We start from the raw sequence: 72,089 nt of genomic DNA, 5'->3' as shown, positions 1-72,089 counted from the left end.
GTGTTTCTGGAAATAAGTAAGGACATTTTTTGTAATAATAGTTGTAGCTAAGCTTAATTGTGTCTACTCTGCTTCCATGTGAATTGTGAAGATAATTCAGTTTATTATAGATTTACTATTATAGAATTTATCAGCATATGAAATTTGATTCTACAGACAATTGATACGAAAGGGGTGAAATTAGTATAGCTAATTACCAAGGATTTTCTATTTCTTCTTAGTAGGAAATTTCATATTAAACTTTTAGAGCTCATGACTTCGTTCCATAATTAGGATAAGTGTTTTCAACATGCATGTGGCTCCATGAGTATTATAAAATTAAGATAAGTAGGAAACTAAATAGCTAATTCTGATAATTTTTAGAAATTCTAGTTGAACTAGAAAAATGACAATGAGATAGTCATTGAGAAGAATGAATTAATATGTAATCTAGGATGAATGATACAATTCTCTTATTTTTCTAGATTGGTCGGTGAAGACTCTAAGACATATGGGTCTAGTCGAATGGAATTATTTTAAAAGAAAATGTAATTACATTAGAATCTATCTCCAGTTCGACTAATGGTTAGTCCTAAATTTAAAGTAGGAAGAAGATGGTGCTTTACAGTTCATACAGGTTGGGTAGAAATTTTATGAGTCTAGATAATAGGTTGAAAATAGAACCTACAGAAACCTACATTGAAAACTCCTGGGGAAATCCTGCTATGGTACACGAAGATATTACTTTAATGATTAAATAGCTGTAAATTTAAATTAACGAGGAAATATGGAATTGTCAACAATGAATGCATCACAAGCTGCAACTAGGAATTAATTAATAGATATCCCCAGGGGAAGAGACAACAAGTATAGTAGATCTAATTATTCAACAAAGAACCACATAATCCTTGAAATCTTTATAAAAGAGAGTTGTAGGGGAACATTGTACATAAGTTGTACAAGGAAGGAAATCATCATGTACCAATGTATACTTCCACTTAACTATGACAACATGTGATTCAAATAGATAGAAAAGTCATATAATTACTATAAATACTACAGTAAAGAAATTCAAACAATTAGGCCAGCTCATAAACACAACTAGAGATAAAGTAGCATGTAAAGATAATTTAGCTAATTTCCAAATCAAAATATTAATTACATTCTAAAGATGTTCACAGCTTGGAAGCGAGGAAATAACCTATATGTAAATGACCAATTAATTATTCACATAATTTTCAGCAACCATATAGCTATGATATGACCTAGAGGTCTTCTTAATATAAAAGAAAATTGAAGTTCAACTATACAATGAAGGTGAATATTCATCTCACTAGACAAAATTTTCAACTGAAATCATTTGGAATAGACAACCAAGACAAAAATTTATAAATAGTGATACTCCTCAACACCCAAATGTTCACAAAATGACCATGACATTTTCACACTAGAAACCATCATAGGAAATTAGATTCAACAAATCCCGCTATAAGTAAAGTAACTGACCTGAAACCAATACAATTGTGGAGATGACCATCAAGAGTGTCATAACGCCTTTCCTAGGTTAGGGACCAAAACTATAAACCAAACGAACAATGCATACCTACATGAACATAGGAAATCAAACAGGGATTAATCCAAACAAACATTTTAACCTTAATTGTGAATGATAGAAAATATAATAAAAACAAAAACAAAAACTCCAACAGAGGTTGAATCTTACCTTTCAGATCTAAGAAGAACCCATGTGCCTGCACTTAGAACTCTACCACGAACAAGAAGAAATTAAGAAAAAAAATGCGTAAGACGAAACCTTGGAAAAAAATTTGCATGTAACAAAAACCCTGGAAATAAGGGAAATCGGGTCAACTTCAGAAGGGTACACAAATTTGAATAAATGTCACACTTGTGTTGTAAATTCAAATGAGTGTGTGCAAGGGTTTATTGTACCAAGCAAAGAAAGAGAACCAAATCCTTGGTCTTCTTTTGAAAGCCCTGAAAAAACAAAAATGGGGAACAATGACCGCGCTCAAAGTATAATAACCTTGCTGAATAATGAAAGCCAAGGCCAATTGAGTAAGGTGTAATGGAATAACACAGAGATAAGCCATTACCTGACGCATATAGATCCCAGAACTAAATGAAACCAACACAAACCACATCAGAAACGAGATACATTGTACCTGTGAAGCAGCCATGGCATAAATAAGTACAAGATTAGCAAGGTCTTTTAACCTTCAAGGAAAATATTATGTATAGTGAAAAAAAACCAAGTTTAACAATGAAACGATAAAATCAGTTACCTGGACATAAGGAAACATGCCGGATTTGAGGAAACTCAAGCCAAATCAACACCATAAGGCCACTAGAAGCCACCAGAATTCCTAACCCCACAGGAAACAGACACGAACAACTTTGTGAGACCACCAGGCACATGGAGCGGAAAAAAATGTGGTATAATGCTCCATTGACCATGGAGAAAGCTGATTAGGCTTGGGATGGATTGATACCTACCATCGATCCACTTACCTCTTATCTCCACCGTAGAACAATGCCCAAGAGCCACTTGCACTCCATGTAAAGAAGGTGGACGTGGCACCAATGGACTGGCACAACCTTTGCCGCAAGCGTGACTGCACAGGGAACATTAAGAAGGGAATTAAATAAATACATCTCACAGAGGTATAAAATATTGTAATTGATACATACTAGTGAAATGATATATTGCAATAAGTATGGTAACATAGTGATATGTTATAACCACAAATTAAAACCATAGAATAACCGAAAAGATACTGGAAAGGTTATTGTATAGCGTTGATACCTGCATAAATAAAACAAACCGAATATAGTGTAGTTAGTGAGATATCAACATTCACCCTTCTCTAAGTTAGAGAGTTATGTCCAAAAGTAATGAATTAATACCATGATATACATAGGAAAAGCTCCCCTCATGCAAACCCTATAGCGGCCCAAACATACTAAAATTGATACAAGAGTGATGGATATATGATGATAAGGTGGCATAATGAAAAAAAGGGTATATGATGATGAGGAGGCATAGTCAAAAAAATATTATCGAATTCATTTCCTAGTAGAACTTAAGTTACAACAAGAAAGGGGTATGTGAAATACTTTCTAATATTTTAGTGGTGCATTTGAAACCTGTCCTACTACAATCTGCATAAGACAATTAAGCATAGTTATGTTTTCTTTTCAAAAAATAATAATAATATAAATAAGTTGATAAAGTAAGAGTTGTGGCATTATCCTTACAATTCAATTGGATTTCACTTGGGGGTAGACTCACTCTTATCAAATTACTTATGTAGAATATGTCTGTCTATTGGATGCATTAATATATATTGTCAAAGGAAATTATTGATAAAATCGATAAAATAATGACTATATTTCTATGGTCGGGTAATAGCACAGGGAGGAAATATCACTTGGTATGAATGTCCACCATAGTTCGACCTATTAAAAATGGTGTATGGGGTATTTTCTATACTAGACGCTTTAACTATTCATTGGTCATAAAATCCCTTTGTAGGGCACTATATGCCATACGAATTTGGAAAATAGTCATGAAGGGGAAATATCTTCTTCATATAGACACTATGCAGTGGATCAAAGAAGGGGCACAAGAGTATAAGGGTGCATCATACATTTGGCACAGTATAATGAGAAACAAGTAGTGGCTCTTTATTAGGATGAGATGGGAAATAGGTGATGGTGGATGAATTCAGGTGGGTTTGGATCAAATTAAGGGTATGGATGGTCAACATTCTGTTTCTACCCCCTTGTTGTAACATTATACCATATTAGTATTACACATATTTGGTTGGTGGCAACTGAGCTAAACATCAATTTGGGTACAAAAAAGTGGCAGAATGCAGAGACTATGGGGCTGACACGTAGTTGGGGTATATAATGGGAGGATTACATCCTTTAATTCAAATTATATTGGGGCTTTTCTCACTGATGTAAAGGATAAAATGTGATTGGTGGGCACTTTAAAAAAGTGACAGATTTTTTTCAAAGACATATATTACAGATTCCCATTAAATAAAATTGACGAAAGATTCATGTGGTATCAAAAAACATGGTATTGGTACGTTCCTACGAAGTTGAAGTGTTTTAATTGGTTGGTTCTACACCATAGAGTGCTTACTTGGGATATATTAATCCACAGGGAATTTCAAGGCCCTAGCATCTGCTCCCTATGCTTGGCATCCATGGAGGACACACATCACCTTTTTTTACTTTGTCCATTTGTCACACGGAATAAGTCGATCTTGTGGACAAGATAGACCTTCCTAGAATCTAAAGAAGACCTAATGACAAGCAAACCAACCAGACACTATCTTTCTCTAAATATGCTTTGATAAACAATGGCAAACAAGTGTTTTTAGGGCCTACCTTAGGTCCAACGCAAGCTTGTGGATGCCCTCGCTCCTTCGATCCAAATGAGCTCCTTTGTCGCGAATCTGCAAACACAAACAAGGCAAACAAATTAAATAGCACCTGAAAAGTCAATTGCATAAAACATATTTAACATGAAAGTCAAGGAGTCCATGAAATAAATAACATGAGATACTTGTTGAGAAAAATGAGTTTGATTGTTTTAATTCAAAAGAAGAAGAACTTTACAACCTTTGCCTTGATGCTGTACAAGCTCCTCCCAGGGTCCAGCAAGAAGTCTCCTCTACTTTGACAAGTTTCACTCACTCCACAATGAAGCCAAAAAGGTATGTGATCTCTCCTCTTATGCTCAACTAGGAAGTCTTGATTTCACTAGCATTTACCCTAAAAAATGTTCAGCTTCTAACCTCCCTAGCAACCAGCCCAATGCCTGTATTTATAGTGCAATGGAGGGAGGTTGCTAGGTCCTCCTTCAAAGGGATAGCTCCTCTCATCGAGGGATTAGCTCCTTCTCTTTTGGGATGCATGAACCACCTCAGAGTGAACAATCCACGTCAAAATTCCTTCTAGAAACCTCTATAACTAACCCAAAGTGAGTTTTTTAAGATAAAACTTGCGCCTTTTGACTTTCATAGGGGTCCGCACCTACACCGTTAGGGACAGAGCGGGTAAGTCCGCAGTTTTTTTACATAGAAGGTGCGGGACCGCAGGTGACAGTGAGAGAAAGTGCGGAACCAGAGTTACATTGATTTTTAATGTCTTTCTCTCATTTCCAAAGCTTGACTTGAAGAGCTGAGGTCTGAGACTTGCTTAGGAGGACAGTACAAGTGATGATAGACCCATACTGACTGCAAATAATCATGGTGACGATATTTTTGTGTAACAGATTGCCCCCTAAAGTGCGAAGTCTGTAGTAGATGAGGATTTCATTGATCATTTAGGAAGAGTGAAGTACTTTATCATTTCGAGGATCATCTTGTGGAGAGCCCAGTTGGAACCTATAAAAACACTAAATGCAAGATATATATATATATGAGATCATATTATCGTTGAGGTAGGCATTCCCATACTCAGATCAAAACTGACTAGAAAAACTAACTACTGCTCTGATACAGGAATGATCTTGTAATACATCACAAGTATAGACTCATGTGGACACAGTATGGACGCAGCCATCTGTTTATGAATCGTCCATTATATAATGAATACAAAATTCCTCGCAGCCTGGATTGTGGGAACTAGATCCAGGGTCTTCATTTCTACTTCTCGGAACAGTACGATTCTATCCATGCGAATGAATGTGTTGATGTCGAACATGGTAGAAACCACTTGATTACCAGTCAATGATGTAAACTGTTAACAAGTGTGAGAGAAACCACCAGTGATGTCAATGGCTCTCAAAGTACCCAGTACAATCCATGAGATGCGAATAAATGTGTTGATGTCGAACATGTCACGGAATCCTTTGATCGAAAGTCAATGATGTAAACTATTGTCAAAGGCGAGAAACCTACCATTGAGGCATGTAGATCTCAAGGTACTGACGATTTCTAGATCATCTTTTTAGATAATGAGCTGATGTCGATAGAAAGCGATCCGTCGTAGGCAAGCCCACAACACAAAATCATAGATCAAGTTGAAGAAATTTAGTTGCAAGGACTAACTCAGGGATGGTCAAGATGGATGACAGATATTTTGCAGATGAATGGCTTATTGGCAGTGACCTCTTGAACACATAACGACACGACAGATGGCTTGGTGACGATTGACCCAAAGTTAATACTGAGAAACCAGCTGAAGACTTTCAATGTGGTTTGATAAACTGTTAGGCAAAGGTTTTCCCAACCCAGGCGAATGAAAGTATCGTGTTCAAGAATGGTTACAAAGTATGACAAACAGGCTCATTTTTCTCTCTTTTCCCCCACCATTTCTGGCAAGTACCTATTTATTTTTGACAAGCTTGAGGAGGATAACATTTGCTTGATTATAAGCTCATCCTTCGGATGAGTCCAACTTAGTTTAAATTCGAACCCTAATAAGGAGTGGTTCGTTCCTGTTTGTAATTGAACAGGCCCTTTACTGTGAAATTTTAACTAGTCCAGTATAGGAGAAACTCAGCGTTTTCCAATTTTAGAGAGTCTAAAAAAACTTAAGGAGACTCCAGGGTTGACCTTTTTCGTAAGTTTGTGTCTCCCATGCCCGAAAAAGTATAAAATAATACTTGAGAGAACCGCTTGATCTTTTACGACTAAGGAGTGCTTTTCGTCATTAGTGCCGTTGATTCGAAAAAGTAAAAAGGCGATCAATGACACGTCGTTTTATAACTGATATCGAATTTGAAACGACAAAAATCCGGCAATCTTTTCATGTTTTTATGGTCGGAAAAGAGCTATAAGTGGATCGTCTTTTAATTCCATTTTAACGAGTTTAAAAGAAACACTCGGCAATCTTTTCATGTTTCAGGAGTTAGAAAAGAGCTTAAAGGTGACTCTAAATGTTTTTTCGTCGAAAATGATAGATTTCGCCTGAATAATCCGTTATCCTGCACAAAAACACAAACATTACTCATACCTGTTTGAAATAGATAAAAATGTTGCAAAAATACCTTTTCAAAGTGAAACATAAACAAATTTGCAATTTATTTACTCAAAAAACTTATAAAAAGGGCCTTTGTCAATTCATTTTTACCATTTGAGTTTGGGTGAGAAAATAGTGCTTTTGCTCAGAAAACTTCCTGTGAAGATTGCGGAAAATCCAACCGTCGGAATCGAACGCTGTCTTCTCCAGGTAATCCACATCATCCCACTCTTCATTTTTAACCGTTTGATTTTTTGTTTTAGTCATTTATTTCATTTTTGGGAGGGTTTTTAGGCATAAAACCCGCGCGGGGGCCCGCAGGTTTACCACTGCTGGCCTGCGGACCCCGACTTTTTCTCCATTGGGAAAAAGCTCGGGGTCCGCACCTTCCATGTAGACAAAGTGCGGTCCCACGCACTGTGTCTAACCTGGAGGGTGCGGTCCCCGTCGCAAGGGTTTTTAACCCAAAAATTCTCAAAAATGGACCAATCAAAATAATTTCTAGCAATTTAATTTATCCTTATACTTGATGCAGAGAGTACATCATGCTAGATTGGCGTGAATGAGAGCATGAGGACGTGGATGCTGCCGCATGGAATCATCAGCCTTCACTTGATGCTTTGAGGGCGTGCGGCTTGTACAAATTCTGGGCCATTCCTGGCATGAGGGCTCAGGTGGATTTCTTACAGTGGATGGTTGACAGATGGAGCGTACAGGACCAGTGCTTTTTCATTGGCGGCCACCAGCTCGAAATCGAGCTGGCGGACATATATTTCTTGACTGGTTTGCCTAAGAGAGGCGAAGACTTGACTCTGTTTGGGGCTAGGGCAGGTGGCCAGTCTGTCGATAGCCTCAGGCTAGAGTACTGCAACAGCAGGCTAGAGACAAAGGGATAGACATAAAGACCATATCTCGTCCTGAGCTCATGGTGATTGCGTTCACTGTTACCAGACTTTGCGGAGCTGCCGCATTACATATTGCCACCGGATCTCAGATGCGTATGGCAGTTGATTGCTTTCGAGGCACCATCTTCAACTGGTGCGATGCCGTGTTGGCCAATGTGAAAGGCCAACTGACCAGGGCCAAGAACGGACGACTAAAGACCTTTGGTTATGGGGCTTTGGTCGTGAGTTTTGGCCTGGAGAGGGTTCCTATGCTGATCCCACAGCACCTTACTGTTGGAGCTGGGCTTCCTCGAGAGCCCAAACTGATGCGATGGGTCGCAGTTATGGCCCGTCACCTGGACGAGAGGACAGAGGTTGCTCGATTCAAACCTGAGTATTTCCAATGGCTGGAAAACCAGGTCTTTTCTATTCAGGACTTCCCTTACGCTGGGATAGATTTTCGTGGTGACCCAGACATGGTTCTTCCACCAGGAGAGCAGTGGGATGAGTCAGGTAAAATCCTTTTCAACATTTTTTCTATTTTAACTTTTTTTGTTATTTTTCCATCGTCTCAAAACTGATAGTAACAAAAATAAAAAATAAAAAATTCAAATGCAGATGTGGGTCCACAGCGACCAGCCGCTCTCCGGCTTTACGAGAGGAAGCAACCAGTTGCACCCACGCCAGCCCCATAGGACGAATCAACAGAGGTTTTGGCCTAGTTGGAGGGTCATCTCGAGCGCTTGACAGGAGATATTCTTGAGACCACTATAGATGACATTCCTCGTTGACTTCAGCGCTATGTGATTGGGGTCCCGGGACCTTTTAGGAGGTTCCTTTGCAAGGTGGCCCGTGCAGTGGTTTCTTATAGAGATCATCACCAGTGATAGGATGATCGCCTATTGTGGGCACATGTGACATTTTTGTTTTTTTGTACTTATCATTTTTGCCGATCATAAGGTGTTTTTCAACCTATGATCGAGGACGATGTATTTTTTGACACACTCCTATATATATATATATATATATATATATATATATATATATATATATATATATATATATATCACTATTACCGCTTATCTTGTAAATCATGTTATGGAATGGTTTTAAATTTACATGTATGATTATTGCAAATGTCTATTTAACATTCGAGAAGCAATTGCATCTGCTAATGTATTTAAAGATCTTGGAATATGCTGATATTCAATATAATCAAATTCACGTTCCAAGAGACACACTCTCAAAAATAATCTTAATAACACTGGATTTCTAATGGCATACACTCTATTAAGCTGTAATACAACGAGTTCAGAATCTAACCTCACTATCAAACTCCGAATCCCAAATGAAATAGATTCAGATAATAACTCAATCACTGCACTATACTTGGCAATGTTGTTCGTTGTTTGACCGAGGCTTACCCCATGCATAGATACTAACTCGTCAGAGGGCGAATAGATAACCCAAGCTGCGGAAGAGATGTTCCGTGTATTACGACAAGCACCATCAGCGAAACCAATGTATGTTTGGAGAGGCATCGACATCTGCAATATCAAGAGTAAAACCAAGATAAGCAGGAATAATGACGAAAAACACTCTCTAAGCTAAGCACACTGTTTAAACTAAAACACACCAGCTAGAAAGAAAAACTATCCTAACTAAAAATCTCCATACCCATTCTTTTAAGCATAATACCTCTTCAAGTAAAGGCCATTTCTGGGTTTACCCAAAGAGTCCCCGTCAAAGTCTACCAATTCATAGGCCCCTTTGGCTAGCTTTCGCTTGACAACATAGGGACCATGCCACATAGGAATGAATTTTCCAGCGCCTAATTTATCATTAGCTTGATCATAAACTAAGACTAGATCTCCTTCCGAAAAATTTCGAGGGGTCACATTTCGATCATACTGAGCTTTCATTCGTTTTGCGTGAGTCTCGATCGCCAATGCAGCATCACGTCGATTCTCATCTAATTGAGCCAAGTATAACAAATGTTTTTCCTCTTCGGAAGTGGCTGGAAGTAACTCGATGGCCATTTGCAGTGACAAGATTTCGCATTCAATGGGTAACACAACTTCCAAACCATAGACTAGTTGGAAAGGAGTGAACCCTGTTGATGTTTTTACTGAAGTTCGGTACGCCCAAAGCGCTGAAAATAGCATGTTGTGCCAATTCGACTGATGAATCCCAATGATTCGTCGGATCATGATAACTAAAACTTTGTTGATGGATTCAACCAGACCATTAGCCTGTGGATAATAAGGGGTTGAACTATCGTGACGTAAACCAAGTTGGCCTGTAAGTTCGGTCATCATAACGTTTCAAAAATGTCGCCCATGATCAGTGATTATTGCTTGCGGGACACCAAACCTAGCAATTATATGATTGAACATGAAAATTGCAACTGTCTTGCCGTCTGCCTCAAATGTAGGCATCGCCTCGGCCCACTTAGTAAAATAATCTACCGCAAGGATGATATACGCATGCCCCCCAACCGAGTGAGGGTTACATGTAATAAAATCGATACCCCATTTGGCAAAAGGACCAACGACAATTATACGGTGGAGAGGAGCAGGTGGAGCGCGCATCTTATGATCAAAAATCTAGCAGTTGTGGCATTTTCAGACCGCCGTAATACAATCTGTAAATAAAGACGGCCAGAAGTAGCCAGCGCGCAATATCTTTTGGGCTGTGGCAAACCCAGACATATGACCGCCACATGCTCCAGAGTGACAGTCATTTAGAACCCTTTCAGCTTCCTCGTGAGTTAAGCAACGTCGAAAAACAGAGTCCGCCCCGCGGCGATAAAGAGTATCTCCAATAATCCTGAATGGTTGGGACTGGAATCGAATTTTTCGACGTTCTGACCTTGAAATTTCAGGCCGAAAGGATTGGGTCTGGAGATAAACGATGATATCCCCATACCACGGATCTAAAGTGCTGATTAGAAACAAGGATTTGTCTGCAATGGGCTCCTCCGCCACAGTTTCCGTGTCAGCACGCGGGAAGTCACACATTAACGCCGCAAAAACTAAAGATTTCTTAGACTTAGATTTCTCAAATTCCAAGTCAAACTCCTGCAGGATAATGATCCATTTAGAGTACTTGTCCCCTTGCAATTGCTTGGTCAAAATGTAGATCATAGGGTTGCAATGCGAAATTACCGTAGTTTTACGTAGTAGAATGTAGTGACGAAAACGTTGGACAGCTTGAACAGCTGCCAATGCCAATTTCTCCACATGTGAGTATTTTAGCTCAGTTGGATTTAAAGTTCGACTAAGGTAATATATCACATGTTCAGTTCCGAATTCATCTTCCTGAACTAAGACCATTCCAATGGTGGAATGAGAGGCGACGAGATACAAGAAGTAATCCTGGTTGTAGTTGGGAGGATGCAACAATGGTGCATGGGTCAACGCGTGTTTGAGTGCATCAAAAGATTTCTGAGCTATCTCATCCCAATAGAATGGAGTATTTTGCTTCAACAACCGGGTGAAATCCTTTGTAACCTCGGCGTATTTAGGAATGAATCGTCGTAAAAAATTTTCTTTCCCCTGCAAACTTTGGAGTTGGCGAAGACTCGAAGGAGGAGGCAATTTGATGATAGCTTCGACCTTCGAGGGATCAACACGAATGCCGGCTTTCGGAACTACAAACCCCAGCAATCGACCCGTTTCTATACAGAAGACACATTTGTGTGGGTTCAACCCAATACGATAATGCCTACACCTCATAAAGATTGCTCGTAAATGGATGAGGTGATCAGCTCGATGTAATGAATGAGCAGGCAAGTCATCGAGATAGGGTTGCACAATGTGCTTGATGTCATGAAATGCATAAGACATCGCCCTTTGAAAAGTTGCTCCGACATTCTTAAGCCCAAAAGGTAACTTGCAATAAGCAAATGTCCCCCATGGACAAATGAAAGCTGTTTTTGGTTGATCGGTAGGTAGAATATTGATTTGATTGTATCCGGAAAAACCGTCCATGAAGGAGAATATTTCGTTGCCGGCACAATCATCAATGATTTGATCGATATAGGGAGTTGGGTAATTGTCCTTTGGACAGGATCGATTAATGTCCCTATAGTCGATGCATATTCTTATTGTTCCCTGTTTTTTGTTAACCGGAACAATATTCGATACCCAATCCGTTAACGGGATCGGATAAATGAAACCTGCTTTCAACAATTTTTCAACTTCCGCTTTAATTGCAGCAGCTTTTCGTGGGTGAATCTGATGCAAACGTTGCCGGACGGGTTTAGTGTCCGGGTAAGTCTTGATCTCATGAACAACAATCGCGGGATCAATTCCTGGCATTTCCTCATAGGACCAGGCAAACATGTCACGGAATTCTTGAAATAGGGCCTTATATAGCTGAATTTTGTCATCTGTACACGAGGCACCTATATGAATGTTCTCAACAATTTCGGGCTTAACCGAAATGTCAATAGGAATAGTTCGAGAGATGTTTCCCAAATTTAACTCTGAATCGGGATGTTTCATTGGATTCTGAGGTTCCTTGACATATTCAGTTGTAAAAATTGATGAGAAATCATTTTCAAAACGATCATCCTCAGGTAAAAACGAAGATCTGTGATGGAGATCTTCCCATGGTAAATCATCTACACATAGGATTTCACGAATTTTCTCATCAGAGTGAACAAGTTTAGAAAACGTTGTTAAATCCGAGGTTGATGTGAAAAGTGATTCCTCACGGACCACATTCATTAAGTCATTTTCGGTTGAACATGGGTCGGCAAACGACTGCATGGCTTCATAGGCAATTTCATATGGACTCAAAGGCATGGCATTACCAAATGAGTCTATCTCAGATTCAGAGGGAACGATCCAAGGATCATCATAAACAATGGTGTTTGATGTAATCATATGAATGGTTGCAAATGAAGATGATGCATTGATCGGAGGAAAAGGAAAAGTTCCCAGTAAACCGACATCTTTAACTAGCCCTACTCCAACATCCTTATACGGGATAGTCGTTTTACCGACATGCTGAATACTCTCTGAAGAGGTTGGGTAGAATGAAAAGTAAGCCAGCTGCTCTATTGTTACGATCTTTCCATTGTGTGGAAACTTTATTACTCGAAAGACCGATGAAACGATCGCTGTCATAGCGTAAGACCAACTTCGACCCAAGAGAAGGTTGTAATCTAGAGGGGCATCAACCACCTCCACATCTAGACTAACGGTTTTTCCTTCAACCCCTATAGGCAAATCCTGTAGAATGCCGAAAGGATGAAACCCACGGCCATCAAAGGCCTTTAGAATCGTCGGGGATTGATTTAGCAAAGGAGAACCAAGCGATCTCCAACACTGTATCGACATAATACACGTTGAGGCTCCCTCATCAATTACAGTCCGATGAATAGGCCTGTTTTTTACTATCACTGGAATCTGGAAAGCCATTTGATGAGGCAAACGCGATGTACTATTTTCTAGATCGAAAATCATTAGGTTCGAGTCCTGAACATCAACAACTCCTATAGCCGACAAAGGTAATTTACATTGTGCTGGACATGATTACAGCACTTCCAAAGCTGACATTGCTGAGCCACTCTCGCATGTTATAATTCTGAGCCGCTCTCGCATGTGGATTGCAAGCTGACTTTCGAAGTATACCCTTGGTGGGCGGTTTGATTACCAAGTCTGGATTAGGTTTCTCGATCTGTAGTGGATCGGAACCGGGAGCTGAGGTTGATGGATTAGAATGAGAAGATTCTGCTTCTTTACCATCAACAGGACTTTTACTACCATAATCTTGCGATCGAGTCGCAATCCTAACATGGGACACCATCAGTATGGGTTCTTCATTGGCATTCGAGGATGAACCTATCATCTTACTGTCTTGAGCCGGAAAAGGATCCTTCAAAACAGCAGGGGTTTGGGAACCCTTGACAATCTTTGCAACCTTTGCACGATGAGGGTAGTCTCTTGTAAAATGTTCATCGTCACAAATGAGACAAGGATAACGAGGTTTGCGCTTTTCATCATTGGATTCCGCGTTTTCAGGTTTCTCCTTTGAACTTTTGTCTGTTTTATTCTTCTTCTTTCCTTTCTTCTTCCCACCGGATTTTGATTTGGCTGTAGATGACTCTACAACGTGAATATCGGCGGAAATCTCTGTAGAAGAATCTCCTGTTGGGGAATTAGGCAAGGTTATGATAGGGGAAGAATTCTTGGAAGACTTCTTCTTACTTTTAGTGTTAACCGTGCCAATCATACCATCGGCGGCATGAGATCTCGAAGGAGCTATAGTGATTTGATTTTGCTTGGGAAGATCGGGGATTTTTTCGTGTAACGTACCTGACTGAGTATAGACCAAGTCAAGGTAATGTGCTTGAGCAATTACTTGCTCCTAAGTAACAACTCTGGCTTTAGCAACATCTTCAGTAATCTTTGGCAACAAGGATTTTACAAACCACTCGGCCAAGATCTGATCCAGAATAAATACCTTCACTAAACGCCGTCGACGTCTCCACTCATGAATATGATCTGAAATGTAAGTGGATGTCGATTGTTTTAGCGAAGTTAACAATTCTGTGCCATTGTCATATCAGACTGGCAATTGAAAATGAGTTAAAAACGAGGTTGCTAATTGACTAAAATTATAAAAAGTGCCTCGCGGTAACTCAATTTACCACTTGGCCGCGAGACCAATTAGAGTGCGCTGGAAAAGTCTAAGATGGATTGAATCATCTTTAATGGAGTTAGACGCACACCAGAGGTGGTAAGTCATCACATGGTTCGACGGGTCCTCTCCTGATTTACCTTCGAACTTGGGAATGTCACTGGGCAACTTATTCGGCATTGGAGACCAAAATGGAAGATAATTAATGGAATCGTCCGTTAGGCGCGACAAGTCAGGTAAATCCAAAGTTGTGATAAACGATAACTGCCGATTAGGATCCTCATAAGACCAGCCCCGGGAGGAGGATATCCAGGATAACTAGGAATAGGAATTGCATTTGGGATATTGTATCCTCCCGGAAAACCAGGATTAACCGGACCGTACTGGGGTTGTTGAGGTTGTTGATAAGTGTACCCAGGGTACGGTTGATACTGATAGACTGGCTGTTGCACAGCAGGACCGAATTGGTACTATCCCTGGTATGGTTGACAAGTAAATTGTGGTTGACTTGTGACAACCGTACTTAAACGAGGTTGTCCTACAGGCATCTGAACCGAAGTTTGAATCGTAGATCCAGATGGTGGTAAAGATGTCTGAGGAGTAGATACAGGAACAATAGAAACTGGAGCTGTCGATACTCCAGAAGTAGGTGGGGTAGATTGAACAGATGTTGCGGCAGTTGTAGTAGTCGTTTGAGGTGGAGTACGAGGTGTACTAGGCCCAGGCTGAGAAACTACCGAAGATACAGAAGTTTGAATGTTAGACTGGACTGGTTCCTGGGGTGAACCAGAAACTAAGGGTTGTCTAGTTTGAGATGACAACTGTACACTTGGCTGCAACCCCTGTTGAGCTTGCGATGGATCCCACACTATATTCATTCCGGGGTACTGACCCATAACTGGTTGAGAATACTGAGGACCATAACCGGGTTGAGGGTAGGATTGATAATTGAAAGGTACATTTCCTATTCCTTGAACATACGTTTGACCGGAGGGTGGTTGGAAACCTTGGTTCAAGTATTGACCTTGGGGTTGATACCCTTGAGGCACATACTGATACTGAGGTTGACCTTGAGGTATAAATTGATACTGGGGTTGACCTTGGGGTACATATTGAGTCTGGGGTTGACCTTGAGGAACGTACTGTCCCATAGGTATGTACTGTCCTTGAGGTTGCCCCCTAGATGCAAATTGTGTACCTTGAGGTTGCCCCCCAAGCGTTAATTGAGGCTGCCCCCCAGGTGGTAACTGGCCACCTTGAGGTTGAGGATTGGAAATAGAACCTGACATCATAAGAATGTCTTCTACACTCAATGGCTTAGTACCATTGCTTCCAGTTAATAACCCTTGCTCAATGGGTTGAGGAGATGCTCCCGAAAAAGTACCAGAAAGTGACTGATACCCGGAGGGAACAGAAGGACCGCCATACAAAAAGGATTCAGGCGATTGAGTAAACATGGATGACTGTCCTGACATATTTACGGGAGTATAAAAACCTCTAGGTGTTGGGTGATAAGGAGCGCGAGGTGGTGAAAAACTTAACCCTGAGTTTTCTAAGAAATTAGTCAAAGAAAGATACCAAGAACTGCTCCTAGGTGGACTGTAAAAAATTGATTCACGCTCCCTTAGTTCAATAACAGGTTGATTTTCAGGGATAGGGATGCCTACTTCTTCTTTTGGAGCAAGTTATTCAATAGCAATAAGTCCAGAAGGAAGATCTTGGGTGATTACTCTTTCTACCCTAGGTGAACCAGGACAACTAGAAGTTGGAGAAATAAACCCCGATGTCGGAGTAGCAGCAAATTCACTTTCAGGATCGGATATTTCAGGTTCTTCACCTATATCACTAGTAGATGAAAAGCTACCAGCAATTTCAGAAATAGACACTGACTATGGATTATAATCTGCTACTAACGGTTGAAAATCAGGATGTCCTATCAAAGAAGATTCTCCTTCCTCAGGTGACCCAACTCTACTGTCTCTAGGAGTTACGAGGACTTTCAAGCCTTCAAGCTGGCTCGATACTTCCTCAGGAGGTTGGCCCCGAAGTCTACGGGACTTCCTCAGTAACTCAGGCACGTTTGCAAACTCAGGAGACTGGCCCCGAAGTCTACGGGATTGCCTTGGTAATTCAGCCACAGTTGAAAACTTTTAACTACTTCACATGCAAACAAAGTAAAACCTCAATGAAAAGCACCTAAAGTCTCTAAAGAACCAAACAAATTTGAATCACACGCCTAAAGAATCTAGGAGATCAAACACACACAAACAGTAACTTTCCGTACTGAAAACACTAGTTGGTGATGAAATCCAACGTCGCAGAGTTCAATACAGAAAAGGCGGTTGGAACAGTTACCCCGGCAACTTGCTTAATGAATAGACTGGCACAAGTTCCTCCACTTAAATGTCTCGAGTGAAGAGACCCCCCCAGAAAATCCAAGTGAGTCTAGTCGACGTCTGCTCCAGGTACAGTGGGATCTTCCCACCACTGTCACCTTAGGAAGAGTCCTAAAGAATATGGCCACTAAGGTTACCAAATGAGACAAATATACCTGGGGGAACAGTCTACGATCTGATACGCATGCAAAGGCAGAGTAGCAAGCTCAATCCCCTTGAAGGCTCCTTGACATAATCCAAGGTTTACCAACAAGTGACCCCAAGCTCCTCGACAATGGTTAATCCGAGGTTTACCTTTTTTAATACGTGAATATCTGGCGTCGTTCCCAATGAGGAAGGATTGATTCCCACACTGGTTCGGACACGATCTCGTGCTTCTCCTTTAAGAGGAGCTTTCCCAGAGCATAAATGCAACAATTGGATTTCTTCCCTACCACAAGATACAACTACTTGTTTGTTTTTACTGTCTTGGAGAGTTAATTACTCTCCTACTCCAAGACACTAGCCTAAGCTAAGATGGTGTATCAGAGCCCTAGAAATAAAAATGTTACTAGGTGAATTTTACTTTAAGCGTTAATTTTTTATTGGTTTTTGTTTAAGTCAAAAGGTGCAGACATGAAACTCGTGGTATGAAGACTCGACTCAAAATCACTAAAAATGCACCTAAGATGATTTAAACAATATTTTACTCTTCGATGAACTTCTAAACTAAGAAAGAGTTTGAGAATGCAAATACTTTGTAAACACAAATCTTTCTCAATCAAACAAATTAAAAGAAGAGTTTTTGTCCTTTTCCAATGCACTCAAAACGAGACAACTAGTTATTTCACAAAAATTTCCTTTTTCGTTTCAAAGCACTCAATCACTACAAAACAAACTTTTTCCAAAAGAGATTTTTATATTTTTTAATAAAACACTCAAAACTATGAAAATGACTAACTTTGAGATCTACAAATTATAAAAACCTATTTGAAGTCAAAGCCTACTAAAAGTCTTTTTTAAGGATGTTTTACTTAGCTAGATGTAAGCTAAGGACCAATTTATGCAGAATCACAAATAAGTCAAGAACAACCAATTTTGTTTTCTTTTTGAAAATGAAAATCCAAACTCTCAAACACAAGCTTTTCGAAGTTTTGTAAAGAGAAAACTCAAAGTGGATTCCTCAACAAGGGGAGATTTCATAAATGGTCAGACTCATAAGAAGGCTGGTAGACACTAAGGTGATCTGAAGTCCCTACAGCTTCTAAGCTCAGAGCCACTACACAACCAAAATGAAAAACAAACCCAACAAGCAAAACTCCTAGGAATTTCACTTAAAACCCTAACACTAACGAAATCAACCTAAGGAAAGCTTCTGACAAGTTATATGCAGGTCTGGGCAGTGGATAACAATTTCTAAACAAACACTAAGCTGACTAATAGAGGAAATCTTAGGGTTTTTCAAAATTTTGACAGGGTCCACAGGCCCACAACTGACACAAGTGCGGTCTCGCTCTATGCTAAAAGCCAAGCTGCGGGTAGGTACGCACTGTGTCAAACGGCTAGGGTGCGGTCCTCTCCCAAAGCTATGAAAAACAAAAAATAACCCTGGATCTACAAACTCTACCCAATTTTACACACAACAAGCCAAAAACAGAAACAAAAACACAGTTTCTCAGGTCAAAGTAAAAACAAGGAAAACAATCAAGTCCCGAGCGGAGTCGCCATTTTGTCACACGGAATAAGTCGATCTTGGGGACAAGATAGACCTTCCTAGAATCTAAAGAAGACCTAATGACAAGCAAACCAACCAGACACTATCTTTCTCTAAATATGCTTTGATAAACAATGTCAAACAAGTGTTTTTAGGGCCTACCTTGGGTCCAATGCAAGCTTGTGGATGCCCTCGCTCCTTCGATCCAAATGAGCTCCTTTGTCGCGAATCTACAAACACAAACAAGGCAAACAAATTAAATAGCACCTGAAAAGCCAATTGCATAAAACATATTTAACATGAAATTCAAGGAGTCCATGAAACAAATAACATGAGATACTTGTTGAGAAAAATGAGTTTGATTGTATTAATTCAAAAGAAGAAGAACTTTACAACCTTTGCCTTGACGCTGTACAAGCTCCTCCCAGGGTCCAGCAAGAAGTCTCCTCTACTTTGACAAGTTTCACTCACTCCCCAATGAAGCCAAAAAGGTATGTGATCTATCCTCTTAAGCTCAACTAGGAAGTCTTGATTTCACTAGCATTTACCCTCAAAAATGTTCAGCTTCTAACCTCCCTAGAAACCAGCCCAATGCCTATATTTATAGTGCAATGGAGGGAGGTTACTAGGTCCTCCTTCAAAGGGATAAATCCCTCCTTCAAAGGGATAGCTCCTCTCATCAAGGGATTAGTTCCTTCTCTTTTGGGATGCATGAACCACCTCGGAGCGAACAATCCACGTCAAAATTACTTCTAGAAACCTCTAGAATTAACCCAAAGTGAGTTTTTTAAGATAAAACTTGCGCCTTTTGACTTTCACAGGGGTCTGCACCTACACCGTTAGGGACAGAGCGGGCAGGTCAGCAGTTTTTGTACACAGAAGGTGCGGGACTGCAGGTGACAGTGAGAGAAAGTGCGGAACCAGAGTTACATTGATTTTTAATGTCTTTCTCTCATTTCCAAAGCTTGACTTGAAGAGCTGAGGTCTGAGACTTGCTTAGGAGGACAGTACAAGTGATGATAGACCCATACTGACTGCAAATAATCATGGTGACGATATTTTTGTGTAACACCATTTGTAAAAGTTGTTTAGGTTGGGGTTATGAATCTACTCAACATCAAAGGTAGATGGAAAAAAGGATCGATTGAGGAATGTTTATCCTCCTGGTTCAACCATCATAAAGAATATACAACATTACCCTTTTATATATTATGGGGAAAATGGAGATGTGGAAACATAAAGATATTTGAACAGAGAGATCTAGAAATCAGGGATACGGTACTGGGCATAACTCATTGCACTGTGGAGGCCATTAATATGTGAAAAATGGTTGGGTATTGAGTCTTTAATATTTTTGGGGAGTCAAAAGTGTCATAGAATGGGTATAGGGATCTACTCAGTATAATCCATTCATTCTTACTGCATGGATGAGACATATTCGGACACTGGAGCAGACATTTCAACAGGTCTCTTATAGGCATGTGTTCCGCGAACAGAATGGGGTTGCAGACGAATTATCAAAAAGAGGAGTATCGACAAAGGCAGGTCTGATCACTTTTCTGCGTTTCAATAGGGTTCAATAGTAAACGAAGGAAACATAAAGATCTTGTAGCATGGAACTTAATTTCCATTCATAATACAATATGCATTTTGTGATGTTGTAATGACAATTTTTGAGGCAACGTTTGCGGTTCTTCAGTAAAAATCAGAGGGATTGTATCAACAAATAAGCTTGAGGAATTATAGGTAGAATATGGGGATATGAGAAACAATATATGTAACTGGATTTTTTTTTATATATTCTAAGTGGAGGTGCAATAATAATAGATCCTTGACATATTTGTTTTTTGAGGAGGAAGCATAAGATAAACAAGCTATTCTAATCATTTTTATTAATGAAGAGATAATGTTTTTTTTTTTTTCCTACTGGAAAAAAATATAGGTCTTTATTTCTTTCTTTCGAAGCACAACTACCAACCTGGAATGATGGGGTTGAACAAATGACTTAACGACATTTCCTACATGTGATTTAGATATTTTTCCAAACATATATTAATTTCATGATGATGTATGTGATATATAATATGAAAATGTTGTTGACCAGAGAGAGAAAATTATTAAGTGAGAAAAGGGAAAAATTTACAACGATTCTAGATGAAATAAACATGAGAAGAATAACCAACGAAAAGAAAAAACTATAATTGGTTATGGATTAACGAACCCATCTATTTTCTCATTGGGGTTAAAGGGAATGAAGGGTGCAACATTTCATACCCACATGAAATAACTCTATATTAAATATCGAGTCAATTGCAAGAGTCACCACCATGAATGGAACAATACCATCGTACTATTGTATGAACCTCTCTTTCTACGGGGGTTCCACTTCAATTGTTTGATATCCTTCCTTGTACGTGTCACAAACCTCTTCACTACTATGAAAAAAAAACATTTGTATTAACAACAAGAGATATTGTCTTATGCTACTTAACCATTGTAATGTTAGCCATTTCATACTTGATTTTCATGAGAGGAATTACAAAACCTTCACTTAACATTAAACACGAAATTATGATGTACCTACATTTCCTACATACTTTTCTCGGGACTTTACATATGCCCATGTCTTACCACTAGTATGAATAACCACTATGATGTCAAGGAGGCTTACTATGAAAATTGATTTATGGTATACCCCTTTTACATTTAATAAACTTAGTGTTAAATGGCGACGATGTAACTTCTTTTTAAATCTAACTACCCCTTGTTCTTGTAAGTGGCATTTTATTCCTTCATGAAATTATTTACTTGACTTATCATTTGGTATTATAGTCATTGGACCATATAATTTGTTGGGCACATGTTCATCCAAGGTTCTCATTGATTATTAAACATGTTAATAATGTAAGCTTAGGGAAATCGATAACATTATGTATATTGTTTAAACCTCATCCCTAAGGTTTTATTGCCACAGTACATAAATTAAAAGCTCCAATGCATGAAAACCATATGGTGTTGAATGTGTATGCCTAGGGGGTCGAGTGTCCAATCCTCTCAGGAAAACACATCAAACACCATGTTCATATCACATGGGGGTTCAGCCCTAGGTTTTTGTGGACAATGAGGATGGGTTGAGGTGATATAACAATTCGTCTTGCATCTTTCAAACCCTAAACCCTCTTGACTAAGTTTTCCCTTATCATTTGTTGGGTAACCTATCCTCTGAGTGATGCCAAGTGATAACATGTGAAATGGAATAGTTGCCCTAGTTTATCATGTATTCTTGTCAAATCCTTCATTCCTTGCTTCTGCAAATGCATAACTCACTGATTGATGTTTTCATGGTTTGTGATCTCCCCTTGTCATACCCACCCCACCACTATTATTCCCACAAAAGATGGTAGTGTGGTTTGTAATGAAACTTGCATATTTTTCTCTTTGGAGTTTCGATTTCAACCACAACAGCCATAATGCTTATCAAACGACTCTCATGGACAACTATTACTTGTGCTCCATAGGTAAGGCTTCTTTAAGAAATTTTCTTATTAGTGCTCTAGAATGCACAATTTGGTGCTCTCTGTGCTTGAATACCTAGGTTTACTTTCCATAGGTGAAAACACATCATAATTTGATGTTGCTGCTTATTCTTGGTTTCTGGCTACACATATGGACAAGCAAGATTATGGATTCTTCCAGTGCCCAACCATTCAGTTCCTCTATCAGGCATTAACAACTTACACTTTCCTTATTTTTTTTCCTTCTCCCTTTAATGTAGGATTTTTTGGATTATTTTCAGTGGATAGCATGCTTAATTGGGTGTACCTCTTTTGACCCATCTTCAAATGGAAGGGGAAAAACTCTGCAACAACTCTTATTACAGGTAGGCCTTTATATTCGTTTGATTTGTGCGTGTACTTGAATTTGAACCCTTTCCTATCTCAAGGAAACCTTTCTCACTCATGTTTAATTTTTTTTTTTTTCCTTCTACAGGTATGGAGACAGTATTAATCCATCGCTTGTTTAACCCATTCCCCCTTCAAAGGAGTTCGTCGGCAAACAACACTTCACATTGCTATAGGTCTGTTTGACACATCCATTCCAGTGATGGGTTTTATGAGGATTCTCATGTGGGTTCTCTATCTAGTTTATGCTTGTTGTTACATGACTTAAAGTCATACTTACCGTCCATTAACAAATACTTCCTATCTCTCCGAGCGAAATGGAAATTGTATAGTTTTACTTTCACCCTTGAGGGAATGTTTTGTATAAAATAACTTGATCATGGTTACTTCTATCTGACACATTGTTCCATTCGATTTCACGTCCTATAATAGTTATTTTGTCACTGGCTATTTATTTTTTTCTAGAAACGCATTAGGGCTGAAGAAACAATGTGTTAATCTGACGTGAAGCCTGTAAAGGATAATTATATTTATTACAATTTGAATCCCTTCTATTTTAATATGTATTCGATATAGACATGCTTCTTTTCATATATTTCATTCATAGTGTTTACTAAATTCATGCTTTACCTAACGAACATTGAGCATATTATTCGATTTAATTGTTAAATTTTGTCATCTTCTTGAGGTTGAAAAATATTCACTAATATTCTTAATAATGGTTTCCCAAAACAAGTTGAACCTCTAATTATTTGTGTTTTTAATATATTTTGCATCGAAGATGATATTTAAGAACATAGTATATATGTGTTTAGCTAGCATTCATAGTTTCCTTTACCTTATCTCTTGGCTCAAAATTCACTTCCTTATATAGCAACAGAGGAGTGATTTATACATATGTATTTCTCTCTGAGCATGAATTTGGCAGAGGTGTCTCTATATGCCCTGGTTACCATAATATACAAATATTTCTAAGTTATTGGATTTACTAAAGGATTCAGATGTAATCTCTAGTTGAAGCTTAGTTTTCGCTTAATTGTATCTTGTTTACATATATTGTTTCTCATATTTTGATATAGAGGTTGTTGGTCCTCTGCCATTTCTTTTTATTTATTTTAAGGAATAATTTATATCGGTCATGTCCTCTAGTCTGAGTACTTTCCTTTAATAGTTCCAGTACCAAATTTTTAATAAACAAGGTTCTCCACAACCACCATGATTATGCATTTAGACTTGGTTATTTCCACTTCCTAAGGAAACATAATAATGTTATTATGAATTTTCTGATACTAGCATACTGAGGATAAAAATTTTACATTCAATGGGGCAATTTTTTTAGGTCAATCATCCTTATAAGGTAGGAGTCACACTATTTTGACACTTCCTAAATGAATGAAACTATAACAAGTTTCCTCCATGGCTATCTAGGTATTCAAGTTGACCTTAGGAACCCCAACTTCCAAAAAACGTTTTTGCCTACAAATTGTAGAGTCAAAACTTATTGAGTTAAATTATTTTCTCTCACATGTCGAGTCATGATCCAAAATTTATCCTCTAGCAGAAATAAATTATTTTGGCAGTCACCTACAATACCTGTATGTGTACATGAAGTCACGATCTTATGCAATCTCAAAAAAAAGTATTAAATTTGTTATGTATAACTACACAAAACAATAAATTTGACAAAAGACTTTTCCATGGAACCATTTCTAATTCTCGTGAGCTCCTCGACGGGATACAAAACCTATGCATATAATCCTCATGTATAGCCTATCTAAATTTCATTTAAGTTGCTACTTTTCGTATATGTAATTATTTCCACAAACTATTAAGAAACAAAATTTTCAGTTTCTAAACAAACAGAATGTATTTTGTATAAACTAATAAACAAGATAAACATTATTTTAAATTAGCAACCATAAAATCTAACCGTAGGCCAACTGGATTTTCTTGAGATGAACACCTTTCCACACAACCATGAACCTTCACCACTGGTTCCCCCCAAGATGATATCTCATTACCCCTCAATCAACAACCTCTTCTGATTCTAGACAATGCATTTTTATGCCTTGCTTTCTTAGCAGAATTTTCCTGAGTGGTGTCCCTCTTTCTAGAGTCTATCAACACAATAGACTAGGACTTTTCCTATATTTTGAAAAATGTATCTCCCAATTTTTCTTAAAGCTCACATTTTTCTCCCACGACGATTTATTCACCCTTACTCGGTGTTCTTTCTACACTGAGTGATTTAATAGATTTTTCTCTCAAATAATATTAAATCTCATTAAAAAACCCCTAGGGATTTTTAAGAATGATTTTAGGGAAGTTTATCTTGACCTTATCTGTCCACATTGATTTCCGTATCTAGGCAATGTTCTCTTTAACTCAAATGTTTTTTTCCCAAGAAATCTTTAGGTTTTTTCCTTTTTTTTTCATTCATAAAATTTATTTATTACATCATCATTCTTTATTTGAAATTGGGTTCACTATGTCTTTCTATCCATCGCAACTAAAAATAGTTCAATCTAAAATAAAATATACTTACATAGAAACAGAGGGGTATCACATTTTCCCCCTCTTGAAAATAACATCATCTTCGGTGTTTAATACTCAACTACCTCATTCTTGAACAATGTTGGGTAGGCTTCTTTCATAATATCCTCATGCTCCCAAGTAGCCTCCTTAGGTGTAAAGTGCCTCCACTTCACCTTAACCTGAGCGATGACTCAATTCTGGAGCATGGTCTCTTTCTGATCTAGGATGCGGAGTGGCTCTGGCAGAAAATCTCCTTCGGGTTCCACCTATATCAAGTTCCAATCAATTACATGAGAGTTATCATGGATATACTTTTTTAACAAGGACACATGAAAAAAATTATGAACTTTAATATGGTTGGGTAGATCTAGATGATATGCTACTAGACCAACTCTGTCAAAGATTTCAAAAGGCCCATAGAACTGTGGTGCCAACTTTGCATAAGTCCCGTTTCTTAGAGTACTTTTTCTGGGTTTTACTCGTAAGTAAACATGGTCTCCAATGTTAAATTCTTTATGAATTCTCTTCTTGTCTATGTAACGTTTTTTCCTATCTTGTGTTGTTTTGATATTCTGTCTAATCTTTTGCACTACCTGTTCCATTTCTTGCAAAGCATCTGGTCCCAATATTAATCTATCTTTTGGTTGACCCCAGCTAAGTGGTGTATGACATTTTTTGCCATATATAGCTTCAAAAGGACTCATTTTAATTGAAGCTTGGTACTTATTGTTATATGAAAATTATACTAAATACAAAAAATCCTCCCACTTAGTAGGCCTATCCATGACATACATTCGTAGCATATCCTCCATGATATAATTAGTCCTTTCTATCTATCCACCCATTTGAGGATGATATGCAGTGCTAAAGTTTAATTGAGTCCCCATGCCCCAAAATAAATTTTCCCAAAACTTGGAGGTAAATTTAGCATCTCTGTCTGACACTATCATTTATGGTACACCATGTAGTCAAAATATTTCCTTCATTAAAATATTGGCAATCTGAGAGGTGACAAATGTAGACTGCACCGGTATAAATGTGTTGCTTTAGTAAAGGTGCCTAAACCACCATGGTGGAATCATGTTGATACTTTATCCTTGGTAATCCTGTAATAAAATCCATTGAAATTAGCTTCCACTTCCATTTAGGAATGGGCAATGGATTTAGCAATCTAATAGGGTTTTGATGTTCCACCTTTACTTGTTGACATTATATGCATTTTGCTAAATATTCTGCCACATCCCTCTTCATACCTAGCCAAAATAAGTTTTTCCTTAATGTTGTTATCATCTTTTAGTATCCAAGATGACCGACATATGGTTTCTTGTGGTACTCATCCAGTATAATTTTTTTTAACATGACCACATTGGGAATGTACAATCTCTTTTAGTAGGTTAACTATTTTTTAGAATTTTCAGCATATCCCAGAATTTCTTTTTGTTGTAATTTCTCCTAAATTCCCTGATATTGAAGATCTTGTTGCAGTGAATTCTTAATATGTTCCCCAAAAGTTGTACTAGTGTTTCTCACATACCTCCCTATCTAAGCATGGAAATTTCTACTTAGAGCATCTGCGATCTTGTTCTCTTTTCCTTTTATGTGTTTTATATCAAATTCAAACTCACTAAGGAAAGCTAGCCACCTTTCTTGTCTAGCATTTAAATCTGGTTGGCTAAAGAAATATTTTAAACTGATGTGGTTTGTCACTAAAATAAACTTATTCTCTAATAGATAATGTCTCCACATTTTTAGAGCATGTATCACTACTGCAAGCTCTAGATCATATACAACATAATTCTTTTCATGTCTTTTCAGGTTCCTAGACTCATAAGCCATTACTGGATTTTTCTGCATCAACACTCCCCTAAGACCTTCCAAACAGGCATCAATACAAACAGTGAATTCCTTATTTGGGTCTGCAATTTTTAATATAGGGGTTGTTGTTAGTAGTTGTTTTAACTTGTCAAAACTTTCTTGGCATTTGGTTGTCCACTAAAACTTTATTCCCTTTTTCTGTAAGGAAGTAATGGGATAAGCAAATTTTGAAAAATCCTCTATAAACCTTTGATAGTATCCTTTGATCCTCATAAATGAATGAACTGCTGACACATCCTTAGGTGTGGGCCAATTCATAATTTCCCTAACCTTTTCAGGGTCAACAAATAGTCCCTCCTTGGAAATGATGTGCCCTAAATACTATATTATGTTTTTGTAAAACTCACATTTGTTGAGTTTTGCATAAAGCTGATGTTCTCTTAAATTTTGTAACACCAATTTGAGATGTTATTTGTGCTCTTATTCATATTTAGAGTACACTAGGATGTCATCTATGAATACTAACACAAACCTATCAAGATATTTGTGAATTATGTTGTTCATTAGACACATGAAGGTTGTTGGTGCGTTAGTGAGACCAAAGGGTAACACTACGAACTCATAGTGACCATATCTGGTTCTAAAAGTTGTCTTGTGAATATATTCATCTTTTATTCGCAGTTGATGATAACCAGTCCTTAAATCAATTTTTGAGAATATAGTTTCTCCCCTTACTTGATCAAACAGGTCATCAATTCAAGGTAGTGGATATTTATTCTTGATAGTTAACTTATTCAATTGTCAATAATACATGCACATTATAAATGTGCCATCATTTTTCTCGACAAATAGTATAGGAGCCCCCTATGGTGAGACATTGGGCCTGATGTAACCCTTGTCTAGCAGTTCCTGTAATTGTATTTTTATCTCTAATAACTTAGGGATGCTCATTTGATAAGGGGATATAGACACGGGGGTGGAACTTGGTACTAAATTGATAGAGAAATCTATGCATCTACAAGGAGGTAATCCAAGGATTTCCTCTGGAGAAATATCTTGAAACTCTCTGATAACAAGTAGGGTCCCTAAATTTTCCTTTTCTGTTAGTTGTTCATTTATTTCCACATGAACGAGGTATACTTGACATCCTTTCCTTGCATTCCTTTTTAATTGTAAGGCTGATATTTTCCATACTGATATTGGTTTTGATTTTAATTAATCTGGCTTGTTCGTCTTGACCCACACAACTCACTGTTTTCTCTAGACAGTTTATGGCAACTCCTTGTTTCTTCAACCAATTCATGCCAAGTATTATATCAAAAGATCCTAAAGGAAGAATGTTTAAATCCACTTCTGTGGGGTAACCATTAAATTTGATGTGACAATATCTTTTTTTTCTGAATTTGACTACTTCTATTATTATACAAAAAGATCAAAAATTACAGCAAGGCCTTGGCCTTGAGAGTCTTGCCAAGAAGTTGGCGATTTGCACAAGTTTTCCATTGATAGTTCTCAGAGGACCTCCAGTTTTGCTGTGGCCTCTTATAGGACCCGACACATTTACATAGCTGAACAGAGACAGTAAGTACCCAAAAACTAATTAGAGACAACTTTGCATCCGACTTAGAACAGAACAAGATACAATACGGAAACCTGTTACAGGCTTGAGTTATGAAACTGAACAGAGTAGTATGCCTGCGACCAAAACTGCCTGTAGCAGAGAGCCTGAGGTGATCAGTCATCATCAGTGGTATAAGGTTCCTCAACTACTCGGAAGCCATATTGTAGCGAGTCCTCCGAATCAGAATGCTGAGCCGCCATGCCTGTTGGTTCTCTCGGCACTGGTTCGCTAGGACCTGCAGAAACAGTTTGGTTCGCCAGTGCAGAGCTGCATAAAATCGGTTGCTGACTGTCCGTTGGAGTTGCCATTCTTTGGACGGCCGGCGTTTTCGGAGGAGCGTCATCCTAGTCTTTGGAATCTTTGCATTGCTCAATTATGACTGAAACGATAAAGGTTGCATGAGCGAGAGTGCAGGGGATTTGAAATCGTACTGTGGGGTGAGCCTCATGCTCACAATTGTTCCTGCTCCCGCGCCCTCAACTTCTGCCACGACTAGATCTTGTGGCCGGAGGACTACTGCGCCCAGAATCAATCATCTCCATGAAGGAACGCGTCGGAGAGGTGGTCTGCTGTGAGATGGTGCGTCCCCTTGAGCCTCCTCGCCGACTTAACATCCGTTGCCTTTTACGCTGCATGGCACCGCCCCAAGGTTGTGCTACAGAGCCAGGATGGAGTTTAACACTGCCTTGCTGAGGGAGAGGCTTTGAGACTGTAACAACGGAAATGAACATTGAACCAGTGAGCAAGCAACAGATATGGTTCACCTTGGCACAATAACCCAGGAAGCTGGTGGAAGAGTTAATGTTTCTCATTAAGAGCCCTGTGCGAGCCCAGCTTGCTGTCTTTGTACAGCTCCTCGTGACAGGCACGTTCGGACAGGTGCCCACGTGCCTGCCTTTCTTGCCGTCATACACCCGCATCGGGGGATGTGACAATATCTTATTTGACGGGTTACCTTTCATTTGGTAACGGTTGTTAACTATACCAACCATGCATTTTGGAATTTTTCAGATTGCAATTTACATTTTTCTACAGTTTGGGGACTAATGTAACTCAAACTAGCCCCTTGATCAATTAAAACAGAAACAGATTGGTTTAGAATAGTACCTTCAATCTCAATCATAGTAGATTGATGCTCAGTTTGTTTGTCTTCTAGTGTTGCACTAATCCTGGGAATATCTCTGGTAACATCATTTACAGTTGTCGCTTCATGGACTTCTTGAATATTTTGAATAGATCGAAGATTATGCGGACAATCCCTTAACAACTATGGTTCGCCACAGCCCCAACACTTCATCGGTTCTCTTTCCTTGCCCACAATGCTCATTTTGTTGTTTAGTTCCATGGGCTTTGACCTTGTGTGAGACTAGGTAGGCTGATTTACACTTCCCTTGCTGAATTTCTTCCTCTCATGATCCTTTCCAAAAATTTTAAGATAAGGAGGTTTTTTTCTTTTTATATTCATTGTAGACTTAGCTTTGTCCTTACTTTTCCATGGTTTTGAGCCTTCACTTATATTTTTGAACTTCTTGTTGGACACCTAATCCTCTATGGGTTGGTGTGGAATGTGAACAGCCACCGGAGTCTAAGAGACCACTTGGAATATGAATCCAAGGGTCACACCATGTACTATAAATATATGTCATCTCAATAGTATATGCAATCAATGCTCATTGTTTACATTAGCTGTTTACATTCCATGTGAGGTTAACATGGTATTAGAGTGTAGGTTAGGCCTGGGCATTTTCAGATCTTGTTAGCACTGCATTCTTTCCATAATTTGTCTGTCATTTCCCTATTGGGTGAGTCAGCTAGCTATAGAAATGACGTTACTATGATCCACCTAGGTGCTCCCATGGTCTGAAACCTGACCCATATTCCCTCTCCTTAGCCTGTGTGTTACATCCCGTTTCTCCCCACTATCTCTAGCACTCCATTAATTTACTATTTGTCAAAAATTCACTGGCTCTCCTCTTAATACATTTTTCCTAGCAACGCTCACCTGCATTATCTATCTTCCTAAGATATTCATTTTTACATTGAATGTTGCCTTTCCCTACTAAAAAATCGTTGAGAACCATAGCGCTGGTCTCTTCTGCTCAGAATTATTATCTTTGAGAATCCGTGAGTCGATTACGCTATATAAAGTAGTTTTACAACAAAGATAGGTTTTTTGTAATTACTCTTCCAATATAGAAAGACTATAGAATTGAGCTTTATGCCAATGATATTCCCTTTGTAGCTTAATAACACCTTAGACAGGAGATACTGATGAAGACAGGATATACTAATGACATAGCTGCTAAACGGAGTAACATCCACGAGTGATACAACGTGCATAGACTTCTGTAGTTCTGAATAAAATCCGCTAAGTCAATTTCTCCATCCACAAGGAGATGTTATAAATTTTCTGATTCTCCATCAGTTCCATTAGCGACATATTTCAGTTTTTCTAATAGAGATGTTGGTGCAAGTGTGGAGTCGTTTCTACCTACATATGTTGTCTGGCATGAGTGCATTTGATATGTGGTATAGCGTAACTTTGTTTTATATTGAGTATCAATGCAATATTGTCAGTGCGCTATTATGTTCACTCTGATATATATGTCATATATTACCCTCATGTCTACTCCTCACACCGCTCCTCACCGCAAACCTGTCATAATATATAACGGCTTCATAAATCTACCATAAACTGAGGTCACTTCCCCTCGGTCGAGTAGTGTTATGTAGAGGTATATTGATGTTGAGAGTGTAATATCTCCCGTATCGGTTATCATACATAATACCATCGCTACTAGTTACTCTGGAGTCTGGACCAACCTCCATATAGTGGAACCCTCTAGAATATAAACTATATAATCTATCCACAGTCGAATCTCCTCACATATCTCGGCACCTCTCACGCAATACCACTCCCGGTTCTCACCGCTATCAGTCGACCTCACTCGCTCACATTCAGCCTCACTGATCCCTCTCCCCTCGGTGCATCAGAACCCTCTGTTCACACTATCTCCATATGTTGTTGGCTCTAGACCAACCTCCATACATCGCTCCCATACTGCGCTCCTCCTACCACCCTCCATCTTAAGCTACCATACTGCCATACCGTAATATATACGTTGAACACTACGTTGTGTCTATTGCAAAAAAAAACTTATATCTCGATTGTCATAACGTTGTCTGCTCCCATATCACAGTTAGTACTCTCACCCATATCTGCTATAATATAACTCTGCCACAGTAATATCTCCCCTCCTTCAATGCCTTAGGTTCCAGTCGCACAAGATGTCTTCGGTGTAAAAGTTTTCGAGGGCCGAAATCCATGAAACATGTTGCTATGAATTCAACTCTTGAACGCATTACACCCTTGCAAACATAATATGAGATAAATCAATTCACTAATCATATGGAGCAAGTCAATTCCATGAGAAGTTGAAAAGGTATGAGAAAATGTTTATTTTATAATAATCAACTACTTGCATGCCACAATATGCCATGAGAGAAATTTTGGGTTGTAATGGATTTTGCACAAGATTTTTTATCCTCACCATGATGTTGGGTCGAGGTCTATGTAACTAGATTTGATACTGACATTTTTCTTGTTTTGGGTCTCATCTTTTGGGAATGCACAATATACTTTTCCTGGTATATGAATGCAACCAACCATTGTTTTTGGGTGTGGAATTAGAGAATAATTGTAGAGTTAAATTTTTTCCTTTGGTTCATTCATCAAGGAAGAATATCACTTGATTGTTGTAGTTACGTGGGAGAACAAAGTTTAAGAATACCTTGCAGTGACATTGGTTCATAGTTGTGAACAAATTTTAAGTGTAAGCTTGACATTGGAGAAAATGACTCAAATTGGTGAAGTATTAGAGTTCTTGGAAACTCTAATACGGTTCATAGTTGTGAACAAATTTTAAGTGTAAGCTTGACATTGGAGAAAATGACTCAAATTGGTGAAGTATTAGAGTTCTTGGAAACTCTAATACAATCTACTGCTGATGACACAATCCAAATCAACAAATACTCCCTCTCAGAAATTCAAACTTGCTTGCAAAATGAAAAAGAAAATATAGATTTTTTGAAGTTGGAGTCTCAACTTTAGCAAGAAGAATTACAACAGTGGATTCATCATTATGAACTTGTTTCTATTCAGAACATTGAGATGGACTCCCATCAACAACAAGAATATAAATTTGAGGTTGATTCACATTCAGTGCCTAGTTCAAGAGCAAAGTTGCATGTAGAAGAAAAAATTCAACATACAATTCCCAAGCCCATTATCAGACCTTGGGAAGATATTTTCCACAATAAACACATAATGGGTATTGGATATGATAAGGAGGTGTCCTTTCATATTCCATATTACTCAAAGCCCATTTAGTTCAAGAGTGCTGGACTTCTTCATGATAGTTCACCTTCAGTTGTTCCAAATTTTGCGCCTCCTCCACAACAGCCACAACATATTTTTAAATGCCAACACTGTGATCGAGTTGGCCATATGAAATATCATTCTTTTTATCTTCATCCATGTAAGCATTGTGATAAACTTACTCATTCTTCACACAAATGCTTCAAAAACAAGCCTCATGCAAGTACAAAGATTCATCTTGGATGTATCACTTCTTGGCAATGGCCATGGGGGATTCATTCAATGAACCTCTAACATAACACGTGCATTCGTGGCATACTAAAAATTACCTTTAATTTGACTACATATTGGAAAATACCTCTAAAAATCATTTTATTTAACCCCCTACCAATATAAATCCAGTACAGCTTCCCAATTTAAAAAACCCTTATTTTCACTAAATATTGTATGTATCCATTTTTTTTATTAAATTTTTTTATACCCTTTTATATTTATATCCCTGGTATAGTGACATGATGCCTCTCTTATGACCCCACATTCATTCTACAATGCACCTTTATTCTTTTGATATACATTGTAAATTTATATTAGTTCTCCCACAATCCAATTACTTAACCCACACTCAAGCACATCTCACTATGATTTGTGGCATTTAATGGTCTAAGGCACACAAATATCAACCATATTTTAGGAAGATTGATAATGTGCATGTATATAAAATAACATATAAATTGATCTATATGATGATGAAAAATCAATTGATGAATCTTTATGAATAGGTTTGCACCAAATAAGGTGTTCAAGCACAATTATAGACCCTCTATATGCAAGACCACTATATACAGCCAAGCTTGGGTCCCCAAATATCAAATCAAGGGTGTAATCCCAACCTAGACCTGCTTAGAAGAAGAGGATGGACAAGTCACCAATGAGATATGGGCTATCACTCATAGACTATGTAAAATGAAACAATGGATCAGAGATAACGTAGAGGCATTAAATTAATGGACTACAACTAGAACATAAGACAAAATTTTGGTTATAGAGGTGATTTTCTTCATTTAGCTAGCTCAAAGAAATGGTGTCTTCCAAAATAAACCTCCAAACGTCTACAAAGTTTTCTACATGTTGAAGGCAAGCATTACCTTATCATTCACCTCACTAAAGACAAGGCTTCCTTGCATTGTCATACCTTTGAAATATAGTTCTAAAATTTTTAGAGGATATTTTGATGTACCTCAAGGGAACACGAGACTCAACAACACTAGAGAATGACTCTTAATACCCTCTAGTGAGACATTATCTTTCAAACATAGACTTGGAAGTGCCACCAACAATAGAGCATATCTCATTGCAGTGTGCACACTTCTTTATATTGTTTGGTAGATATGGGCACTCACAAGTGGTTCTAGGTTAGATTTAGGATGACTCCACATTTATTTATATCTTCCATCAAGCAAGAGTAAGAACTGCATGCGATATTTTTTCCAAATTCCATCCTAATATCTTACTCATATATACAAGGAGCTTAACAATGAAGCATAATAGCTAGCAGTTCATGTTGTGATAGTTCCACTAGGTTACAGATCGAGAGCACATAGGAGGGTTTCTCCCTTCCATGTACCATAGTCCTATTTTGACTCTACGAATAGAAGTGAAGCTATATATTTAAGTAGCCCCTCCCAAATACATGTATTACCATGGTCTCTTGTTGACTATTTCAGCATAGGGGGTGTTCTTTCCACTAAATAAACATCCATTTCAGCAAAAATATGGATGAAATACTTCATGCAATGTACATCTACTATGATAAAAACTCTAGAAAATATGGGACCAATGAAAAGTTATTATTTTACACTTGTACAGGCTAAAAAACCATATGTAGGTACTCCCTCTATAAATAAGATGATTAGGTTGTTTTCTTTGGGAAATAAGAGCCACGTGGTGGCAATGTCACTGCGATTGTTTTTCTTTACGGGTGTTTTTTTAGCATTGTACATGGAAATTCAATAAGAGCCACGTGGTGGCAATGCATTTCTTTTTTGTATAAATGTATTTTCTGCATGTAAGTTTGTGACATACAAAAAGTTGTTCTAGATTTTTAATATGAAAGGGGAGAAATTGCATGCCTAACCATCAACCTATAGTTAACTTTGGAGACCCAAAAAATTTTACAAAAATTGTGATGTATAGTCAAGAATAATAGCATATAGGCGATCTTATATGTCACGCAATGTTATGTTCAAATATATAGCCAAAACTTGAACAACTGGAGCAATAAGCACTGGTTCTGGTTCTTGATGAATTGAATCAGGTGAAGAAAATAACAACGAATAAAATTGATTTCGAATTCGATGGAGAAATTATTTTTGACTCTGAGAAAAACCCACTTTTTATATCAGGTTTAAACATCCTAGTCTAAGTAGTGATTTTGTTTTATAATTGGAGTAGGTTCTAAGACCAAGCCTTTCCATCCTCTTAATACACATCATACCCACAGAAATGAAAAATAGGCATTATTCAACTAAAAACTAATTGTTTTGAAAGGACTAAATTTCAACATTGCCAAAGAAACTCAATATTTCAGGTTGATTCAATGTTTCCATTATGCATATGGTTGTTCGCAGTAATAACTTAGCACCAACAAAACTACTATTTCAAAAACTGCATACAATCATTGAAAATTACATACCAAACTAGATTTACATGGATGAAATATCATAAAAGAACAAAAAAATATAAAATTATTTAAGGGGGTGCCAAAAATAATAAATATAGATACCAACCGATAAACTTGTAGCAGTTTCCATTAACTATGTCTCAGGTACCCAATTTTTGGCTCCCAAAAATTCTGAGACCAAACCTTTCTAGCTTCTAAATACATTATACTCAATCCAGCCTCAAAGGATCAATGCATTTTAATTTCATAGAATAAATTAGCTCACCTTTGTAACATGACCAATTAAAAGACTCAAATAACTGATAATAAGGGATAAAGTTCTATGATATTTTAAGACTTTTCTTCCTTGCATCGAATACACATCATACCCACAGAAATGAAAAATAGGCATTATTCAACTAAAAACTAATTGTTGTGAAAGGACTAAATTTCAACATTGCCAAAGAAACTCAATATTTCAGGTTGATTCAATGTTTCCATTATGGGCATGGTTGTTCAGAGTAACAAATTAGCATCAACAAAACTACTATTTCGAAAATTGCATACAATCATTGAAATTACTTACCAAACTATATTTACATGGATGAAATCTCATAATAGAACACAAAAATACAAAATTCTTAAGGGGGCGCCAAAAATAATAAATATAGACACCAATCGATAAAATTGTAGAAGTTTCCATTAACTATGTCTCAGGTGCCCAATTTTTGTCTCCCAAAAATTATGAGACCAAACCTTTCCATCATCTCAATACATTATACTCAATCCAATCTCAAAGGATCAACGCATTTTAATTTCATAGAATAAATTAGCTCACCGTTGTAACATGACCAGTTAAAAGACTCAAATAACTGATAAGAAGGGACAAAGTTCTATGATATTTTAAGACTTTTCTTCCTTGCATCGATCTTTTTCTTATCAATGTGCACTCTTGTAGAAGCTAGATCCTTCTTCTTATGAACTGTTGTTGCACCAACTCCTATAACTTCTGTTGAAGCGAAATTTAAGCTTGGATCTTGAATATTATTCTCATATTTGTTGTGCATGGTAGAAGTGGGGTAGGAGAGGTCACAAGGGTATTTTTTTTGGCCTTCATTTGAAGCAGTAGACTCTGAAATTTCCACTTTACTCTTCAATTTGGGCTTCAAAGCATGAATTCTTGTATAGAGCCTACAAAATAAACCCATATCAATATATTTTGTTTGTAACATAAGCACATCGTACCTCTTGTAACATAAGCACATCATACCCATAAATAAGCTAAATTGATAAGTGGATGAACACATACAAGAAGAATGTGTCACAGTCCAAGGGTTGGATTCCAATCCTTCTTTAGAGTATTGACACATATCTCTCCATTGCTTGCAATATTAGGGTGGAAGATTTTTGTGAAAAAATACCCTGCAGTCCAAGCCAATCATTACTATTGAAAGACACGAAAGTTTATTTCTCAATTTTTACAAGTCATGCATCCCCCTTATATACTTGATGATTTAGATAAGCAGTAAGTAGAAAAACAAAAAGAATGTCCTATAGGAAACTAAACATCTAAAGCAAACATAATATCCATTTAAGAGAATGTAAATTGGATGAAGCGTCATTATAAGGATGAGAAATTACCTCTAGGAGGAGAGTTTGTAAAATCAGGAGTTAGAACCAGTTTCATTCGGAAAAAACCAAATTCATATGGAGTTCCATCTACAGGAAAAAGCATCAATAAATGTAAATATAGCTCATGTTCCAAAAATCTAGTAATAACCATGCAAAAAAATTAATTCAGATTCTTCAGTAAATGAAGTATGAAAAAATGATTAATTTCTTAAGCATAAAACGTCCAAAATATGTTACATTGATATGTATTATTCTTTTAGAATGTACCTAGTCCTTCAATGTCTGCAACTATTATTGAAAAAGTTGTCATCGTTCACCACCACTTTTATACCTCCATGAGGTGATTCATTAAGACTCTTCAGCTCCTTTGAAATTTCATTTATCACCATGGGTGGGAGGTTCTCGTTTGTAGCCTATAGCACATGATATATATGTATTTATGTATGAAGATCCACTTCAAAATGGAAAGCATCACAAAAATTTATGCCTGACAAAAACCATATTAACTGATCGTGAGAAACTTGAAATATAACAACCTACATGTATTTTTCACTATTGTCCAGGATATTGGGGTTTTACATTCTGTAAATTGAAGACTAATCAAAACTCTTCACCTTTAATTCTAGCATTGAGGAGATGAAAGAAAAAGGGACTTTCTTGCAATGTTGAAGAAACCAAAATATGCTAAAAATATATATATTGGTAAAGACAAAACATAAACATTCACAATATGCCAGTTATTAATAGCTATTTATGTATAGGCAAATCGTAATAGAAAGCACACAAGGTCTAGTAAGATATGGAAGGCCCCAACTATTTACTGATGTAAGGTTTTTACTTTTGAAAGGAAGAGGGACTTGTAGTAAAAAATAAAGAAATTTATGCCAAAAATATATGCAAGAGGGGAAAAAGGGATAGAAACATTCATAATATGCCAATTTAGTTGTAGTAAAACCTCTATTAGAGATCATTGAGTATCTATAATGAGCTAAAAGGGCCCATCATCCATCAGTAAGGTCAGGATTTTTACCATGTCCCACTGACACAATTGCCTGAAATTCAACTTAAAGCAATGGTTGAAAACATCCACTTGCTGATTTGACAGATGTAACCTCCCTATCTAGAAAGCATGATGGAATTTCACAACTCTCATTTATGTTGAAGGATTGAGAACAAAAACTTCAGTAAAGAATGAGGAAAAATAAAAGAACAGATAACATAGTCAAGGAATAAATACCACTAGCCATGAAAAGATAAAGGGGCCACATATTCATTCTTGTCTATATTGACCAATTGTATCGGGGTGAAAAATGTGTACAACATTAATGTAATTAAAATAATGAGAGTTCAAAGAATATCCCTACAAAACATTTGCAGGTTGGTGGTAGAAAACAATCAAGGTATGCATATGATGCAATGGTACAATTTTAGCAGGAAGAAATAAGAAAAGATATGAGGCTCCAAGAATTGGTAGGAGAAGAAAATATTTCTTCTTGTTTCTCTGGGACCAAGGATTCTTCAATTATTTTGCAATAGAAGTCTACTAGTGACATAGTACACGAATAATAAAATGGAAATCCTTTATCTGAAGAAAAAGGAAGCATGTGAATGAATGGCATGATTTTTGTTCAACCCATGGAAATGACATTAGCGTTTTCTAGTGCTCTATCTCTCCATACAAATAATCAACCTTTTCTAGTGCTCTATCTCCGCGTAAAAATAATAAACCTTCTCTAATGCTCTATATCTACATGAACATAATCAACTTTTTCTAGTGCTCTATCTCTGCATGAAAATTTTATACGAATAAAGTTATAAAATGCTCAAACGGGGATAATAAATTCTCAAAATGGTAGCCGAATTGGACTTGAATTCCAATGGTTATACCACTATATCCTTCATGGAAAGGAGGCTTGATGTGAGTGGTTTTGGGTGAATTAGATGAGCATTTTATATCAACGTCAGTTAGAATTTGGTACATATGAGCAAGCTATAATTGCATTAATGAATGCGATTCAACTCCAATGCCCATTGCATTATGGTTTTATACATTGCTAGGAGATGAGAGATGCTATATTATTTTCCCCTTAAGTTTCAACCTTGATCAAGTCCCTTTTTAGCATACCAATAAGATAGGAACCATTATATAGATGTATCATGATGTAAATAACATAAATATATACAACTATATACTCTGGAAATTATTTGTCTTCGATTGTTCTTTGTATGACTAAGTTGGGTCAAGACTACTTTTAACATTGAAAAGTTCATATAAATTACACTACATGCCTGAGAGGTTTGGTTTTCTCCATCTTCCAAAAAAAAACATTCATGTTAGCATGACAGAATTTATGTATCCACTAACTAACATTGCATTTGTAAAGAATCTCCTGTATTTTTTTTAATCTTGTGTTGGTGAAACTCAATATTAAAATTCCCCTTAAACAAATATTCTTGTTTAGCATGGGCATACACATAGGTCTTGCTCCCTAGTCTTTACCCAAAAAGAAAGAGTTGAAGTAAGATAATGAAAATATTGATTCGGTAATGGAAGGAATTGTGTGTACTTAACATGGGCAAGTTTTTTCCTATTTAATCATAGTTTATTATTAATCTATGTTTGCAGAGTCACTATAAAATGGTTCACCAACAGATAACAGAAGGTTCTCAATTTTGAGTTTGTGAAGCTAAGGGTTCAAAAATTTACTTCATGCTTATTAGATAGCCACTCAATGGTTATTACACACCCACATTCTCCTTTAAGTCTACATTGGAAACTTAAGACATTTATAGGAACACTATTATCAATGTCAATGATCACGTATGAGAGAAGTTTGTAGGGTTAACATAAATATTCATCACAAACATATATTATTGACATGTAAGCGCAAAGGAGATAGAATAATTTTCAAACTAAGAAAACATCACTTTATAGGGTGAAAGAAACTATTAACAAATGGATTATGTACTTCCAATTCCATATAAGCGATGGCGGAATTTTTTCAAAAGGTTTCTGCAAATTGTCTTCATATATTTCTTCTTTGGTAAAGTGTCCTTCCTTCCAGCAAGAATGTTTGCATTGTGTCATGTCAAATCTACCTAGGTATTGTCATCAATCACATTTTGAGATACATATTGCTATATTCGACAGAACTAGTTTGAAAAACATATAACACCACAACCCAAACAAGGAGGAGGCCTTGAAATGCCCAGGTTACAGAAGAAAATCAGTTTAAACAACACCATTAGGATTTGACAAAGTCTCCAAGGTGTTTTTGTAAAAAAGGGTTTTCAATTCTGTCAGGACTAAGGAGAGTCACAACTATGTGCTTTAGTTTATTTCTGTTAGAGACTATGCCTCAGGTTTATGGTCCCTAGACCATTTTAGCCTCTCCAAATGATGTTTTATTTTCTAAGACTAATGATGCAATAAGAGAGGGAATATCTAGCTAAAATTATTTTTTTGTATCTTAGCACATTGCAGATCATACAGTCCCTATGGATGCAGATGGAGGTACAAAGAAGGTCATGCAAATCGCTAGAGTTAAGGGCTATAATTTCCATCTTGGCTTTCATTCATTGTACATGACTCTGTTATGCTATAGAGAAGTATGAACTTAAAATGTCACGTTGATTGTGTGCCTCTCTTTTGAGCAGGTCCATAGACACTTGCAACTTTGTGTGGAAGCACAGAGAAAGTTTTTGGAGTTAGTTCTAGAGAAAGTGGGGAAACTATCGCAATTTAAAACTTGGGGTTAGTTGGATTGGAAGTTTCTTGTTCAAAAATTTCTAAGAAGGCCTCAAGACTGAAAAGTGAATGTTTTGAAATCTATAATTTCTAATTTGACTTTTGCTACTTTGACTAAAATATCAAGTCTATTTCCAGAATCTGAAACTTTCAGTCAATAATTCTAGGTTGAAGACTGGTTTGTATATATTTCCCTCACTTCGAATGAGATTTCAATGAATATTCCTACAAAAAATGGTCAAGATATGCATATGGCATACAATAGTGCAGTTTTTGTAGAAAGAAATGAAAAAAGATACGAGGTTGTAACAATTTTCAGGAGAAGAAAGTAAAGTATTTATTCTCCTGTTTTAAGGACCAAGGAATCTTCGACCATTTTGAATGAGAAGGCTACTAGTGACATAGTACAAGCATAAGAAAATGAAAACCATTTATCTGGGAAGAAAAGGAAGCATGTGAATGAATGGAGTGCTTGTTCTTCAATCCATGCCAACAACATTAACCTTTTCTAGTGCTATGTCTCCGCATAAAAATGGTCAGCCTTTTCTAATGCTCTATTTGTGCATGAAAATAGTTAAATGCCTGAGGCAACCAAATTTTATATAAATTAAGATAAAGCATGTTCCAATGGGAGTAATATACTGTCGAACTGGTTACAGAATTGGACTTGAATTCCAATGGTTATATCACTGTATCCTCCAAGGAATGGGGGCTTGATATTAATGGTTTTGGGTGGAGCATATGAGTCTTTGGCACATATGAGAACGCAATGGTTGCATTCATGAATGAGGATTAGAGCCAATAGCCATTGTATTATGGATTTATACATTTCTTGGATATGAGAAATCCTTTCATCTTTTTCCATTGAGTTTTAACCTCGATCAAGACCTTTGCTAGGGTATCAATAAGATATGTGACCTTCTAAATTATATATGTGATGATGTAGATAATGCACTTATACAACTACATGCTCTATAAATTATTTGGCTTCAATTGTTCTTTGTGCCACTAAGTTGGGTTAGTGCCACTTTTAACATTGCAAAGTTCATATAAATTATAATGCATGCCTAAGATGTTTTGTTTGGTCCATTTTTTGAGAAACCATTCATGTTATCATGCCAAAATTTATCTATGCACTAACTAATATTGTATTTGTAAAGAAGCTCTTGTATTTTCTTTTAATCTCATGGCAGTGAAACTCAAGCTTCAAATTCTCTCTGTGTTGGTGAGACTCAAGATTCAAATTTGCGATAAACAAATATTTTGGTTTAGCATAGGCATACACACTAGTCTCTCTCCCCTAGATTTTACCTAAAGAGAAAGAGGTCAAGGTGACGTAATGACAATTTTGATTCGATAATGTAAGGCATTATGAGTACTTAACATGGGTGGACTGTTGACTTGGCTATTCCTATTTAATTAAATTATAGCTCATTATTAGTCTATGGCTGCAGAGTCATTATAAAAAAGGTTGACCAATAGATAAGATGAATTTCTCAAATTTGATTTGGTGAAACATGGGGCTCAAAACCTCACTTCATGCTTATTAAGCACCCAATCCCTATTTATTAGGCACCCACATTCTCCTCTATGTTTGCACCTACATTTCCAACTTATGGCATTTATGTGAACACTCTTGACAATGCCACCAATCATTGTACAAGAGAAGTGTGCAGGGTTAGCAGGAATACTCATCATGGATGGATATGATTGACACATAATAAAAGGAGATATGTAGAAGAATATACGTCACTGAGAAAAAAAATCAGCTTATATGACAGAATAAACTATTAACAATTGCATTCTATAGTTCATGTCGCATATAAGTGATGGTGGAAGCACAAAAATATCAAGGAAAATGTCTTGCAGTAAGCACAAAAATATCACTTGTTGAAAATCACCTGAAAAAGGAGGTATGATATCTGACTCAAGGTGGGAATTACATTGTCTTCTCCAGTGCACTCTTCAACTAATGCTCAAACATCTTCTTTCATTTCCTTTGTCACCAAAAAGATTTGATACACCACTTCCTCCATTTGTTTTGAAATGATAAATGTGCATAATTCTTTGTGGAATTCAACAATGATAAACTCACCTCCAAGAAGATAAGTATCTAAAGAAGCCTACCAAGAACATATGTCTATCAATACAAAGTTCAAACCAATAATAAATTTAAATTTAAAATCTTAAATAAAATTACAATGTCCCAACAACACTTTTGCATACCTCGAAATTGTTCAACGAAGGGATAAATTTATCAACAAAGACTTGTAGTTTGTTCACCTCCCCACCAAGGCTTGTGAAGGGACAATTATGGATTCTTCCTACCATTTTCAAGAGAAAAGAAGATTACACAAATACAATGCATAAACAGTCAACAAGGTGCTGCATAGGCAAAATAAAATAAGTATAGTTATTGTATTCAATAGCAACTTATTCTTAGTAATGCTCCAAATAGATAACCAAAATATGGCCATTTACAACACATCTACCTTATGCTACCACATCCACCTATAGACTTTCATCCTTTTGCTCGCAGTAGTTTTCCCACCATTCCTTAACGTGGGGGGCTGCTTTGAGAAGAGCGAAAATAATCTTTTCCCAACTAGAAAAATCATGAACAGAAAAATAACCTTCTAGCAGATTTAACCATTTATCTACGGCATCTGTGTCTATCTGACCCTCGAATATGGGGATTTCCAAATTAACTTTACCTTAAATGGTGTGGTGTTTCCAAAGTAGTTGTTGGAAGCTAATGCATCGCCTCTGGGTAGCCGCTGAAGGATCTGGGCAAAGTCGTCCATCATCGCATTCCTTTGGCGCTCAAGGGCTTCTTTGAAAAATATTTTGATAGGATCTCCTGCCCCCTCGTATTTCTTTTCATCCACCATGGGAGGCCGTCGGGATTTGCAAGGCTGGTCTTTCAAAGGTTCGACCTGTTCAAGCCCTAACTCCTTATATCTCGACCTCGTTGGGGACATGCAAAGAAAAACAGAGAAAAAGCAGACCGCTCTGATACCACTGATCCAAATTTAAATAGGAACGCAACAAATTACAAATATAACCATACATATAGAGATGCAACAGAAATAATACTTCATTTCATTACTGTAAAATACTGAAATATGCTTACAAACAAAAATGGAAATAAACTAGCTAGGGCGATGGTAGCTTATCTCTGAGAAGCGATGTGGCAGATGCATGCCTCTAAACTGTGTTACAATGAGGCTCGAAGGCCTATTTATTGTTGAGAAATAATGGAAAACCCTAAACATCCAAAAACCTAACCCTAGAAGATGAAACACCAAACTGTGGGCCCCGTTTGGATAAATTGGTAGATCAACTTCTCGGGGTCGTAACTTTGGCATACAATCTCCGTTTGACGCGCACAATATCTCGTTAAGAAGATCTATCCAAGAACTACAACTTTGGGAGGAGCAACATGGGACCATGGATCCATGTTGCTCCCAGACAAGGATAATTTTAGGGGTGAATGTTCGCCCTTTGGGCGAAATTAAGGGGTTTTAAATTTTTAGTGGGCAAATATTTTGTATCATAGTACATTTTTACAAATCACCTCAAATAGCCCACCTTATTTTAAGGGAGAGGGTAAAAAAGGTAAATTTAGCCCTTGAAATTAGGACTTACAACCTTCCATTCGCCCATTTTCAAGAATAGGTTTTATTTAAGTGAATCCATTCGCCCATTTTCAAGAATAGGTTTTATTTAAGTGAATCCTATGGGCCAAATACCATATTTATAAAAGAGGTATGGTAAATTAATAAAAATATAAATAAATGAGAGGTATGGTAAATAAATAAAACATTTTTTATATTTACTCCATAAGTCACCTTATATACATGTAACGATGTAAACAAATAAAAATATAAGTAAAGTGGAGGTATGGTAAATAAATAAAATGTCTTTTTATACTTACTCAAACGGTATGGTAAATAAATAAAAATATAAATAAACTAGACATATCATAAATAAATGAAACCTCTTTTTATATTTAGTCCATAACCCTCGTTCTATTTATGAAGGCTCAAGAAAGAGGTTTTATTTAAGTGAATCCTATGGGCCAAATACCATATTTGTAAAAGAGGTATGGTAAATTAATAAAAATATAAATAAACGAGAGGTATGGTAAACAAATAAAACATTTTTTTATATTTACTCCATAAGTCACCTTATATTTACGAACACTCAAAAAATGGGTTATATTTAGGTGAAACCTATGGCCAAAATACTATGGGACAAATACCATGGACTAGATTGTTATTAATACCATGCAAAAAACCATTATTAACCCTAATATTAGAATTAATAAAAATAAAAATGGCACATGGTATTGACCCATGGTATTCACCTGGAATGTAGCCTATTTAAATGGGGGAATTAAACCAGCATGTAGCCTATGCTAAGATTCACTAGGGCTTTACAAAGTTTTATTATTTAGTGAAAGACTCGCCAAGATCTTACAAGATTTTATAATTGAGTAAAATATTCGCCATGCTTGGTGAGAGATTGGCCAAAAAATTATATATACATATTATATTATTGATAAAATCGCCTTCCATTTTTCCTATATACCATGGAGATTCGCCCATTTATTATATTTATAAATTTAGGGGGGGTTCTTAAACATTTCCCTGCTCCCAGATTTCCCAAAATCAATCGTTTAGGGCCTCAAGACGGCGGAAGTTTAGGACCCAAAAAACTGCTAAAAATAGTAAATTGTGCTACAAATAAGGAAACTGAAAAGTTGAAAGAGACAGTTGTGGGGATCAAAGTGGGATAAGTGGGTGGCCACCAACATCCACCTAGATCACCAACATATTTGAAGCTTGATGCCTTCTAATCTATCCAAAATGTTAATGTCATTATGGTAATCAAACACCCTATTACCATCCTTCTTCCTTATTCTTGGAACCCTTCCAATGTACCACATTCCACAAGAAACACCTTATTTTGTACTTTGAGGAATACCTTTTCTTGTAGTACGTTCAGTGGGGGAATTGAGTTTCTTTCGAACAACACCCCACAATCTGATCCAATTCCCAAGCCAATTGAACACCCTTTTGTGGAGCCTTCCCATCTCGCCTAAAGTAGACCCCATTTCTCACTTTCATCAACCTATCTTTGGATAATGTTGGATTTCCATTCAACTGACTAACCAAACATGCTTTAAACATATCCTTACCATCAAGATCCACCACTGGCTTTATCTTTTTTCTTCCATTTTCATTAATGGAATCTAAAATTTCATCCAACTCGTGTCTCCACTCATTTTCCATTATTTGCAGTTCACTTTTATTTTGTACCAATGATGATGAAGATTGGAATATAGATTTGGAACAACTCGGTGGAGAACCATTAACTACTTCATCCACAATTTGGAATGTTGGATAATTTTGATCCTATGTCCATGGTTTAACCCACCAAAAAGATTGAGTGTAATTTTCTGGTTGCATTCCAAGAGTTGATAAAATGTCTTGTGCATTCTTCAATCCAATCTTAAGGGCTTCTACAATTTTAGCGTCTGTGGATATTGAATCATATTGTGACAATATATCAATATTTTGTATTGTTTCTTGGTTCAATCTATTCCAAATGCTTTCTTTCTTCTTATGATATTTATTAAAATGAAGCCCCCGAGGATCTGATTCTTCTTCAGCAACTCTATTAAGGGTTCCAACAACATGAAGCAAGTGAGTGAAATCATAGGCCCTCTCCACTCCAACAATCCCACAAACTTTACTAAAGATTTTCTCACATACATCTAACCCAGTCAAGTGCAAAACACATGGAAAGTTAGAGTAATGATCTCGAAACAATCTCATCAACAAAACTTCAAAATGGCAAGAAAATTTCACATCTTGATATGCCTCGCTGCTGATGAAATTTATGTTGACATTAGTATGAGATTGTTTCTGTACCCAGCATAACCATAATGTGAATAAATGATGAACTCGTGAAGAATTTCGCACCGATTCCCAAAGGCTCAAACTATGAGACATAAATATGTCAATGTAGTCAACAATTATTATTAGATAAGTCTTTGTAGCTAGTGTCCTCTCTAACTTTCCACTTGTTGTACTTCTCAACTCTTTCAAACACCTATGAACATGCCTTGAAGCAATGTGTTGTGTGGATCCCCAATTTTTTCAATACATCCTCTCTATATATTCACCCTTAAGCTTGTGATCATCAACTTTAAAAGTGTGATAAACCATTCTGACATGACCAAAACTCATGTACTCATTTCCTAAAATCAATTCTCATCGACCGCTAAACAAAGGATTCACTAGATTTTTGTCGTTGTGGATGTAATATTGGTCATGAAATCATGTTACATTGCAACCATTGTACAACTCGGTTAGCCTCCACCCTTCCCAAGGAATTTGAAATCGAAGACCTAATGTTGAAGAATAATCCTTCAACATACATTGTCTTCTTCTGCTATCCCCATCTGAGGAATGACCAATAATAGGTCCCAAATTATTTTCCACGTGTTTCTTCCACATAGATTCTACCTTTTCCCATTGTTGATAAACAAAATTTGCATTGAACATATTGCATGTTGGATGAACAACAACATCCAAACGAGTAAGCTTTTCATGTAGAGGTTTGCAATAATAACACGTGCATCATTGCCAATAACATTGTTCTTAAAAGAATCTTTTATAATCTCATAGCCTACAGCTCCCTCACCAACTCTTACCAAGAAATGTGATTGGCATTGATGTTCTTCTTTCATACCACAAAACCCCACTAGTGTATCGATTTTTGCTACTCGCCTAACATATTTTTTCACAATTATTTCATCTTCAGCGAGAAATATGGGAATTGGGCCATCTATACCATGCTTGTCTTTATAAGAAGCATAAACGTTTCCGAATACCTCAAAAATGTGCTCGTGCTCCCTTTGGATATATGCTAATGACTTTCTAACTTGCCTTAAAGTTGTAGATATTGAAGGACCATCCAGATTCAAGCTAATAAAGCTATGAAATCTAGGACCTCCCCACAACTTGATCATCTCATAAAGGGATTTTATGGATGTACCATACCTTCTCCCTGCTTTTGCATGCATCAAGTTATGAAAAATATCCTTGACAAATTCCCAAGCTGCATCTTTACCTTGTAATTTTCCTTACTTATGTGCCTCACACACATCCTTGCAAAACCTAAAGACATCCTTCCTTTTTGTCGATTCAAACAACTTTTCCTTTAGGGACCTCATTAAAATAGAGAGTGTAGCAACCTTTATCCTCTACCACCAAAGATATCGCATTATTGATCTATGATTAGCATTTGTAACCCTTACATCATCCTTCAGTTCATTTTGAGTCAAATAGTCTAGTATTCTACCTTTTCTAGTGTCTTGTTCACTTATTTTGTTGGTGCACATTGATTCATGATATAATTAGATCTTGAAGTCATCACATTGTAGAAAAAACTTACAAAAGTTGCATGTTAATGAATCAAATGGCATCCCTGTTTCAGAAGCCCTTTGGCAATGAATATGCCTATATGTATCATCAATATGACATTCAATACGTTCATAACATAGGCTGATCTTGGTATGCTTCTCTATGGCCCATAATTTTCCACCCCTTTGATCATCCATTAGAACCTGTTTCCAATCTCTCCCCATTTCTATCAATATAAAGATACCAATACCCCCAACATTGTAGTAACAAGGGAGATAATTGAGCTATAATAAGATGGAAAAGAAACAAATAAGTTTGAAGTAAGATAAATAAAATAATATACAAACTCATATTCAAGTTTAGTCTAAGTTGTTAATTAACACACCTAAAGTAGAAGCATTCGCACTTGTAGAACCCCTATGTAATACTGATGGTGATAATGGGACTAAGAACCTAGTCAAACTTTGTCAGGACTTAAGTTTGAAGTAGGATAAATAAAATAATATACAAATTCATATTCAAGTTTAGTCTAAGTTGTTAATTAACACACCTAAAGTAGAAGCATTCGCACTTGTAGAACCCCTATGTAATACTGATGGTGATAATGGGACCAAGAACCTAGTCAAACTTTGTCAGGACTTATCATTGGTAGGCTTCTTGGGTCTCCCAATCGTGCCACTCCTCAGCCCAATCTCCTCATGTGAACTCTCATTTTTAGTAGAAGTAGTGTACTTCTTTGATTTCATGTGTTCATTTAGAGAACTATCAATAATACCACTTGCCGGCACTAAACAGAACCATTTATTACATCATGTACATTCCACTCTCACTTTTTTCATGTCCTTACAGTCCACAAGTGTTTCTTCCACCACCTTGAACAAATTAGGCTCTTGTGTCTTGTTGAAATCATCTATAAGTTTGATTTCTTGATCAATATGAAATTGATCTCCAACCATCATTGTCTGTTGTACTTCGTTACATGAAGGAATTTCACTACCACTTGGCATTGAAAGGCGTTTTTGATGGGCCTCTGTTTTCATATGATGGTTTTTGAAGTTGCATGTTGTTTGTGCTTCCAAGGATACATCACATGTTCCATAACCAATGCCACAAATTTCACGATGGATCTTTATTTTAGATTCTCCCTTTTCTAAATATACTTTGAGAGTAATTTCTCATTCACAAACTCTTCCATTAAACTTTTTATTTTTTTTTTGTCCAAGATGTCAATACACTATGATAGCAACTATGGATTGTTCCACTGAAAAAGACATATTTTCAACTCTTGGTTGTTTATGCATAGGTCCCTCCACATTCACTTCAATGTTTTCAAAGATTGGTATTGTTTCCACTACATTTGAACACTTTGTTTCCACATCAAATGTGCCTAGTTTCCTCTTGATGCCTAAAAGTGTTGTATAAACTTTCCATTTTTTCTCTTGCTTTGGATTTAAACTTATTCCATCCTGGATAAAATCAAAAGGGTATCCAACGATTTCATCATCATGAATTTCAGAAAATGTACAACCTTCTCAACACTTGACCACATCAATGATAGAATTCTCTTCACTGGTAGCAATTTTATAAAACAACTCCATTTGTTTTTGCACATAAATAAATGAAAAAGTAGGAAAAATTCCAAAATCATATCAATTTATTATAAAACAAAGAGCAAGGAAGAAAGGTATGAAATTTCAATTCAAAGCTCCAAAAAACATGAAGAAATATTATTATTTGGATGAAACACTTTGATTCAAATTGTACTATCGGTGGATTCCTAAAATGGAACTAAAACCGAAAATAAAATAGATTACTAAAACAACTTTGGGAGTTGATTTATTGCTGCACCAGAACTCAGAAAAACATTGTACAACTATTTTTAATTCATAATATTAACATGATTTGTAACCATAATTTCAAGTGCTTTTCTAAAAATGCTCATTATTAAGTTAGATAGGCCAAACATCTGTGCATCTTGAAATTGTTCCAACCATGTAAATACCTGTTAAAATTGGTAACTAGGGCCAAATTCCACTTTGGACAACTCCTATGGGGAATATTATTGTAGCATTATTGCAGCTCCTATGGCAACCAAGTCTTAGCCAGCCATGATGCTCAAAGAACTATTTGGAGGAAGTTTAAGGCTATGGATGCTCTTCCATTTCAGACCATAATTAAGAGAAGAAGTATTTCTATTTTTTTCTTTATATCATATATATTTCAGTTTGGGCTACAGGAAGAGTTTCTACTTCAGCATGTTGAAGGCACTTGTGGAAGGGACAAAAGGGTTAGTTTGTATCCTCCATCTCTGACACAGTTAAGGAGGGTAGGTCACAGTCTATTCAAAGGGAGTAACGTTTGTATGTGAAGCAATTTAATGCTACTACATGATTGAAGACTCAAGCCCTACATTACAAACATCAGACAATATTGTTTTTATTGTCCATTCTTGGACTATCTTGATCTCATTCCTCTCAGGAAAGAAGGTCGCATCATATGATCAAGGACCGAGTTCCCTTAGGACATCATTCTTTCGTTGCTTAAGCTACTCTCTAGTTAGTATTTGACTGTTGCTACTTTTGTACAAAATTGCACACATGATTGGGTTGTCTACATGGAATTGGACAATGGTTCAAATCATCATTGATCATTCAGAATGTTGAGCCGATCTATGCAGATTATAGTGACAATATTGATTTTGAATAAAAATGTATAAAAACCAAAGGGTATTCACATTAGTGAATATTTGGTATTCATAATCTTAACATGCAATGAAAATTAATAGGAAGTTGGAGATTGATATCAATGATATGAATGGCTTGGTATTCAAGGAAATTCATGGTGATATTGAACTTAAAGACATATACTTCAGGTATCCAACAAGGCTTGCTGTTGAAATATTTTTTGGTATATCATTGAGAATGTCGAGAGGCACCACTGTAGCTTTAGTTGGAGAGGGTGGAAGTGGAAAGTCCATAGTGATAAGTCCCATAGAGAGATTTTATGATCACAAGATATTGAAGTGCTTATAGGCACTTTCAATATCAAGGAGATTCAACTTCAATGGATAATCTAATAATAATTTGCACTATTTTAACTATTTGAACTATTTCTAGTATAATATGAACTATTTGCACCCAAAAGTGAAACTAGGGAACATAACTGAAGATGAGGAAGAACTTATAATAAAAATGCACTAGCTTATTGGAAATAGGTAATTTTCTCCACATTTCTGTATTATTTTGGGCTAATTTTTCATTCTTTTTCCAAATTTTTTTTTTATCAGTTTTTATTTTTCTTAAAAATAAATTTGCTTAAATTTTTCTTAAAAATAAATTCGTTCAAATTTTACTAGAAATTTTAATATTTTTACAAAAATATCACCAAAAATGTTTGTTAAATTATCTAAACTTCATTATTAAACACTATGACTCATTTGGCAACAACCCATTATTAAAAATAACCATTGATTAGAGTTTCTGCAAACCTAGTTGATTCATATGTTGTGTTTGAGTTGCAGGTGGGCATTGATAGATGGAAGAATTCTGGGGAGAACAGATAATGAAATAAAGAATTATTGGAATACTTACCTAAGCAAGAAATTGGAACTGAGAAAAAAGGGGTCTAAAATAAAAGCTGAAGATTTAAGGTATTGTCAGTCTGAGCATGATCATGAATCTTCACATGAATTGCCACTAGATTTACCTTTTTCACAACCATGTGTAACAAACGAGAATAAACCAAACTTAACTAATCACAAAACTCTTGATTCAAAAGAAGTTGATATGGTTTCATATGAGAAATATAGGCCTTCTGGTGAATCAGAATCAGGCTCAATCCATCTTCAACTTTTGGATAATCACATTAATAATTTCATTCCATACTTAGATGGGAGTATGTACGAATATATCCAAGGTATTTATTCTGCAACTACAACTCTAGAGTGCATGACTACTGAAATTCTCTCTTGTGAAGATATGGGAGAATATTTGAATGAGCTTACAAAGTGAAATGAGGTTATATTGGATTTCAGAGATCTGTGGTTTGTGTTATTTGAATTTCTGATCGGAGAACCCACAGTAATGGAGTTTTTACACCAACGTTTCGAATCCCAAATGGGATCCATCATCAGGGAAAAAGAAAGATGAAGAGAAAGATGATAAAAAGAAGAGCCAGAGGGAGGAAATAAATACTCATGAGGGCAGAATAATAGAGGCAAAGCACAGGTCGGCTGAATATGTAACCTGTGCTTGACCTGGGCAAAAGGAGGAATGAGATTGAAGTCCCTACAACTTTTGAGGAAATGAAGATCTGAAATCTATTTAACACAGTTGTAAAGGGACACAACTGTGTTAAATAGATTTCAGACATTGTGACTCATTTCCTTTCACGATCGTTGTAGAGTGGGTTTAATAATATGTTGGAAAAGATATATCATGTTTCTTTCACGGCTTCAGAACCATAAGTACAATAAGAATTTCTATGCGCAGCTGGGATGTTTATTCTTTGGCTTTGGATGACAGCTAGGAAGCTACTTCCCCCCTCATGACAACATTACAATTGTAGTACTTCATTATTGCTAGTGGCAGGCTTGTGAGACACATTTGATCATTGGCATTTCAAAAGTTTGTTTAACGAGAGATTGGGAAGTTTGATCATAGTGATAAATCAACATGAGTAGCTAGAGAACTCGAATACTAAGAGTGAGTTTATGTGAATATGTTGGGAACGGGTTCCCCCAAGGATAGTTTTGTGGCTAAAATCCCATGTTTTGGGACAATTTTGTAATAAAGTTGTAAAGTCTCCACATTTTGTGGTCGCGGAGCACGAAGGTGTCAAGAGTCATAAAGGGTTCTCCGCCCTTATTTTGTAAAGTGTAAAGTTGGTTGTAAATATCCACGCATGGTCCGCAGACCATGGGATTGTATAAAAAGGAGCTAAGTAAGTAAGCTCTAGAGAGATAGCGAAGAATGAAGTGAGGAGTTAAGCATTGGAGCCTAAGTGTTCTTGGGTCTTAGCGTAGGTAGAGGCTCTGCAGTTGAGTGTGCATAGGCCTAGGGTGGAAGTCCGCAGTTGAGTGTGTGGACCCCTAGAGTTGAGTGCGAACGACTGATAGAGTCTGTATTAACTTAAAGATATCAATAAAGAGAAGTATTATGTAATCGTTGTGTATTTAGTTCTTGTTAATGCAACTACTTATATTGCGTTTTGGGTTTAATTTACAATGTTTATGTGATGCGCGAATATATGTGATTATAATGGTTAATTGAACACAAGTAAGAATATTAGTTTACGCGGCGCTAAATGTGATTGATTAGTAAGATATGTAGAACACTTAAGGTAACTTGGAAACCTATATAGTATGCTGTCATAGTTGCGCGGAAGTACCTAAATCATGGGTTAAGGTTGCGGGAAGGTCAATCGTACACCTTCATGGAGGTACTGAAGGGAGGAATAAATTGGTAGACTGACAGAGCCCTAAGGCTTAGCAACCTATGCGAAAGTAGGGGCTGAGGGTAAAAACTGACATCACGATCATCTCAGGGTGTGAAAACTTGGTTCCAGCATCCCCCCATAATGCTTCGGGTGAGACTTCGGTCCGCGCTCCACAGGTTGATGCCGAAAGGGCCAGTAGTGTAGGTATTTGTTTGGGTAACTAACACTGAACCTAGGTCAGGCCCCATAAAGCCAACAGAATACCTAAATCAATATAGTTTGGTCATGGCTAAGACACGAAAGTGAATAGGAATATGGATACCTATCTCACAATCAATTTGGTCTTATGCACAACATTCCCCGAATCAGAATAGAAGGCCTCAAAAGAGAGAGAATTACATAAAAACTTCCCCCCTAACGCTAAGCATGAGACATGGGAAATGTAATGAACATGTCACATATAAACCCCCACAAAACACCTTATTTCCCGCGCCAACATTTCACAACCTAACAAGTGTGGCCTTTAGTATAGGTAAAGAAGAAATATCCACTAAAACATGCTGGCCAACTAAAACTAAAAAAGGTCACTCAAGTTTTCCCTAGAAATAGAGTTTTCAACCAAAAAGAGCTAGTGTCATAATGTGGAAAAACACAATCAATCATAATAGGTTGAGACTTCTTCATGGAAGAACCATCTATCAAAAATTGGTGGGGATAGATCCTCTAGACCTATAGGGGAGAAAGCATGTAGTTCCCTCTTGAGAATAAGTGGTCATAGACTCACATGTGTCAACATGAACAAATAGCCAAGAAACATGCCTCTCATCACAATAAAGCAATGCATCCATTGTAAAACCACCAACTCCTAGAACATAAAAAATCCAAATATGGTAGGGTCGATAATGATATCATCAAAACATGGAACATTTAAGGACCAATATGCAAAATGCACCATCAATTTTTCACTGTAAAAAGATTCTATCTAGTCCAAGAATTGTTGAGATTGCAACAAGATGATGGAGCTTAGTGAAAAGAGTCGCCTTCACTAAGTGGGCCTGCATGCTATTTTTGGCGCAAGTCTATTTTTAGACTATGTCTATTTTTAGACATATGGATCATGTCTATGGATTGCAGGTTGCTGTTTATGGATGATTGATCAAGTTGGGAAAAAATATACGGACTTCTATTTTTGATGAAAGTGTGAGTGATCACAGTGTGAGTGATCAAAGTCTATTTTTAGACTGGCTGTCAAAAATAGAAAAGTCAAATATTATTATCTCATAATAATATTTGGACTATAAACTTAATCTTATTCTCTTGGAGCACTTCAGTTTGAGCTACAGAGGTGGCACATGCAGCTGTCAGAAGGAAATACGCTTTTCTTATGAGTCAGTTGAGTTGTTGCATGCATGACTTCAGTTAGAACTCAATCAGTTGAGTTTGGTGGAGTTGATTGTGGAGTTGATTGTGGAGTTGATGGAGTTGTGTTCAGTTTAGCTTTGTTAAACTGGTTGTATCTAGTCTAACTGGCAAATAGACTAGATATGAGTTGGGTGAATTAGTTATTAAATAATTCACAAGTTATTAACTCATAATACAACTAATGAATACATCAGTTAACTCAGTTGCATGTCAGTGCATGTTCAGTTCAACAGGGACAGGTGGTAGAGAATCAGATTGCTATTAGTTGTGACTATAGTTGTGCACCAGATCTTGCACAATCAAGGGATTGAGTATGCCAATGAGTTTGCTCACGTATTTGCCCACATTATACCTTGTGCTCACGTCCAACAAAGAGTGAGTGACTATTTTGCAGGTGAAAAACGAGTTTGGTGAGCCATTCTCATCAGTTCTTGAGCAGGTATTGAGCAGTGGAGGCAAGCAAGCAGTGGAAGAGATTTGGAGATCAGATCTGAGCTGTATTGTGTGTAACAGAGGTGGAGATACTTGTGAGAAGTATTATGCTGTGTAATGTTACATGACTCAATTGTTAATATACAGATAGTTGGGGTTTTTAGCGAGATGCTTTCCCCGGGATACATACTGTGTTAATGTGTGAATGCTCTTGATGTTTTATTGTTATTGATGTTGCTATATTGATGATCAACGTAGAGGAGCTTATGTATTGTGTATGTTTTCCGCAATAGTACATGATCAGGATAATCTCCATTGAATATGTGTTAAATTATTCAAAATTTCTACAAGAATAACATAGAGGAAGCCTTTATAAAGTCTTACAAGAACATCATAAAGGATGCCTTCATAAAGTCTTCAAAATATTTATTGAAATACCTAAGGAAAAAAATATCTAAGGAAAGTTTTTAAACCCTAGAAGATATATTATCCAAAAACAATAGTTCCCCGAAAATAGGGCAATGCCACTAGCAAACAATCTTAAGATAAACCAAAAATTAAGCTCATGAAAAGGCAAATTCCTTGGTAAACAAAAACTCCGTCATGCCACTTTACAAAAATTTCATATAGCTATTTCAAAAATAAGGAATATAAATGGTCTAAATCCACGATTCTACAATCATAAAATAGGGATTCCACTAGTGAAAAGTCACGGGTATTTTGTTGGAAAAGTTCCTGAAATAAAACAATGGTAAACCTTGATGCACTTCTCACTTGTGAAATAGGGCACCTTTTCAAATTTATCCATGTTAGGTGTAAATACCTCAATGTCAATTGTTGTGGGGAAAAATGCCTATGCAGGACGATCCTATCCACCTAAGGTGTGACAGTGCCTTAGCAACAAACAGAGACAGCTATTCTGGTTTCTTCCTTTATGAAATGGGAAAGAGGAGAGATCAATGGACTTACCGGTGTCTTCCGTTTGTCCCTCGATCTAGATCCTCTTCTCTTTGGGTGTTCAAAGCTACTTGCCTCCTCGCAAAACCACAAGAGAACAGCTACTTGCCTTCCTGCAAGATCACAAGAGAACAGCTACTTGTGACAAGAGAACAGCTACTTGAGACAAGAGAAGAACACAACACAAAGGCATATATTCATATTCATAAATGATTCAGGATTAGAGATAAATCAAATACACTAATGCAATCATACATCAAAGATACATCAGTATATAGGAGAAAACCAAGATAGCTTTATTGATAAATAACAAGGTTCAGGAAGAGATACAACCCAGAGGGCTCCAATCCAGCATCTCCTTCCCAGCAGAATGGAATTCCTATCTTCACCTCCCTTCAAAGCATTAAGCACCCAATGATTCCAGTATCAAACCAACAGCAATTCTTTGCAATAACAAAATTCCAGCCTCTGGATCTCATGGAGGAGAGATCCATATATAGATGTTTGGAGAGAGGATGAGTCAGCTTGAGATCTGACTAGTGTCCTCTCCCTCTGTTAGTTCTTGAGTCCACTTGGAGGTTCTTGCTTCCACTTGGAGATTTGGAACCTCTTACTCATCACCAGTCGAATTCCCTGAGGCAAGTGTCATTTTGGAAGCTTCCTGGGCTCTAACACCTTGAGGAATGAGTCTGCCACATGTCCAAACTCGCTCAGTGCAGGTAGCTAGTGTTGGAGTTGACATTCGACGCAGGTAGCCAGTGTAGCAGTTGACATTCAGCGCAGATGGTTAGTGGAGCAGTTGACATGATCCTGAATTGACTTGTTTTTGAGCAGTTTCAGGTGGAGAACTTCTGTGAATTGCTGTGGTTAGTTAGCCTTGTTCCTCTAGGGGTAGGAACAACATGTTTAGGGACTTTGGATCCCTTAGATTATGGACATTTCATGCTCAATGCTGTAAGGCACAAAAATGTCTATAACAGTTGCCCCCTAAAGTATGAGGCCGTTTATTGGGTGAAATGCTTTATCCAGGAGGGTCCGAAGTTCATCCATTTGCTGGGAGGAGACCTGTAATAAGATACAATACAATACATTATGATTCATACTGCTTTCATGATCTGGCTGAGGCGGGCATTCCCATGCTCAGCTTTATAAATTCATTTTTGTACATAGCACAGACAATCGTCTGATGGTAGACTGATAATTTTGGTGAAATTATCATCCTTTGAGTAGGATGATCATCTGCTGCAATGATGTACATGTCAAATGTCTTTATTTTTCCTGAATATATATCGCAGCCCAGATGGATGAAACTAGATCCGGGGTCTTCAAACTCGTTCGATCTTCACTCTAAGTACAAGTCGATCCATGTGAGAATTGCGCTGAAGTCGAACATGGAAAGACATCGCTTGATTACCGGTCAATGATGTAAACCGTTAACAAGCGCGAGAGGAATCACCGATAATGATAATGACCCTCAAGGTACTGCAGTACAATTCACGTGGTGTGAATAAAGGACTTGGCGTCGAACACCACGCAAAATCTTCTGGTCGAAGGTCATTGATGTATACCTGTCGCCGGAAGTGAGAAACTTGCCATTGAGGCATGCAAGTTTCAAAGCACTGAAGGGGTTGTTCCTAGATCAAATTCTTGGATAATGAGCTGATGTCGACAAGAAGCGATCCGTCAAAGGAGGGCCTTAATGAATCCCACATCAGTGACACGGAACGGAGCTAATGATTTTAATGGAGGTGAAAACGATCTGTGACATATGATTCAGGGTGGCGGTCATGGATGAAGGATAATGTATGGTAGTGGATGGGACCCGGTTGACTCCTTCTGAACGACTTCTCTTGAACATATGGTGACACTGATGCGATGGATCGGTAGCATTACCCCAATTATGGATGGTATGGCGAGACCATGGTGATGACCGGTGAATGAAACAACCCAACCCGATTGTGGTACGGAGGAAAAGTGTCATGTTCAAGAGCAACTTGCTACCATCAAAGTTTTCTTTAGTTTCTCCCAATTTTTCCCCAGTCATTGCTGACCAGTACCTCTTTATTTTTGTCAAGCTTGAGGAGGATAACATATGCTTGTTCTATAACCTGCCCTTCGGGCAAGCCCATCGCTATGTTTTAACGAGCCTAGCGATAGTGAAACTCGTTCTCGTCTAAAGACAAGTTTGTCGCTATTTAGTGGTTTAATGAGTCTAACGACAAGGATAACTCGGTCCTTTTCATTTTTAGAGAGTCTGAAAAGGTACATAAAGTTAACTCCAAAATTCCTTTTTCGTCATCTAATCCCTTAAGTCTGAAAAAGTATAAAACAATACAGAAGGGATGAGTTTTCGATCGTTTTAACGAGCCGAACAAAACAAGCGCTCGATCTTTTTGGGCAATAATCCCTCAGGTCCAAAAAGATTAAAATCTAGAGGAGGGATAGCACTTCCGGTCGCTTTAACGAGTTGGAAGGCAAAAACTCGACAATCTTTTCATATTTTACGAGTCAGTTGAAAAGAGCTTAAAGAAGACTCGTCTTTTGAGGAACGAGTGATAAACAGGGTTAGCAGCTGATTCCAGGTACAGGTTGGAATTTTCCAATCACGGCAGTGTCACAAGGATGGCTAGGTGAAATCACTCTTCGCAGCTGTTCCTCAAAATGGGTAAACAATCATATTGAGGTGAACGATCGGCCAAATGAAAAGTGGAGGTGATGGTGCAAACACGACCAAGGCTTTGATGGCTGATAAGGTTTACATTCACAGTGGTTATTTACCGAAATAGGTTCATTTTTTAAAGAGCTTGAATGCGCCAAAACACTGCTCAAACTTATGTTTATTTTTTAACAAGCATGAACTATGTGCTAAAACTGCTCGGACCTTGCGTTTATTTTTTAACGAGCATGAACTTTATGCTAAAACTGCTCGTTTATACCAGTCATATGATAAGAGTGTCTCATTGGAGATGCTATTTTTTATGGAGCTTCATCTCACGTAAGCTTTGCCCCGGATCCTTTCGTCATGCAAGTTCGGAAATGACTAATCCTACGAGTTTAAAGGGTTAGACCTACAGGTTTAAAGGGAGGACCTAAAAATTTAAAAAATAAATAGCCACCCCTTGCTTGCATTCCAAAAGGTTTGCATGCCCCCAGGCATAAAACAGAGTTTCAAGGTTACCTCTACTTCTTTTCCGTCAAAACATTTGTTTTAACGAGAGAGGCTTACCTCTTTCAGGTTACCCAAAGATTGTCTCGTTAGTAGTTTAAACAAAACACTTCCTCGGCAATATCTACCGAAATAGACAAAGGTGAGTGAAAAATAGTTTATTTCACTCACATAACTTTGACAAAAGAATCTTATTCCAGAACAACCCTCTTCCTAGACGGACGGGGTACGGACTAGTCATATTCTCCCGCGGAAACCTACCCTATACCCAAAGTTCTCTGCCAAAGCAGACCAGGACGCATGTCCCCTGGGTTCCAGTCATATCCTCCCGGATTACTCGCGCTCATCAAGAGGACAGACCGTGGGTTGAGACATTTCTTGCGTGAATAGACCATTTAGGGATGGTTCATGACTATTTGCGATGCGTGATCCGGGGAATGAAAGTTGGTCCACGAGCTTGACCATTCTTCCTTCATGCGGAAAACACATTACTCTAAAGAGTGATGAGACGATGGCTCCCATGCAATATATATAGTCTCGTCCAAGGAGTAGGTTATAATCCAAGGGTCCTTGAACGACCATCACGTTCATTTGAACGGTCTTCCCTTTCAATGTTATGGGCACATTGGGGAGGATCCCTAAAGGTCGACTGGTTCCTTTATCAAAGCCTGATAGATTTCTCATTTCAGGCAAAAGCGCTGGCGAACCAAGCGCTTTCCAAGCAATAGAGGAAAGGATACTCACAGATGCCCCTTCATCAATAACTGTGCCAGCCATTACCATTCTGTATATTTGGACAATAATTCTGAATGGTATGCTAGCTGGCAAGCGGGGTCTGCCTAGTTGATTCCAGTCAAAGGACACAACCAGGTTGCTTGGCGGTGGGACTGAGTGTACGGTCGGATATCGCTCTGATGAAATTCCTTCCTGCGATAAAGGAATGGTGGCATTGCCCCCTTGATCATCAGAGTCAGTGCTGATGAAGAGAATTTGGACGGTGTCGTCTTTATTCTCCTCTGTGATGGTGTCATTCGAAGATAGAGCCTCTGAAGGCAAAACTGGGTCAACTGCCGTTGCAACCTTTAGACTTTCGTCAGGTATGGATTCAGACGGTTCATCTTCAATGACTGGCGCTTCGGCCAACCACTTGAGCGGGCCAGCCGGGTTCTCAACTAGCGAAGGACTTGGCAGGAGTTTTTGATATCCAGGAGGAAGTTGCGCTCATAAAATCGGGCGATCTTCCAGAACTCTTTTTGCCTCGTCTAAGAAGGGACAACGGTGGATGGCGTGATCGCCTTCACACAGTTTGCAGGGAAATCTAGCGTTCCCTCTTTGTCCTGTGGCTTCACTCCCACTAGTTGACGGTGAGCAGTCAACATGGCTATCAGAGGTCGACGCTACCGAATTGTGCAAACGGGGATACCAGTCCCCTAGTATCTGAGGGATACAGGGACAATCTCTGTGGAAGTGGTCTCCCTTGCATATGACGCATGGCGATTTAGGCCTTGCTAGTGCTGTGTGTGGATTTTTGTTAGACGACACTTGTTTGCCCCCAGTCGCCTTTGGCTCCTTCTTCTTCTTTTCTTTCTTCTTCTTCTCCTTCTTCTCCTTAGGAACTCGATTTTTTGCTTTACCAGTTCCGTCAAGCGAAGAGGAAGGAGGAGAGGAAGATGAAGTAGAAGGCTGGTGGGAAACTCTGGTTTGGTCTAACTGTTGACTCGACTGTTCAGGAATGGTGGTGTTCTGAACGACATTGGTTGAAAAGAGCCAGACTGGTAGGCCAATTGTCAGTCCTGGAAGCGACAATGTGGCCATGTGGGGCGCACCAACTTCTCCCCAAGAGGAGAAAAGACTACGATTTCCACTTAAGGGAATTCCTTGGTTGGTGGGCTCCATCTTTTCAACCTAAAGATCAACGCGGGAATAAAGGGTGATTGTTCCGTTTAAAATAAATTGTTAACGACGCTTTAGACACAACTTGCTTTTTCACTTTTAAAGAGTCGAGAAAAAGCTAAAGATGACTCTAGTCTCCTTCGATGTTTTAATGAGCCCGAAGTGAAAAATGCTCGGATGGACTTTTTCTGTTATAGAGTCTGAAAAAGGCCAAAAGAAACTGCTCTGGAGTTCTAGGCAGAGGGTGTGCCAAACCTTTCGCAAAACCGCAGAATACTTTTTAAGGTACGTGCGGTCGATCTTCGTGAATGTTGTGTTCACTGCATTGCGATCAGTAGGGCGGCCGACACGGCTTCCTAAGGATAAAGGATATATGCCTATAGGGGTCTCCCAATATATACGCGACGGTACGTGGGAGCACAATCCGTACTAGCGCTATCGTCCCTCAGGAGGAATCACCCACCTTCCACGAGATCGACAGTCACTAGGCTTAACGACGTCGGAACCCGTCTCTAGCCTAGACCTCTATGTTGTGCGTTATGTTGCAAAGCGTTGTTAAGTTCATTCAGTTTATTTTAAGTTGATATTTTTAGAAGTTTGCCTTTCAAGGTTCACCACGAGATGTATGATACAAATTCCTAAATGCAGTCTAAGATGATAAGCAAGCTTTATTATCTTTTCAACTTTGAAAATCCTAGCTACTAAGGGAAAAGAAAGACACCATCTTTTCTCAAAGAGCAATCAGCACACTCTAATGCACTGTTCCTAAATCAAGCATGCAAACTTATCAAAATGAAAATGCACAATGCAGGTGTTTGTTTTCCGCTTTCTTAGTATTGATGCCTACAAAAGAAAGCTTTTTGTACAACTTTGAATTTGCTTTTAAATGATAAATACAAACAAGTTTACTTTTTCGAAATCAACAAGGGTAGAAGAGATTACAATCACTTTGCGACTTTCGAAATGAATACTTGTTTCGACACTTAAAAGAGACAAACTCAAACCAATAAGCAAAAGCAAATGTATAATCAACTGTAAACAGCCAATGAACTCTCTCCTAAGATCACAGTTAATCAGATCTGAATCAAGGGCTACAGGATGATTATTTCACTCAAGCAAAGGAAAACTGTAAATGACGCCACAAACACATAAAAACACTCACAGTCTTTTTCTACAAAAGGAGGCAGAATCTAAGCAAAGAAAAGGAGTTATGAAACTGGTACCTATGCTGGTTACAGGCTGCAAAAAACAGAGATCAAAATAGGGCAACAGAGAGCAAAGAACCCCAACTGCACAAGGCTAAACTGGTTCAGCACAACTCCAACACTGTGGGTTTGACATTCAGCGCAGGTAGCCTTCACGGGACCTGCGTTGAAATGCAGACTGCCTTCACAGCAGTCGCGCTGAAGGAGAAACTCTCGTTTCTCACTGGGTTCTGGGTCACAGATTGCTCAAAAATCAACAGTTTCAGGCCAAATCAGAAACACAAGCAAGGTATAATCAAAGGGATGCTTTGAGAGGGTACTAAGATCTATCACAAAGGATCATCAAGTCATTTGTGAGTCCATTGTTCAGATCATAGACAAAATCCAGTGAAGGATCAAGGCAGCAACTGTCTACTTTGCAGAAGCAGTTCGATCGTTGCTGTTGAGTCTATGAAACAAACAATGATGTAAACACAAATAAAATGACTAAAACAAATCTCCCCAGTGGAGTCGCCAATTTGTTGTGGGGAAAAATGCCTATGCAGGACGATCCTATCCACCTAAGGTGTGACAGTGCCTTAGCAACAAACAGAGACAGCTATTCTGGTTTCTTCCTTTATGAAATGGGAAAGAAGAGAGATCAATGGACTTACCGGTGTCTTCCGTTTGTCCCTCGATCTAGATCCTCTTCTCTTTGGGTGTTCACAGCTACTTGCCTCCTCGCAAAACCACAAGAGAACAGCTACTTGCCTTCCTGCAAGATCACAAGAGAACAGCTACTTGCGACAAGAGAACAGCTACTTGAGACAAGAGAAGAACACAACACAAAGGCAGATATTCATATTCATAAATGATTCAAGATTAGAGATAAATCAAATACACTAATGCAATCATACATCAAAGATACATCAGTATATAGAAGAAAACCAAGATAGCTTTATTGATAAATAACAAGGTTTAGGAAGAGATACAACCCAGAGGGCTCCAATCCAGCATCTCCTTCCCAGCAGAATGGAATTCCTATCTTCACCTCCCTTCAAAGCATTAAGCACCCAATGATTCCAGTCTCAAACCAACAGCAATTCTTTGCAATAACAAAATTCCAGCCTCTGGATCTCATGGAGGAGAGATCCATATATATATGTTTGGAGAGAGGATGAGTCAGCTTGAGATCTGACTAGTGTCCTCTCCCTCTGTTAGTTCTTGAGTCCACTTGGAGGTTCTTGCTTCCACTTGGAGATTTGGAACCTCTTACTCATCACCAGTCGAATTCCCTGAGGCAAGTGTCATTTTGGAAGCTTCCTGGGCTCTGACACCTTGAGGAATGAGTCTGCCACATGTCCAAACTCGCTCAGCGCAGGTAGCTAGTGTTGGAGTTGACATTCAACGCAGGTAGCCAGTGTAGCAGTTGACATTCAGCGCAGATGGTCAGTGGAGCAGTTGACATGATCCTGAATTGACTTGTTTTTGAGCAGTTTCAGGTGGAGAACTTATGTGAATTGCTGTGGTTAGTTAGCCTTGTTCCTCTAGGGGTAGGAACAACATGTTTAGGGACTTTGGATCCCTTAGATTATGGACATTTCATGCTCAATGCTGTAAGGCACAAAAATGTCTATAACATCAATCCACATTTGTCCCTTTCTTGTGTAACATAATACCCTTTCAAAGTTCTCCTTGTTCCCCTATTCTTGTTTTAATGTTCACTTGTGAAATAGGCCACCTTTTCAAAGTTTTTCATGTTAGGTGTAAATACCCCAACATAATTCCACATTTGTCCCTTGCTTGTGTAACATAATACCTTTTCAAAGTTCTCCTTGTTCCCGTATTCTTGTTTTAATGTATGGATTGTCTTTAAGAATAGAGTGTGGTGTACAAAAACCAAACACCTCTTCAACTTAGATTAGTATCCGTCCAATAAGAATTCTACAAAAATTAAAAAAAAAATATAAACAAATAATACAATAGTCCAACATCCAAAGGCAACGAGACACTTCTAAAGAGATGTCACCTGAAAAGATAAAAAGAATTATATACAAGGACCCAAAGCCACAAGAAAATCTCCCTGAATACCAAATAGAATAGAACAATAAAATGTAGATGTTCATTGTGTTCGGAATAACGATTTTTGTTAGACCAAAACTTGCAGGTCTATTGTACTTAAAAGCTCCAAAATTTTTTGATGTCTGAAATATGAGTTTTATGTTTACTAATATCACGTGCTTAGTCTCCTCTCAAAGACCTTCTATTTACTCTAAAAATTTGTGTCTTTCATTGTGTTCACAACAAAGCTTCACAAACTTCAATTTCTCCCTAAATTCTGCTCCAAATCTGTGCTATCCTGCTCCACACAACTGGATCTCTTTTTTTGTTCCTTATAGGCCTTTCCACTCACCGTTTTAGTCTTTGGAAACCTATCCACAAGAAAATCTCCCTGAATACCAAATAGAATAGAACAATAAAATGTAGATGTTCATTGTGTTCGGAATAACGATTTCTGTTAGATCAAAACCTACAGGTTTGTTGTACTCAAAAACTCCAAAATTTGTTGATGACTGAAATATGAGTTTTGTGTTTACTAAGATCACGTGCTTAGTCTCCTCTCAAAGACCTTCTATTTACTCTTAAATTTTGTGTCTTTCACTGTGTTCACAACAAAGCTTCACAAACTTCAATTTCTCCTTAAATTCTTCTCCAAATCTGTGTTACCCTTCTCCACACAACTGGATCTCTTTTGTTGTCCCTTCTAGGCCTTTCCACTCGTTGTTTTAGTCTTTGGAAACCTACACCCTTTTCTCCACCTGAACTAGTCTCTGTGCACATGCAACTTGAAGAGAATGCCCTACAATAGGCTTCTTAGCCCTCAAACAATCCTCCATGCAATGTTTCACCTACGGCCCTCAAAACCTTACCTCAGAACCCCACTTACTTCTTACAGATTTGAAACTCATGCTCAAATGGATTAATTCGGTTGGCTATATATAGTGGTTTTGTAAAATAGAAGAGACATGTTTGCTTTTAAAGGTCATGAGCCTACATAAATCAGTTGGCTTATATAAGTAGTTTGATAATTCAAATTTATAAAATTCATATCTCTCAAGTGACAAGGGGTTTGGAGGCATGTGAGTAGTCGTTGGAAAGAGCTTGAAGCCCTATATTGGTTGGTGTAGGAGTCATTTCAAAATGATGCATCCAAGTGTCAAGAAGGCTCATTCTTTTATGACTATCTTAGAATAGGGTTGGTTCATTTCATGATTATATATTGTTAATATTATAATATGAGTTTTTAATTTATTAGTTTAATGACTTAGTTTATTAATATTTTAGACATGAAACATCTACCTATACTGTATATGCACCTTACTACTCTCAATGCAAGTGCAAAAAGGTAAAATAACCTTGGTTTGGTTCATCACTGAGTCAAACCTCAAACTCAGTATCTGATACTAAAATTATGAGAATAAACCTATGTTTGAGTCATTCGACCATGGGAAATTGAAGACATAGGATCCAAGCCAATTATAATATGATGAGGATATACATTTTTTATATGGTGGACTCTGCTAAAGTAATGATAAACTCAAAAAATTATTAGAGTACCAGAAAAATGAAAAATAAAAGATGTGTAAGCCTTTGAAATTTCCTAAGCAAGCAAAAGAAACAACGAATGACTAATTTAAGAAACATTTATTTCTGCCCAACAAATGTAGAAAACAACAAGATGTTGATCAATGCAAGATTTTGATTCAACTAGGTTACCATTTCACCTAAGCCAACGGAGGTCTACTGTGTGCAGTAAAGCTCTTAAAGGCATGTTCCTTGAAACACTTTGAAGAACATATATAAGAAGGAAAAAATCCACTGCATATACTAAGACATACATATTATGAGACACGTCAATGCAAGAAGTGAATTGCATGGTGCAAACAACTTCATAATGAATAAAGCAAACTCGATCTTGGGGTTAAAAAATGTTATGACATGAGTAACCATAACTAACCAAAGGATAATTGACTGAACCAAATAAGAAATTCATATGCAATAATAATCTCCTATATATACTAATTCTCATTAATACCTCACATGGTACAGTTCGACACTGACTAGAACTATGAAATTTAATTACCAACACTAAGGAATTCAATCCCAATTCCCAATAGATTTACCTACTACAAAGGCCAAACAACTCTATATACCAAAGCCTAATTTTACTATACCATCATCTAACATAAGACACTAATAGAAAACAACAATCACAAAGGATTCAAATCAATAAGGATTTCTTATCCTGCTTGCAAAATAGTATGTACAAAAACCCATTACAGTTGGTGAGATCTTAGTGCCATTTCTTTGAGTGCAAAGGCATATCATCAAACAATTATAGAAGAAAAAATAGAGAATAATCATTTACCAACCTTCATAAACCGATGTGTAGGAAAGGATCCACCAAATGGGTTCTGCAACAAAGTAAAAAAATTAGCTTTTCTCACGTGATATCTTGAAAAAGCAAGGGGATCTAGCAGTCTAGATTGAGAGGAGATGTACCTAATTGAGTATGTTCTATCCAATCAACCAATCAATCATTTGACCCCAAATTTCTCTTTCTCTCCATAAATCCAAGATCATCGACATATTAAGTCACTTGTGGCTATAGATGGAAATGAATCTTCTCAAACGACTAATCCTGTTGCAAGAAAATCAGTTATCTGGGAAAATTCCAACTGGTAAGGGTTCACCGACTTCCAAATGGAAAGGGACTACATAAAATTTTCTTAGTAAACTCTAAATGGAAAGGGTTAGGGTTCATCAACCGTGAAAGTTGCATTGTTCCCACCCTTTCCTGTTGTTGGTGACGTGCAGGCTGCTGTTCCCGACATCCTTCCAATGAAATCACGTTTTTTGCATTCGCTTGGCCAAAAAATCATATAAACAATACCTTATATATATATATATATATATATATATATATATATATATATATAATATCATATATTAAAACCTCTATGCCCTTATTATAACCCCAATATATCATTTTGTAATTTTCCCATTTTTAATGCCCCAATATGAATACATGTGATATAATATTGGTTTGTTAGTGAAGCCCCCTGTGGCAATGGGCTTCAATAGCCAAGAAGATATTTCAGTCATATGTTAGAACTTGTTCTAGAGTATTGAACAATCTTGCAGTTGAGTTTTCTCCATCATCTCACCTTGTATCTAACAAGGCGGGAAGTGATGGTCATCTACAAGATTGAAATCCATATCAAGCAAGCCCGAGCCACAACCTACCATACCAGATTCAGAGTTGTAGCTAGAGACAAATATGCCCCTGAGCATGCCTTTAGTTGATGATAAACCTTAAACCTTCTATGCGAGGTTGAGACAACTCTTCAAAGAATTGGGAACACTTCCTCTAGCAGAAGACTTCAACTTCTTGCCAGTTTTGGAAGAGTTTCAGGAATTACATTAAGCGTTCCAGAGTTGGTGGTCATCCCTGAACCATCACAGGTTGAGACCTCCCTTTCAAGGTTGAAGGTTTCTCTCTTCAAAACATGAGGATCATTTCCTATAGCAGAAGACCTTAGCTTCATGCTAGATTTGGAAGAGTTCCAAGAACTGCACAAAGCGTTCTTGTGTTGGTGGTCATCCTCAAACCACCCCCCTTGTACCAACATTTCAAAGAGCACATTCAGCATAGTGCTGCCATGCATTTTTGCAAATTTTGTATTACAGCTCTCTTCTTGGACTCATACATACCCCTTCGGATTAAGGGGGGAAATGTTTGACACCTAACCCTCTATGGGTTGGTGTGGAATGTGAACAACCACCGGAGTCCAAGAGGCCACTTGGAATATCAATCCAAGGGTCACACCATGTACTATAAATATATATCATGTCAATAATATATGCAATCAATGCTTATCATTTACATTAGCTGTTTGCATTCCATGTGAGTTTAACACTACTGGTAACACAAACTAAATTTCTTTACTCCTTCGTCCATGGACTTAGGATTGTAAAACTCGATCCTCTCTTTGTAAGGTGCTGGAAAACAGTTAAAAATTATTTGTACTTTAGCTTTCTCTTCTTTAATAGACAACACATACTGTAATAGGTTTGTAAATTTTGCTACAAAATCATCCATAGTTAGCTACCCCAGCCTTAACTCATGGAATTCCTTAGCACAATCATCATAATATCACTCACTCAGGTACTGAGACTTAAACTATTTCTGAAATTCCTCCCAAGAAACTATCTTCTCTTCCAACATATGTAAACTTTTATCATCTTCCCACCAGAGAGTAGTTTTTCCCTACAGCTAGTAAATAGCCAATCGGGTCTTCAAATTACTTTCGTACTCATATACCTGAAATTATTTTGGCATGTTAAGAAGTCAGACTTCCACATCTTGCTCTTTTTCCGCATCAAAAGTAGGGGGTTTGATTTTCCTAAACTCTCCCTGTAAATCCATTTGCTTCTTTTTCTTCTGTGATTTTGGATATGTCTTATCTGATTCTCCTCCACTTTCAGACTTCTTTGAATCTGTGTCCACCTCTTTCCCTTTCCACCCTTTTGGTTCTATGATTCTATGGCTAGACTTCTCAGTCAACTCCCTTATCATTCATTCCTGCTCTTCACTATCCCTCAACAGGTGTTCATTGTTGTTTCTGAGATGAGTCAGTTCTTGTTGCAAGTTTCTAATAAACCCCATAAACTGAGAGTTTGGCAGAGTGCTATGCCCTCCAAATTCAACATATATCTCTTCACTGCCTATTATGGCTAGAGCTCTTCACCGCCTGTTATGGTTGTTCTCTACCATTATGTAGCAACCTGCTTCACTTATATACCTTATAAAAGAGTATTACCTGCTATCAGTATTTCGTAATAGTATTTATACACATATGTTTCTTGACTCTGATGGTCCCTTGCAGGACCGATGCTAAAAATGGGCTCTAATACCACCTGTCACAAACATCTTCACTACTGTGATTTTTTTTCATTTATATTAACAGCAAGAGATATTGTCTTATGCTACTTACTTGTTGTAATGTCATCCATTTCATACTTGATTTTCATGAGAGGAATTAAAAAATTGTAACCTTCACTTCACATTAAAGATGAACTTATGATGTACCTACATTTCCTACATACTTTGATCAGGACTTTACATATGCCCTATGCCTTACCACTAGTATGAATATCCACTATGATGTCTAGTAAGCATACTATGTAAATTGGTTTATGGTATATCCCTTTCACGTTTGTTAAACTTGGTGTTAAATGGCGACGGTGTAACTTTTTTTTAACTCTAACTAGCCCTTGTTCTTGTAAATGTTGTTCTATTCCTTCATGAATTTATTTACTTGAATTACCATTTGGTGTTATATTCATTGGACCATATAATTTGATGGGTGCATGGTCATCCATGGTTCTCATTGGCTATTAAACATGTTAATAATCAAAGCTTGGGGAAATCGATAACATTATGTATATTGTTTAAAACTCATTCCTAAGGTTTTATTGGCACATTACATCAATTAAAAGCTCCAATGCATGAAAACTAGATGGTGTTGAAGGTTGTATGCCTCGGGGGTTGAGTGGCCAATCCTCTCCGGCCAACGAATCAAACAACATGTGGATATTGCATGGGAGGTTTAGACCTTGGTTTTCATGGACGGCGAGGAAGGGTTGAGGTGATCCAACAATTCATTGTGTGTCTCTCAAACCCTAAACCCTCTTGACCGAATTTTCCCTTGTCATTTGTTGGGTAACCTATCCTCTGAGAGATGCTAAGTGATAACAAGTGAAATCAAATAATTGCCTTGGTTTATCATGTATTCATGTCAACGACTTCATTCATTGCTTCTGCAGGCACATAACTGATCGATTGAGGTTTTCATGGCTTGTGATCTCCCCTGTTTATACCCACCCCATCTTTATTATGCCCACAAAAGATGGCAGTGTGGTTTGTAATGAAACTCACAACTTTTTCCCTCTAGGGTTTCGATTTCGACCATAACAGCAAGAGTGCTGATCAAATGACTCCACTGGACAGGTATTACTCGCGCTCCATAGGTAAGGTTTCTTTAAGAAATTTTATTATTAGTGCTCTGGAATGCACAATTTAGAGCTCTATGTACTTCTCAAATTGTTCTTTTTTCCCTTTAATACTCTCGTCTTGTAATTGAAGATCTGGGTTTCCTTTCCATAGGGGAAAATGCATCATAATTCAGTGTTTCCACTTATTCTTATTTTCTTGCTATGCATATGGCAAAGCGAGCTTATGGATTCTTCCAGCCCCCAACCATTCATTTCCTCTATTAGGTATTAACATATTACACTTTCCTTATTTATGTTTCCTTCTCCCTTTAATGTAGGATTTTCAGTATTATGTTCAGTGAATAACATGCTTAATTTTGTGTACCTCTTTTGACCCATCTTCAGATGGAAGGGGAAAAAATATATGACAACTCTTATTATATATAGCCAATTATATTCGTTCGATTTGGGCTTGTAGTTGAATTTGAACCCTTTCCAATCTCAAGGAAACCTTTCTCACTCATATTTAATTTTTTTTTCCTTCTACAGGTATGGAGGCAGTATTAACGCCTATATTTTTTAACCCATTCCACCTTAGAAGGCGTTCATAGGCTAAGAGCACTTTGTACTCCTACAGGTCTATTCGACACATCCATTCCAATGATCGGTTTTATGACAACTGCTTAGATGGGGATTTTGTATGGTTTATGCTTGTTGTTACATGACTTAAAGTCATACTTATCGTCCATTAACAAATACTTCCTAACTCTCCTAGTGAAGTGGCAATCATATAGCTTTACTTTCCAAATTTATAGCCCTTGGGGGAACTTTTTGCATAAAATAACTTGATCATGGTTAATTCTATCTAACACATTGTTCCATTCAATAACGCATCTTGTAATAGTTATTATATCACTTGTTATTTTATTCTTTTCTAGAAATGTATTGGAGCAGAGGAAACAATGTGTTAATCCAGTGTGAAGCTTGTAAAGCATAATTAGATTTGTTACAATTAGAATCCCTTCTATTTCAATATGTTTCAATACTGACAAGTGTATTTTCATTTCTTTCATTCATAGTGTTTACTAAATTCATGCTTTACCTAACGAACATTGAGCATATTGTTCGATTTAATTGTTGAATTTGTCATCTTCTTGAGGTTGAAAAATATTCTCTGATATTCTTAATAATGGTTTCTCAAAACCAGTTG

At 37.4% G+C, this 72,089-nt stretch overlaps 1 pseudogene; it reads right to left on the bottom strand.

The window, feature by feature from the left end:
* Window positions 1-36,408: 36,408 nt before the first annotated feature.
* On the bottom strand, window positions 36,409-49,287 carry LOC149144314 (ubiquitin-conjugating enzyme E2 22-like; annotated as a pseudogene).
* Between the last annotated feature and the right edge of the window lie 22,802 nt (window positions 49,288-72,089).

This window comes from Pinus tabuliformis, chromosome X, assembly GCF_031772625.1.
Source record: "Pinus tabuliformis cultivar Carrire ecotype Pingquan chromosome X, CPIR1, whole genome shotgun sequence".
Taxonomy (NCBI): domain Eukaryota; kingdom Viridiplantae; phylum Streptophyta; class Pinopsida; order Pinales; family Pinaceae; genus Pinus; species Pinus tabuliformis.
This window is presented reverse-complemented; position numbering and strand designations above follow the sequence as displayed.